This window comes from Hypomesus transpacificus, unplaced genomic scaffold, assembly GCF_021917145.1.
Source record: "Hypomesus transpacificus isolate Combined female unplaced genomic scaffold, fHypTra1 scaffold_480, whole genome shotgun sequence".
In the NCBI taxonomy this organism is placed as follows: Eukaryota; Metazoa; Chordata; class Actinopteri; order Osmeriformes; family Osmeridae; genus Hypomesus; species Hypomesus transpacificus.
The window spans coordinates 1-52,158 of record NW_025813997.1 but is presented as its reverse complement, the minus strand read 5'-3'; the positions used below and the strand labels follow the sequence as shown (position 1 = coordinate 52,158).

The 52,158-nt window shown below is 43.1% G+C and overlaps 4 protein-coding genes across 7 annotated transcripts; all 4 read right to left on the bottom strand.

The window, feature by feature from the left end:
* Positions 1–24,051: 24,051 nt before the first annotated feature.
* Positions 24,052–29,327, bottom strand: snx10a (sorting nexin 10a). 3 transcript variants are annotated; one of them, XM_047017149.1, is made up of 8 exons: positions 28,684–29,327; positions 28,417–28,445; positions 26,211–26,255; positions 25,953–26,039; positions 25,618–25,718; positions 25,354–25,452; positions 24,979–25,185; positions 24,052–24,705 (listed from the first exon to the last, which is right to left on the bottom strand). In XM_047017149.1, the coding sequence occupies exons 3-8, from the start codon at positions 26,238–26,240 to the stop codon at positions 24,561–24,563; spliced, it is 669 nt and encodes a 222-aa protein (XP_046873105.1). In that variant the 5' UTR covers positions 26,241–26,255; positions 28,417–28,445; positions 28,684–29,327; the 3' UTR covers positions 24,052–24,560. The 3 variants fall into 3 exon arrangements, with proteins under 3 accessions (XP_046873105.1, XP_046873107.1, XP_046873106.1); XM_047017151.1 differs by having other exon boundaries at positions 28,417–29,327; XM_047017150.1 differs by lacking the exon at positions 28,417–28,445.
* Positions 29,328–30,468: 1,141 nt separating this feature from the next.
* Positions 30,469–33,655, bottom strand: LOC124465395 (chromobox protein homolog 3-like). Of its 2 annotated transcripts, none has more exons than XM_047017154.1 (5): positions 33,542–33,655; positions 32,738–32,910; positions 32,150–32,318; positions 31,900–31,994; positions 30,469–31,671 (listed from the first exon to the last, which is right to left on the bottom strand). In XM_047017154.1, the coding sequence occupies exons 2-5, from the start codon at positions 32,908–32,910 to the stop codon at positions 31,545–31,547; spliced, it is 564 nt and encodes a 187-aa protein (XP_046873110.1). In that variant the 5' UTR covers positions 33,542–33,655; the 3' UTR covers positions 30,469–31,544. The 2 variants fall into 2 exon arrangements, with proteins under 2 accessions (XP_046873110.1, XP_046873111.1); XM_047017155.1 differs by having other exon boundaries at positions 32,738–32,883.
* A 493-nt stretch (positions 33,656–34,148) lies between these two features.
* LOC124465393 (chromobox protein homolog 3-like) lies at positions 34,149–35,915 on the bottom strand. The gene is made up of 4 exons (XM_047017152.1): positions 35,510–35,915; positions 35,117–35,291; positions 34,927–35,021; positions 34,149–34,723 (listed from the first exon to the last, which is right to left on the bottom strand). The coding sequence occupies exons 1-4, from the start codon at positions 35,638–35,640 to the stop codon at positions 34,597–34,599; spliced, it is 528 nt and encodes a 175-aa protein (XP_046873108.1). The 5' UTR covers positions 35,641–35,915; the 3' UTR covers positions 34,149–34,596.
* Positions 35,916–37,289: 1,374 nt separating this feature from the next.
* Positions 37,290–42,824, bottom strand: nfe2l3 (nfe2 like bZIP transcription factor 3). The gene is made up of 5 exons (XM_047017153.1): positions 41,900–42,824; positions 40,358–40,444; positions 40,160–40,261; positions 39,561–40,038; positions 37,290–39,422 (listed from the first exon to the last, which is right to left on the bottom strand). Exons 1-5 carry the CDS (start codon positions 42,431–42,433, stop codon positions 38,656–38,658), a joined length of 1,968 nt encoding a protein of 655 aa, XP_046873109.1. The 5' UTR covers positions 42,434–42,824; the 3' UTR covers positions 37,290–38,655.
* Between the last annotated feature and the right edge of the window lie 9,334 nt (positions 42,825–52,158).

Sequence of the window (52,158 nt, the reverse complement as noted above, 5' to 3'; positions counted from 1 at the left end):
AGGGAATCCGAGCGGCCTGTAATTTGACTAGTTCCATCTCTGCACTGCCGAATTGGCAGATGACAGCCAGGCGATAGAGCCATGTGCAAGCTTCTCTTTCCCTCTCTTTCCCTCTCTTTCCCTCTCTTTCCTTCTCTTTCTCTCTTTCTCTCTTTCTTTCTCTCTCTCTCTCTTTCTCTTTCTCTTTCTGGGGCTTGTAGTTTTCTAGTAGCAACATGATGACAAAACATTGGGGCACTGTGGTAGTTTGGTATCAAAGTGTGGTGGTATGGCAGTGTGCAGTGAGTAATGTTGTGCAATGAGTGATCACATTTCATATCATCTAGCTATGATATGAACTATAGCAGTACACTTCAAGCAAGTTAATTGTAGGTGATCAGTTACATTGCATGGTCTTCTACTGGGATCAGGCTGTAACACACTGTGAATGTTGTTGGAAAGGATGAATCTGTTTACATAGGTTACATATAGACTGGTTCCAGGTTCATCTGAAGCAAGATATCCACACTGCTGCAGTTTACATAGGAGCATGTGTGTGTGTGCATACTGTCTGTTTGGGAGGATATTCTTTGACAGATCCTGTTAGCTGGATGTGCAGATTCATTCAGCTCACCCACGGCGAATCCAGCCGGGCCAGGTGTTATTTTAACACTCTTTTGGAAGATGAACGAGGGACATTTTTCCTCCTCAGTCCCATCCCTTGTTCCCCCTTCCTCCAGTCCCATCCCTCTGTTCGGATAAGCCTGACCCAGTATTACAGTGACATTATGAGGCCACTTAGAGCTTCGCTAAAATAAACTGCGTGTTGAAGGAGGAGTCGGACAGAACCAGGTTACAGCATGCAGCCGTGCAAATTTAATCAAACAAATAATCGAGGAATTTGATTCAAAACGGAGGCAGAGTAGAACGGTCTCTTTCTCTCCTCTCCTGAGCTTCTTTCTCTAGCCCTTCACCTTTGACTTTTGGTGGGAAAAAGGTCACACATACAGTATGTAGATTATGAGAGCTTGTGCAAAGTTGGTTTGCAAGACATTGGGTGATTGAGCACTATAGAAATGTATACCTTTATTTTGTTTCTTAATTAAAACATTTTTCCAATAGAATTTTGGATCAGAAAGCATCAGTCACAATCAATTCTTAACATTAACACAACAAAAAGAAAACAGCTTCAGGTCTTTCTCCATGAGCGGCACCACAGAAGAAGTGATAGCAACAATCAGCAGTAACAGTTTGAAGCGTTTACTTTACCTCAACTGAACACACATTGACTTCTTCCTGGTTCTACCGCTGCTCGTCATAGCGATAGCTCGTAGGCCGTTAAGCCATTACACATGCAGGAAACATCTTGATTAATCTTGGCAATGACAGTGTGCCTCTCGATGGGGATGGCTTCACATTGATCTGTAATGAAGCCAGTGAGCTCCGTGACAAATGGAGGGAAGTGAAATTTGTGAGAGAATGATTAATGAAATAATTAATTAAGTAATGGAAACAGCTTAATTATTTATTTTTCATCTTTAAGTTTGTGAGAAAAAAAAGTTTAATTGCGCCGATTCTACCCCAGCAAAGAGCAAGACAGAGCTTTTAACTGGTTACTGCCAGAGGAAAAGTCCTCACAGTCCAGTCAGCTAAAACAGAGAAGTTTACCAAATTCAAACCCTGGTGAACATAAGTTTGTTTACCAGAAACGGGATGCATCGATTCTCTGGCACTGTAGTACAAGGCACAACATTTCACAATCTCAATCTTCAAATGACTTTGTAGCTGAGTGCGTAGGTGTTGTCCTCAGACATTCCCTAGCTACATGATCTGCATATGTTTCACTTGTGCCACAGTGGTACTTTCTCTTTTAACTAGCTCCCTGATCACAGCCTGGCTGAACAAAATTGATCAAATATATTCTGGCTGCTGAGCTTTGAAAAAGTTGCCTGCCAAAATGTTTTTACCTGTCAGCACATGATGATGCCAGGGCCGGTTTTTAGTAATAAACTTGATTGTGTCATCAAACGGAGCTTTTGACGATAGTTATTATTTTATTTTTATGTTGCCCCCGGGACTATCATTACTGCTGTGACAAACTGGTCGATGACGGGGTCATTGCTTCTAAGAAAATGAATACACTTTTTTTTACGACATGAAGATGCCTAAAAAGCAATATCTAGTCATGATACTCATTATATAAATTATTTAGAAGCACATTAGAAGTGTGTGGCAAATATAATCACGCCATAAAAAGTCATTATTTTAGTGTGGCCAAAACATGCCTCGCATACCCATGCCCCCAAAGCTCTCGGCTTACTGGGCAGCACGTCTGTGAATAAGTGTCAGCCGCCATCTTGCAGGTTGCAGTGGTCTGCCAAAAGACAAGATGAAGCATAGTATGGAAAGGTAAGAACTGTCAACCATGTCGGCTGTTTTCCTGTTTCAGAACTTTTTGATTAGTCTGCAGATTTAAACAATCTTATCTCCTTTCCAGTCCCATATGTTCATCCCATCAGGCCTGAATAGACAGTCTGGGATGCCAGATTCTCATTCCCATCTGCCAGGATGAGTGGGATATTTCCTGGACATGCTCTTGGGATGGGAGGTTTTCCAGGTAAAACATGCAGTAATCTTGGATCTCCTCTTCCAACGCTGGTGGGATCATTAATCCATTTCCTCGTGTCTCTGCATATTTCATACCAGGGATCAGAGCTTAAACGTTAACCATACATGAAGGAACAGGGATCCGATGACTGTGGATGTGTGGATGGTCTGTGTGTGTATGTGTGCGTGTGTGTGTGCAGTGTGGCTTCTTATTGGATATCATTGTACATCCATCAGCATGTCGTTAAGCAGTGGACAGTGTGGATATGAAATGCCTGTCACTTTGGGGCTATTGCTGATCAATGCTCATGAACATTTCATGTCATAATCATCCATCGACTCTACACAGATAGCGCGCACGCACTCACAAACGTAAACACACACAAACAGACACAAAGGAACATTGTTTGAGCTAAGTGACCACATTTGCCACTTTCATTTTGTACGTACCCTGTGTTGCAGACAGAGGAAGACAGAAAAGCAACACTGAAATAAAGAGAACTGGAGGGGAGGATGGAGAGAGAAAGGGATCAAAGTATTGTCGGGGGAGGGATTTACAAAGTAAGCCAATTTATACAAGGTATACCAAGCTGCATTAGCCACTAATGACTCTATTAGCCTTCATTTTTGCACAGAGGAGATTTGCCTGCATAAATTAGGCCCCGATCATCGGCAAAGTGTCACGGCCAAAGGACAGTTTATAAATACAACAGCCAGGCGCTGTCAGCCCGGCCGCGAGCCGATATAGACGTCTCCACAGACTTTGTCGTTGAGAGCAACAGACTCGTGCCAGTCAGACAGTGACAAGGGACCGTGGAGGTCTCGGGGGGAGCTCTCACGCCGCCGTCCCTGAAAAGGTCAACTTGACGCGAGCACAGCCCATCGACCTGCCCCCTGTCGGCCCCGGTGATAAAAATCAGATAAACTTAAGACCACTCATCGATTGGCTTCCGCAAGCCTGGGCAAATGTTTGGCCCTGCCACCCTCCCTCCCCCCTTTTCCCCCACTATGATTACACACACAGGGAAATGAGGGGCATCAGAGACGTGCAAGGAGGAGTGTGTGAGAGGGGGGAAGAGAGCGAGGGGAGATTGAGAGAAAGGAGAGAGATGTGGGGGACAGATGGGGGACAAAAGAGGGAGAGAGGTGATAAACAGATTTATCTCAAATATTAGATTAAGAAGGAGGATTTTTATCAAATAGCAGTCTGGAACTGATCATTTGAAATGTTCTGCAAATTATATCAATGCAGAACACTGCAAATCTCATTTTGAGCACTGACTGGGTTTCACCATTCATTCACTTGCAAACTGTTATCTTTATTCTTATTGCAAAATTGTATTCAGCCAATGATCTGACTGATGACAGCAACCCGGTTTGCCTCAGAGTTTTTCCTTTTCTTCCTTCAGGGTTTGGGGTGCTTAGGTGATGTGAAAAGGCTATACAAATATATTGTGATTGATTTGGAATTTGTACTAATGGGGAGACACAGATAACGAAACTGGAAAGAATAAGACTTACAGGGAGAAAACAGGGAGAGGAGGTGAATAACAGGAAAGACAATGATTGGAAAATGGAGTAGAAGGGAAACAGACCCTGGACAACGTCTATATTCATTCAGACCACACACTCTCAAAACATTCAGACCACACACTCTCAAAACACAAATTGTGAGTCTTTCTGTCTTTCACACTCTCTCCACTCTTGTTGGGGTTGTGGCAGTGTGAGCACATCTTGCTGCTACAATCTGCTCCCTCACTACAGGTCACAATTCCCCTCTTCATCCCTTCAGCAGAAACATGTCTTCCTCACATCCTTCTCCATCTACCCCATGTCACCTTTCCCCCACTTTCCTCACTCTCTCTGTCCCTGCAATTCTCTCTCTCTTTCCTTCTGTCTTAATCTCTGTCCCTTCCTTCCACTCTCTTTCGCTCTCTCTCTCTTTCTCTCTTTCTCACACTCTCACTTAACCTCCATACCTTCCTTCCTCTTCCCTCTCTTTCTTTCTTTCTTTCTTTCTCTCTCTCTCTCTCTCTCTCTCTCTCTCTCTCTCTCTCTCTCTCTCTCTCTCTCTCTCTCTCTCTCTCTCTCACTCTCTCTCTCTCTGCTAAGATGAAGCAGAGCCAGGGAGGGTGCTGCAGCTCAGGGGCAGAGGTACAGATAAGAGGATGTGTGTGTGACGAGAGCACAGGCAGACAAACTCAGATAAGAGTCTTCAACACTGTCAGTGTGCGTACATGTGTGTAAGCTTGTGTGTGTGTTTATGCGTGTGCGGGAGTGTGTGAGCCCCAGGGTCATAGGATGTAAGTGGGAGTGATGAGGGTAGCCCTCTTATCAGCCAGCTCCATGTCAGCACCTATGTCTGGTGTCTGCCTCACTGTCACAGTGTGTGTGTGTGTTCGCGGGAGTGTGTGTGTACTTGTCGTGTGCATGTTGGATGTCTACCAAGCAGGAAGTGCAGTCTGGGTCACTGTGATGACATATACAGAACAGCGGCCTTCAGGGTGTTGGGGTGTGTGTTGCCATGTGTGCATGTTTGTCTGGGTAGATACACGGGTTGTTTATGGAAATAAAATACCATTATATATTTACATGAGGAAATACAACAGTTGCAGGATCACAGGTTCACAGCAACACAGAGCACAGGAATCTTACAGGATCTCCACTTTGTAATTATTTTAGATTTTTTTAATACAAATATTGTGTATGTACATATGTACTAATATGAGTCACATACTTTCACTTGGGATAGTTGTTGTAGTTCTAGAGCTACAGAGGATTACAGAGTTTTATAGAGGAGCTAGAGTCAACCTGTACACCCATCCTGTCTAGCATGCTTTGATTTGTCTGCTGACAGTGACTCAAGTTAAAGCTGTGCTTACAGTAAAACCCAATTAAATCTAAGGTCTCTGGATAGGTGAAAGCCAGGACCAATGTATCCACCTATGACTTTTAAGCGGTGCAATAGAAAATAGATTAAACCCTAAAATGATTGCCTTAGATCTCTGGCGCCAACATCTGGCAAGAGTTTGCAATAGCGGAAGCAGTAGAAGTGAGCATACCTGAATCTCTCCAATTCCCTTTATGTTTTTTTTTTCATTTTTCTCATTCTGAATTTCTGCATGTTCTCCGATTAAATGTATAGCCTTTCTGTGCAGATATGTGCATGTCGTAAATTGTTGTATTACTGTCTTAGTAATTGAAGCAATAACTTTAACAATTTGGAGGAGGAAAATTAGATGATCGAGCGTTTCAATAATTACTCCACCTGCCCCACCTGAGTTCTGTGTTTGGTTATTACAGTCAACACTGTATACAATCAGATACCTCTGGACACAGATCAGTTGATCTATGGTGTTCTGTGTAGTGAGTCACTGCAATGCTATTTCACAGTGGATCTATAGTCTCATCTGAAAACTTCAGGTCAGATTATCTTACCTCTAAGATCTGTCACCTGGAATAGGCTCATCATCCACACCAAAATCTGATCAAGGAGAGTGCCCCCTATAGGTAAATGTGAGCCTGCATAGTGGTCGCTTCTCACAATATTGTGTGTGTTTGGCTCAAGCTAATAACCATCATATGAGGGCATCAACGATGAGTGCATCTATTTCATCATTAAGATGCAAGGGACAGTAAAAGATGCAAATAGCCCATATATCTGTGATTCTTTCAGTCTCATATCTTGGAGCATAATACAATATCCAGCGTCTCAATGAAATTCTATAGTTAATGACCAGGAGATTTATTCCGACCATAAGGTTAAGTGTTCCTAATAGTAATAAATTGGTCCTCGGTCGTTACTTTTGTTTATTGGGATAGCCTCGTTTAGAGACCCCTAACTGATACCAGTAATATAACATGTCGGGCGCGCTGTGACGCATCTACCACGGTATCGCAAATTTGATTATACCTTGACATGGGCCGCGTATCATCTGCCATAAGAGCCCTCGCCGTGAACTCTTCACCCGGGAAAGAGGACGCGACGATGCATTGAAATAGAGCAAGGATGAGAGGTGCGCGCACTACAGACTCGTTCATGTTCGAGCCATTTTTTTCTCATTCAAGTCTGCCATCTATCGGCAAAACAAAGAACCGACTGTACGAGTAACACTGGAATGTGAGGCGACATCCCCTCATAGATTTACGGGAATATTTTTCTAAAACATTTTGATTTAATAAAATGTGTTTGCTATCTTAGATTTTAATTTCAGAAATCGCTATGATAACTGAAATTTTTGCAGGAGCAGTGCCAATAGACTACATCTGCTTTAAACAGTGACTGCACCTTTTAGTCACATTACTCAATAGGCTAAAACTAACAAAGCAAACAACAGATGTAGACCGATACACACACACACACACACATAGCTAGAGTGCCACTTTTATGGCTGTCACTCCCACATCCTGGGTTCAACTGCCACAAGAGAGAGTAAGGAAGGCAATAAGAAGGGTTGAGGTCAAGGAGGAGTCTCACCTCATGTCAACGTCACTCCAGGCACATTTTTGGGCTCCATATTGTTTTAGAGTGGAGCCTGTAAGCTCCTTGGGTGGAGCAGGTAGGTGCTGGGAGCATTGTATAGATGTTTAGAAGGTCATAAATCTGCCTGCTCCTCTGCACAAACTAGCAATTCTACATGTCTGGCCATTAAAGTGAACTTTGTACTGTAATAACCTTACCTTAGCTACGCCTATTCAAAGGCCTGCCTACCAAACTGCATGAACCTGTAGCTATTTTGGAGTACTGGTCACATTTCTTTTGTTTTGATTCCAAAACAGGATATAATTTTGGACTATAAACTAATACTTATAAACTTGTGGAGTTTATAAGTATGTGTAAACATGGGATACCATCCTAAAACTATGACACCCAATGTAATTAAATTAGCTATCTGTTGCCATTTCCCCTCTTAGAACTATTTGAGCACTGATGATCTTAAAGAGTTGGACTGACTTGGAGCCTGGCAGTGATTCCAGATTTCTCAGAAGTGTTTCAAGGCTGTTTATCTGTCACCTCTTGTTTACAATGAAGGCATCCTGCAGTCCTGGGATTGGGGATGCTTGTTGAGTGTTTGACATGAAAGTATAAACGTCTTTGGCCATGACCCGCCACAGGAATGGGATTAAGTACAAAATGAATCCCACCATGTCTTCATCTTCCCAACCCCCCACCTACCAACGCCTGGGTCGCAGAAATGCATTGACAAACTGCAATGGTCTTCAGTATGAGGTACTTTGAAGTTTTCACCTCTAGATGGCAGCACGACATTAAATGACAGGCCACCAGAGATGTTTGGTGTCATTAAATATACCTGTGAGACGGTGGAACATGTATGTAAAGGCCTTATTGGAACTAATTTAAATAACTTTTAAGCTTTATGGGGTTGGTTCACCTTAACATTGGGAGAATTTTTGACACCCTATATTTAAGCAACTCACAAAAGGCCCAGGTTTAAGCGTAACTAACTTATGCGAGCAGACACTGCCAGGTTGTTAAATCACCATGTTATTCCATGGTTTAAGTTAACATTACAATAACTGGATGCAGGCAGCCCACACCTGACTCATTTTCACATGGCTTAAGCACAAGGCGGCCTCATCGGCAGCAGTGTCTCTTAAACTGGCTTTGTATACTACTATACCAGACATTATACATTCCTTTGGTAATAAGCATAAAAATATGACTGGTTCCATTTGGTGTTGATATAATGCAGCATAAACCTATCAATCAATTAATTTCTCACTCAGGCTGAAATTGATTTTATCTTAGTCTATAATAGATGCTGCTGAAACTGCGTCCACGATAACTCAAACATAAAAAAGTAATTGACAATCTAGGCACTCATTATATTAAGCAGATGTAGCAAATGTAACACGGAAGCGCTGTTAAAGGCGATGAACGTAGATAATTAATATGAATTGTTTACGGCTTCGACTGGCACCGCGTTGCGGGCACGCGACGTTGGTTAATGGTTTTGTTTATTGTGTTGCAGAGTCTCACGCTTCCGGTGCATCAATCCCGGTGTCACTACACGAGCCCCACGTTGGCGGGGAGTGATGGCCTACGGTGATTATAACGGAATAAAAGGACGTAATGAAGTGCTTTCCGCCCCGTTATTCTCGTGCGCCTGGTCGCTGTCACCCACCTCGCCTCCGTCATGATAGCCCCCTCCCCTCTGCCTAGTCGGTTCTCATTTTTTTCAGGTTCAAATAAAGTTTAATCGTTTATGTAGAGTTTAAAATGCTAATAACTGCGTGGGTGAATCGGTATTTGGCATGTGTTTGTTAGTTTGTTTGTATGCGTGTGTGTGTGTATGAATGACTGTGTGCGTACATTTGTGTTTTGTTTGTGTATTTGCACTGCATCCGTCTAAGTGTGTGTTTATGTGTGTTGTGAGAGACTAATGGAACAGGTTGGTGGTGATTAATTGAAGAGATAGAAAGTTGATTGTAGTAATTAAACAAAACAAGGTGATGCAAACGACTAGGCTGCCATCTGGGCCCCAAGGCTGAGCAGCAACGCATTTAACCACTGCCAAGCACACCATTCATTTACCCATATAAGGATGCAAACACATCATCTGGGCTGTGTGTCTCTGTGTGTGTGTGTGTGTGTTAAAATGTGTTTGTGGTCCCTTGGTTTTATAAGAAGAGAGGGCACTAGAGTTTCATCATGTGACACAGTGTGTGTGCGTGTGTGTGCGTGTGTGTGTGTGTTTTGTGTGAATGCATTTCTGTGCCCGTAAGTACACACGTTTGCAATGCCAAGAGTCACACACACTTTAGTCACACACTGCTGGTCATGCTTCAATGTAAACATCATGATGGACTGATGACTCCATGTAAATATGTAAATAGACATACACACTGACTGAACTGGATTGATTCACAAACACACACACACTCTCTCTCTCTGTTTTTCTCCTTATCTTTTTCTCTATCTCTCCCTCCCTCCCTACCTCTCTCTCTCTCAAACACACACACACACACACACACACATTGGTGTGTTATTTGTGAAGTCACCCAAGCATCACTTAAGTCTGGTCCCTTCATTTTGTCATGCGCTCCAGAGATGCGGAGAGAAGTGGTGTGCATGTGAAACTGCTTACATTATGTGCCGCAATGTTTTTCAAATGGGCTGGAACATATTAGGCTGAAAATGAAAAGCAGGTCTCCAAGACGCCATGTTGCGTGGTGGCTCAGCCATCACTTTCTATCTGCCTGCCGCTTTATCATAACGACAGCTGTCACTTTTATAGTGTGTGTGTGTCTGTGTGTGTGTCTGTGTGTGTGTCTGTGTGTGTGTCTGTGTGCATTGAGGTTTTATCTTCTGCTTTGTCTTCATGTATAGGTCAGAGTCAAACTGAATTGTGTTTGTTACTCTGTATAGACGTGTGTGTGTGTGTCAGATGGGATCTCATTGGTATGCGGTGTCTCTCCGGTCGTCCTGTGGAGCTGGATAGGAAGCATCTGTCACCTCTGCAGAGATTCAGCATGCAGACTTTAACCCCTACGCTGCCACATCACCTGCTAGTGCTGTGAGTGTGAGAGCAAGAGAATGAGTGACGGGGGTAAAGAGACACAAAGAAAGAGAGAAACCTTCTCGATTGGCTTAATCCGATTGTGGGCGGGATTCCACCCAGATAGACAGATGAGATGACAGTACAAAGCTTCATAGCTCTAAAACAGCCAATCGGATCTGGGGGCGGGATTTGTTGCCTCAGCAACAGTAGATCTTGATCACCTATTGGAGGAGCCTGAAAACTGCTGACACAGAACAGCTCGACAGTCTTGCTCTCTCCCCCCTTGTTCCCTTTCTCTTTCTTCCTCTCTGTTTCTGTCTCTTTCCCTCTTTCTCTCTGTCCTGTAGTTGTCCGACAGGCTTGTTTGACATAATGGGACAGAATGATTACAGTAAGGTCTCCCAGCTTGGGTCACATACAGACTGAGTCGGACTCACTCACTGCAGACAAAGTCCTATACACACACACACACTCACTGCAGACACAGTCACACACATGCACACACTGCAGACAGTCCTACACACTGCAGTCCTATACACACACTTTACACAGATATCGTTGTACAGAGTCACACTGCAAACCGACAATGGTGTCACACACACACTGCGGACAGACGTAGTCGTACACACGCTCACGGCACAGAGTAAAGTAAAGAGAGGGAAGAGAACATAAGGTTTAGGAAGATCATAAAGAAAGAAGTCAGACAGAAGCGTGAGAAGAAATTCTGTGTCAGTCAAACAGCTGTGCCATTCTATTTGACCATGTCTCTGTTTTTTTGCATGTGTGCGATAGGTTTGTTCATTTACGAATGTGCTCATTTAAATTGAATGTGCACGTTTTGGTGTGTGTCCCTGTTTGCCTGTGTGCATCCGTATGTGTGTGTGTCTACCTGTGTGTGTGCCTATTTGTGAGTGCATGTCCTCTGGGTGTCCTTCAGATCCACCATAAATCAGCTGTGTGTGTGTGTGTGTGTGTGTGTGTGCGCGTGTGTGCGTGTGTTTGTGAGCTGCAGTAAATTAGCCAGCTTTTTAATTGTGTCTATTATAGATGAGCATATTACTCAGTCTCCTCCTCCCTGGATCACCGTGTTATATCACTGGCCTGAGATAATCTTCCTCTCTCCAAAGCACACATCCCTCCATCCTTCACCCCTCCATCCCTCACCCCTCCATCCCTCACCCCTCCATCCCTCGCCCCTCCATCCCTCACCCCTCCATCCCTCACCCCTCCATCCCTCGCCCCTCCATCCCTCACCCCTCCATTCCTCACCCCTCCATCCCTCAGTCCCTCCATCCCTCACCCCTCCATTCCTCACCCCTCCATCCCTCAGTCCCTCCATCCCTTATCCCCTCCATCGCCTGGAGAGAAGTCATGGTTCCTTGCTTTCTCTTCCCAATTGAGGGGCCACCGAAAAGTCCTCTGGAAGAGAATACTCCCTCACAAACACAGACACACACACATATACACACACCAATACAGGCACCAGTAAAAATGTGACACTCAGTTTGATAGTCTGGTAGTGCACCTAATTTGTGGTTGGTTAAAGTGGCCGAGGGCTGGACCAATAGGGCGCAATGTGGCTGATGGCCTACCCTTTATGAGTTGGGACAAAACTGAAAAATGTTGTTGCTGTGGAATCTATGGGCTGATTGGGCCAGCAATCGATTTCCAGCTGTGTCGATTCATCAGTGTCCGGTGGAGCCTGTTTACCGGTTTCTCTGGTGTCAACGTGGTCACATTGCAATGGAGACCTCGCCAATCTCTGTCTGCCGGGATCTGTGTCTGAGTTAGGACGCAGCTCTGCCCTGTCCTGACAGAAACACACACACACACATATACACACACATACATACACACATACACACACACACATACATAAAGACACATACATGAACTCAGACACACACACACAAATACCTTGTACCATAACATATATCTGCCCATATATAATCTAACTCTACGGTAACTCCCCACAAGTACATACTTTTCCAACTGGCCCCGCCCAGGAGTACTGTGGTCACCAATCAGAACCACTTTGTCAAAGCACAAGTAACCATGACGACTCCAATCCCTCTGCAGCTGGGCTGGTCATTCATCACCGCTGAGGGAGGAGGGAGTGTGTGTGTGTGTGTGTGTGTGCAGGGGTGTCACAGACAGGGGCAGCAGGGCAGACAAATGGCCCCAAAAATTCAGTATTAATCAACAGCAGATTTGCTGCCCCTTTAAAGCCAATACCACTTAGCGACAGGCAGGGGGTTGGGCAGAGGCTGTCACAAGGAAATGTAGGAGGAGAGGAGCAACCAGGAACAAAAGGTAAAAAGGTAAAAAGGATAGAGGAAAAGACAAGGACAAAAGATAAGAGTAATAAAGAGGAGAACCTAAGCAGAGCGAAGGGGGATGATGAGATGTAAAAAACAAAGGATACAAAAAAAGGGAAGTAATTCAACGTTAAGGCGGAGAGAAGCTGGGACTGATCGAGGAACGAGAGAGTCAGATCTTTCTTGTCGTATTGGGCAGTGAGATATCCAACTCAGCTGTTTGAGAAATCCTCAAGTTGTTCCGGGGCTTTCTGCACCATTTGTCTCCTCACCCTCAAAAACATCAAGCATGGAGACACACTGACATGCTGCGTCCGGTGAATGCAGACACACACTGTTTCACACACACTCTTTTACACACACCTGCACACACGAATGTAGTCAAATGCACAAACACTCTCACATAGGCTCACTTACACACACGCAGCAAGCTGAGCTCTGTTGATTTGTCAGTGGACTTGATCAATAACTGTGATGGAAACAGAATCAGCTCAGATGGATTAAACGTCCAAGTGGCTCTGACATGATTTTCACATTAGAACCAGCTAATCGTTACACACACACACACACACACACACACACACACACACACACACACACACATGCACACAGTCACAACCCCTCCCCCACACACACACACACATGCACACATGCACACAGTCACAACCCCCCCCCCCCCCCACACACACACACACACACACACATGCACACAGTCACACACACCCCCACGCACACACATGCACAAAGTCACACCCCCCCACACACGCATATATGTACACACAGGTAACACTGGCAACCCATACTTTCCAAAAGGTACATACACACACACACACACATATTTGACTACATTTGGTGATAGTCCAAGGGTTGCAATCTTTACATTCTCTTAACTGTATTAGGGTACAGAGGTTACAAACTTTAACAGCAGTATGGATGCTGAGACCTTGGCTAGACATCCCGGTATGATCTGGTGTGTGTGCACGTCTGGGTATGTTTGTCATGTACGACACATTAACTGACATTAAGAAGGGGGATATTGATAAGAAAGTAAATGAAGCAAAGAGAGTGAGAGAAGGAAAGAGAGAGAGAGAGAGAGAGAGATAGAGAGAGAGAGAGGAAGATAGATAGAGAGAGAGAGAGACAGAATGAGAGCTCCACGGGGAGGAAGTGTGAAACCATCTGCTGTTCGCTTCCTGCTGTTTCTCTCTTTTTCTCTCCTCTTTCTCTCCCTGCGCATCTCCTCTGTTCTCTCTCCCCCTACATCATGAATATCTGCTCCCTCGGTTAATGTCAGATAAAACCCAAACCCTAGGGAGTCCCTGTGTACCGTTTCAACACACACCAGCATTGAGACACACACACACACCAGCATTCAGACACACACACAAAAACACACATTTCAAGCATCTGTCCCCGTTTCTTCATGGAGTGGCTCTAGGTATCCTATCTCTTCTTATCTCTCCATCCCTACCCCCCTTCAACCCACACACTCTCACACACACACACACATCAGACGCCATTGTGACGAGGCCTTTCTAATGGATTCTGAAGATTCCAATTTCCCCTCTGCCACCAAAGACAGAAAACCCTCTGAGCTCAATTACCCCTGTCTCATATTCTCTCTCTCTCTCTCTCTCTCTCTCTCTCTCTCTCTCTCTCTCTCTCTCTCTCTCTCTCTCTCTCTCTCTCTCTCTCTCTCTCTCTCTCTCTCTCTCTCTCTCTCTCTGTCTCTCTCACACATTCTCTCTCTCTCTCACATTATCTCTCTCTCTCTCTCTCTCTCTCTCTCTCTCTCTCTCTCTCTCTCTCTCTCTCTCTCTCTCTCTCTCTCTCTCTCTCTCTCTGTCTTTCTATCTCTTTCTCTCTCTCGTTCTCTCTCTGTGTGTCACACACACACATAGAAAAAACCTACTAATGCACAGAAAAAAAAATCACATTTAAAAAGGGAACGCTCAGTGCTGGAGAGTGCTGGCAGAAAAAGAAAGCGAGAGACTATTTGGTGTGGAGAGGAGGGTAAAAAGGCAGACGCAGAGAGAAAGACCAAATGAGAATGGAGTGGGATGGAGAGCCAGCCTGTTAAAAGTACAGGGGAAATAAGACAGGAGAAGGAGCAGAACACAGAGAGGCCCAAGCCTACAGGAGGTGAAGCAAGGGTAGTGAGCCTGTATAGACTGTTCCCGGAGAAGAAAACGTATTCCAAAGAAACCTTTTTTAATTTAATCCTACAATTAGTAGAAGGCTATAAATAGGCAAATAGTTTCCATTCCGCAGTGTCAATCACAAGAGGGCTTTGGCTGCAGGGAAACAAAACAATTTAAATTACAACCCGCTCTCTTTGTACGGCCAGCCTTTTAACGGGATAATTACAAGTCTGTTCATTCTCTCTGTGTCCGGGAGATATATCACCTTGCTCCGTGCTGCACCGGCCCCGTTCCCTACTGATAAACGTCCTTTACAGATGGTGGCGGGGAGGGGCCTGATGGTGGGGAGGGATATCAGCAAACAGTCTGTACGCTAGGGAAACCAAAGCATCCCTACTAACGGGAGTGCCTGGGAGGTTGGCTTAGCTGCAGGGAGCGCTTCTCCTCCTTGTCTTCAGGGTTGACACAGACACCGGGAGCCATGAGGAGACAGAGAGGGGGGGGGGGGGGGGATTGGGGTAGATCGAGCATCTATTATTCAGCACGCCTCGACCCCTTCACGTGCACCATTAAAAATAGGAAATCTATAGCTGAGACAAATGGCTTCTAAATGAAGCGGTACAGGAGAAGAACGGAGATAGGGACCCCTGTCACACCCGCTTTAATTGTCTCTCTGGGCGATAACGAGATTTATCACAGTCATGGTGCCGTTAAGGCTGAAGGCCTGGACTGGAAAGAGAGACAGCAAAGCTCAGGTTCCTTCACAGGGCCGGATGCAGCCTGCTTTCTGGATAATTGTTTGGCTATAGTTTTTTACGTTTAACATGCAATTTATACCAGTCTGGCTTCGTGGAGTAGAGTAAACAAAGGCCCTCGTGAGAATAGTCTTTACAGAAGTCAAAGAGAGAGAGTTCTGCCCAGTCTAAATCTGTCTGACCTGTGCAGGGCACACAGGTCTTGTACCCCTCCTGAGAGAGAGGTTTTTGTCAGGTGATTGGTCAGTAGACAGTGGGAGGGGATGTCCTCATCCTCTTAGGTCTCAAAAGGAGTTTGTGGGCAGTCAAGGTGGGCAGTCCAAAGGTCTGATGATGTCCCATGGGGGGGCAGAGTATACAAGGGGGGCAGACCAGACCCAAAGGTCTGATGATGTCCAGATGCAGAATGATACATTCTCCACAGTCTAATGAATCTTCTTCTTATCTCCTGGTGTTGACTCTCACTCTCAAGAGTTGTGAGGCCCATTGTACTCTCTCCTTGTCCCATAGTGTGGCCACCTCGCCTCCCCCATCCAGTGCCTCTCACCGGCCTTGACTGCAGCAGATCATATCACCCCCTACACCCCTCCCTACCAGGGGATGACGGCTGACTTATGGCATTAATGCATTCCTCTTCTCGCTATAAGATACTTTCTCCTGAGCAAGGCCCTCTTCTCACTTTCACAGACACAGTCACATCTTGGTGCATAATTATACATATGGAATATAAGTTCATCATTATCATTACTTATTATATCTGAAGCATTGATTATATTTGGAATTTATGTTCAGCATTGTCATTACACATCTTGTATATCTGAGGCACTGATGTCTTTTATTCAACAGAGACATAGAAATAGCAGCATTGAATTAGCAGTATAGATTTAATTCCTCCACATCAACCAAGCTCAAAGACTACTGTACTGTTAACATCTTACCCTGTGTATCTTCTATGAAACAAATAAAGATCAAAACTGAAACAGAACTATGAAATTGCAGTGTTTAATATCAAACACCCATGCTACACTTTACTATCCATCAAAAGCCCTGAACAAAAGACCGATATACAATAACTTTGAGAACACGTGAGTGGCAAGAGTCTCGAGGTTGATTTCACTTTTATCAGTAAACGTGGAGCTCTAACCTACGTTGCCCATTATCAACCTGGTAATTACTGGGGATTCATAAAAAAAAGAATATCACTGAAAGCCCTACTGGACTTTTTCATACCTTCAACATGTAAAGTTTTTGGCTGAAGTCAGAAGGAGTTGGGGGGGCACGGTATGATTTTTTGGGGGGGGGCGTCGCCCACCCCTTCAGCCCCCTGGATCCGGCCCTGTTCCTTCAGTAGCCTGGAACATACTGCGCTAATACGGGAGTAGTTAAAATCCTCGTAATTTAGGGAGAGTAGAACTCCAGTGGCTGTTATGGTTAAGTAAAAGCCACAGTTGGCTAGCTGCGCTGATTTCCTGATAAATAAAGACGGGGTAGTTAATAAAAAAGTCAAATGACATAAATGGTTGATCTGGCAGTAACTGAGCACCCATTAAAGAAGTGGCAGAAATGTAACCCAATTGAGATCTCGTCCCTCCAACACACACACAGTTTGGTTATTATTACATGTATAGACTTTGGTTTGAGTATGAGAGTGTGTGTTGGTTCATGTGCCTGCACCCATGTGTGTCTGTGTGATTGTGTGCATGTTTGTGCGTCTGTTTACGTGTGTGTGTTCCGTGTGTGTGAGAGTCTGCGTGCAGTGTCATGTATGTGTATTACGTGTGTGTGTGTCTGCGAGTGTGTTGTGTGTGTGTGCCTGTGTGTTGTGTGTGTGTGCCTGTGTGTGTGTTGTGTGTGTGCTCTCCTGCCTGGTCTGATGGATGACTGACAGTACGCATGGCAACTCATCTCCTCTCTGGCGGCTCAGTGACAAAGAGAGATGTTACAGCACTGAGACAGTCAGGCAGGTGTCAGCACACACACACACACCCACACACACACAGATACACACACATGTACATACACAAACACATGTACATACACACACACAGATAGACACACGTACACACATGCAAGCACACGCAGGTAAGATCCATCATTCTGGAATCTTCTCCTCTTGTTCGGAGGGGAATCGTCTAAGTCTAGGATCAGGCTCATGCTCTCCTCCCCCTTCCTCTTCCTGGGCCTAGGTGTCGGTTGTTTAAATTGTTCTCGTGTGTCTGTGTATCTGCATGTGTGTATGTACATGTGTGTGTGCATCTGTGTGTGTAGATGTGTGTGCCTGTGCGCGCTTGTGTACTCCACAGGGAAATACAGGCGTACGCAAACACACACACACACACACTTTCTTTCACCCTGTGCCTCCTCTTCTTCCACCTACCTTTCAACCCACCCTAACCTACCCTACCCCACCCCCACTCAACCCCCACCTTAACCACCCTCCTATCCCTCCCTCTGCTGTGAGTGTAAGTGACTGCAGGCTCCCCCTCTCTCCTCAGACGAGCCATGGCCCCCCTAATGCTGCCTCCCCCAATCAATGGAGACCCATGAATATTTCACACACCCCAGGCAGTCAAGATGGGAATGGGGGGGGGAGAGGTGAGATGAAGGGATGGAGAGAAGGAGGGGGAGTGATTTAGGCTGTCAGGGCTTTAGCAAAAGGGAGGGATGGGGGGTCTCTCCTCTGAGTTAGACAGGGATAATAACTCATGAGAAAGAGAGGGGGGACAGAGGGAGAGAGAGAGAAAGAGAGAGAGAGAGAGAGAGAGAGAGAGAGAGAGAGAGAGAGAGAGAGAGAGAGAGAGAGAGAAGAGAGAGAGAGAGAGAGAGAGAGAGAGAGAGAGAGAGAGAGAGAGAGAGAGAGAGAGAGAGAGAGAGGGGTGGGGGGGGGAGGGGGAAAGAAAGAGAATAAAAGGAGAGATGAAGAGGTGAGAAAAGATTGCCGGTATTAGAGTGAGGAGATGTTTTCTCTGATCATTTCTTATTTCACTATATCTTCCATTCTCTCTCATTTCTACACCTGGTTCACTCAGTCTGTCTTTTGTCCACCCTCCATCCTATCAGTCCCTCTCTTTCAATACAAATTCTCTTTTTTCCCTCCATTCTTTCGTCCATCACTCACTCTCTCTTTCTCTCCTTGTTTATACCACTCTTCTTTGCACCCTTACTTTCTCCCTTTACCCCTCTCCTCTCCTTTGCTCCCTTCCTCCCACATTATCCCTCTATCTCTCTCTCTATTTCCCTCCTCTCCTTCTCTCACTCCCTCCCTCCATCTGTCTCTTCTGCTGCAGAGGCAGGCCTGCCAGGCAATATAAATCACATCTCCAGGCCTGGCTGCAATGGGCCTGAAAATAAAAAGGCATAAAAGTGTCTAAATGAGCTACGGGCTGGGGGGGAGAATTCCTTTATGATGGGTCTAAATTCTGCCCGCCTCCCATCCGTCCACCCACCCTCCCTCCCCCCCCTCCCCCCCTCCCTCCCTCCCTCTCCTAGCTTGTCCCCACCATCTCTTCCCCCCTACCGCTATGCCTTAGCGCTGATGGCGCCTGTCAGCAACACGCCTCCAATACCAGAATCACCTCTCTCTCTCGCTCTTTTTCTCCCTCTCCTCTCTCTCTTAGTCATATATCAAGGACTTAGTCTTTGTCATCATACTGACTATTGGGTCACCATTTAAATACACATGCTAATGTTCTGTATTGGTGTTTATTGTCCATCCCTGACCTTGGGCCCTCTTACCTTCACAGAAAGAAGCGCTAAGGATGAGTTAATGTTCCCTGACAAGAGTTCCAGGGTTCTATGGGGGAACGTACCGCAAAGTCAAACCCCATGACATGCCTTCTTTAATGCTTTTTGGAATTTAATTTCAAGACACAGAAAGAAAAAAAATGAATATTAGGTATATGTTGCATATTCAATTATGATCTTGGGCCAAATGCGCTAGCTCTATAACACCTAACCACACTCACACGCAGTAAGATAAATCCTACAGACATTCCTATAATTTGATTGTGAGAGTATGCATGGTACCATTATATTGAATCAGGCATCTTCTTCTACAGGATCTACCTACTTTACTCATTCACATTAAGTTACTGAAATGAATGGACAGCGTCAACCTTCACTCAATAAATTACATTTTCTAAAGTAAATTAGAAGCAATTTCTGTATGGGGCTGTCCTTAAGATGTTATCTTTTATCGTCTCTGTGTGTATCTGCAGCTTGACTATGTGCCTGTTAGAAGATTTTTCGATTGAAATCTCTTGCCTGTCTGGTTGCGTGTCTTGTGTAATGAACATCAGAACAGACCCTGGTTGTGCAACGATGCTGCACTCACTGAGGAGGGAGACGCCAGAAGGTACAGCCCCTTTCTGATGACCCAACAGCAGCAAGGCTTGTGACTGGACGTCTCAATCACCTGTTTAAATCAAATCACCTGTCATAAACGAGGGATAGGAAGCGATGTCCAATCAACACAGCGAGTCTGGAATGTTCCACTGACAGTAGATTACTGAATTCTTTATTGGTGCTCTGTGATCAAATGTGCAAAAGCGGACTGTACCAATTTAATCATGGGGATCAAAAAACACACACACACACAGTCAAACACACACAGTCTCTCTCACACACCCAAATTGATGATGAGTCGGTGCTAATGGTGTTCACCTCCCTCAGTGAAGGGTAAGCATTCACAGCAGGGGTCAGCGCAGACATAATTACGCTTCGTTTGGCGTTTTAACTGTATTGATCAAAACACCACGATGAACCAGAATATGCTTATCAAGCTGGAAAAGGACAATCCTCAAGCGAGTGTGTCTGCGTACAGAAGCGAGTGAGCACCACACGAAGAAGGAGAGAGAGTGAAAGGTGGGGATGAAGACAACGATGGGGGGTTATGAAGAATTGCAGTTTTCGCTTTGGAGCTATTAATCAACCCCTCCCCCCTTTCCTGCTTATTACTAGCTATGAGACAGGGAGCCTCAATGTACTTATTTTGCCTGAGAGTGCACACCACACACACACACACACACACATGCCTGAACTCCTTGTAACCACCACCACTTTCTCCACAGAGTACTGAGTAGTGAGCACATAATACCCAGCCCTGATGAGCTAGCGCTCGCTGACCTTGGAGCCCTGCAGAAAGACAATACGGGGTGAGGGAGTGATGAGGGGAAGGGGGGATGTGGAGAGAGGGAGGGGGGAGGTATATTGAGAACAACCTACTTGGGTGCTGCAGGGTGAGAGGGTAAGGGCAGAGAGGCATGGTGGTTGTCTCCGTCTCTCTCTTTGTCTCTCTCTCTCTTCCCACTCTCTCTCTCTTTACTCACTTTCCCTCGTTCTCCCTCCCGTGCCCTCTCTCTGCTCATCTTACATGCAAATGTGATTTCTCCGGTTCCTTTGTGCTCCTCATAACAGCTCTAGAGAGAACCAATTATAACTGCTCTATTCAATCTGAAAGGGAGAGAGAGAGACACACATTGGAAGGAGAGAGATAATTAATAAAGAGAGCTAGTGGGGGCTGGTGGAAAGGGGAGTGGTAGGGGAAGAGGGAGGATGAGGAGGAGTAGGGGGAGGGAGCACAGGAGCACCTGTGGAGAGGCTAAAGCATAATTACCATGTGCTGTTTGCCACACTAATGTGTATTGACGCAAAGCAAAAAGTAGATGCACACACACACACACATTCAGGGTTCTGGAGAACTCCAGTGCTCAAGGGTAGGTCAAAGGTGAGAGATTACGCCACTCCAGTTTGATCAATACAGAACAACGATCCCATGATACATTGAAAAGGGGCCCTAGGGCCACTCTGTGAGTAAGCACTTATGTACGTGTGAGAGAGAGAGAGAGAGAGAGAGAGAGAGAGAGAGAGAGAGAGAGAGAGAGAGAGTCTGATACAGTGTTTCTCCTCTGGAATCTTCAAATTTATGAATCGTGATAAATATATTTCTATTTATCACAATCTAATCACCTGTTCATCTCAATCTAGATGCCGCTGTGCCAACCTCTCATCTTGTGGATAGGGCGGAGCTGCAAGGCATGGTGGGAGTTCTTTATGGCAGTAATTTGGGGCTGGAATATGTCATGTCCATTAGGCGACTTTAACACTCCCAGATAAATGGGCCTGTGACATTTATCTGCACACGCATCGTATTTCACTGGTAAACGGCTTTAAGAGTGCGCCGATGCATAGTGTGTGTGTGTGTGCGTGAGTGTCTGGGTTTAGGTAGGATGAGAATATAGCTACTTATGCAATAGCTAAATACCAATAATCGCGGACACAAGTCACCCCGACCTGAGTGAGTGGGTGAGTGGGTGTGTGGGTGAGAGAGAGAGAGAGAGAGAGAGAGAGAGAGAGAGAGAGAGAGAGAGAGAGAGAGAGAGAGAGAGAGAGAGAGAGAGAGAGAGAGAGAGAGAGACCTTCCTGTCACTCAGCTGAACAAGTCCAAAGCTCTGTACCTGAGGAGAGTGGGAGGCTGTGAAAAAGAAAGGCTAGCGAGTTTAGAAATAAAGGAAATAGGATAGAGGTACAGATAAAGTCAATAAAAAAAAACGCGTTGGTGAACTTTTCATTTCATGTCATTTAAGCACACAGAGACTGAAACAAACCTCTTGCATTCAGACGTGAAATATCATCTGTAGTACATCATCTGTGAAATATCAACTATCATTTCATCTGTCGTCGAAAAACCCAGTCACCTGCCCTGTGTCTGTGTTGACTAATGCGATAGAAAATTAACAATTAAAAATATCACACAAGTCTTGAGTTTTGGCGACGGGCTGCGTTCACAACTCAGTACACACCCTAATTGCTTTGTTGAACAATTGGGTTCGGGTTTTGTTTAGTGTTTTGGAGGTAGACAGCGCATCGATGCACACTGGAAATTGAGTTATAAATTACTATGCAGGAATGGACTTACCATGAATACTTAATATCTAAACCGTGGATGAAGTCACAAAACACACACACACACACACCACACACAAATTAGATGCCCTCTTTTTCCCGACTTTGGAATACCATTTCATTTTGTTCGGAAATTGACTGCACTGCGTGGCCCTGGAGGAACAGAGCAATGTGTGTGTGTCTGTGTGCACACGTGTGTGTCACTGATGTGTCTATTATAGCTGTAATGGAACTGTACAGATGGTCTGTGATCTGAAGCTCTGGGTTGGCTTTGTGGTGTGTGTGTGTGTGTGTGTGTGTGTGTGTACGTATGATTGTGTGTGTGTGTGAGTGTGTGTCAGCCTGCAAGCTGTCTGGTTTTACGTTGATAAGGTCAAGTGAAATCCATAGATGGAAAGCAGTAGACAAGATAGCAGATAGAAGGTAAATGTCTGTGCGTTCTTGTGGACGGAGTGTTCCGGCATGTGCGTGTGCATGTGTGTGAGCAATATGAATCCGGCTCTGTCGCTACAGTGAAGCCTGTGACAGCTTCATTACCGGCTGGGTGCAGGGGGAGCCGGCTGGGAGGAGGCAGGATGTTCAGGACAGGGGGTTGGCCCGGTTTACACATGATGTGGGCGACGTCAGGTCGACAGGGGGGGGCAACGACAGATGCTGTCTTAATAAAGAACTTTTTTCCGCTCACCCCACTCTCAATTCAGAGGGCTGTGGCCAGCAAGCCTGCACTCTGAAACACATGCATTAGGTTCTTTAACGTACATACAGCCCTATCGTGGGCCTCTGCTGGCAGGTGACCCTCATGAGGACAACGTCATTTTACAATTTGTGATACATGTTCCTAATTTAAAGAGCTTGTCTGAGCTGGGAGAGATTTGTGGCTAGGTCCTGTTTGTTATCTGATTAGGATTAGCAAAGAAAAACAAATAGACACACAGCTGCTAACCTGTGTACTTGATACAGACCGAACTGAACCCATGTGTTGGACGGCAAGGAGTAGGAGGGTGTGGGGTCGTGTATGGTTTACAGTCAGTTTTATCAGACGCTCTTATCCAGAGCGACTTACAGTAAGTACAGGTACACTCCCCCCGATGCAAGTAGGGTTAAGTGCCTAGCCCAACAACACAATGTTGTTTGGCACGGCCGGGAATCAAACTGGCAACCCTCTGATTAATAGCCAGATTCCCTAACCGCTCAGCCATTGGACCCCCAGCTTCCTGAGGTGTTGTGAAAGGAGCCCCCTGATGGGATGTTTCAGGGCAACTCGGCAATGTCACCTCCCCTCTGACAGACACAGGCCTGCCAAAGTCCTTTACTTCCTACACCACATATCAACCACACTTCTGCCACAGAGCTTTACCTGACAGCTCAAACAACAACAGTGGAGTTTGCTTCATTACAGCATCTGCATAGGAGGGGGGTACATATAAATAATCTGTAATACAGCTCTTATTCTGGAATATCTAATCGTACTGTTTACTATAGTTAAACTCAACTTGTTTGTGGATTTCAAACATATTATAACATTGACAATCAAGTACTTTGCATCTCCTTGGCTTTCAGACAAATAGCCTATGAACACTCATTTTTCAGTCTCCAACCTCCCTCTACTGGGCAGATATTGCCATGCATCTAGAATAAAGACTCATCAGAACAAGGGCACAACTATGGTATCTATAGCATGAAAAGGACCTTGCTGCAGGCACAGAACATGTCGAGTCCAAATTTTTCGTAAGTAAACACCATCAGCTTAATAAAAAAACATTTATTTATCTTTAAACTACATTTTTAAATCACAATAAAAGCATTGTCAAATGTTTTCCAACAGGCCCAGCTACAACATTGTCCTTGTGTCCCTTTGCTTTATAACATAAAAATACAAACAAAGTAATATTTAAGAATATTTCCCAGTATTGCTGCTCTGCAGGTTAACATAGGTATTCATGATAAAATTGGATTCTTTTTTTAAACAGGAACAGGCCTATTTCTTTATAACATTAAACAGACAAGGATTTATCCTAGCACCTCACCATTCCATAACATTTGAATTATTCTTCATTCATTAAGACCTATTATTACTAAATGTATCAGCCATTTCATTAAGTAAGATCTGGGGGAAATGTATACTAACAAACAGTAACTAAGTTAAAATGTCTGTCCTTCAGCAGTGTCTTCTGAAAACTCCAGGACTCAAATTACTCAACTTGCACAAGTAGCTACTTGTAGTCTTTTGAGCTAACACACGCAAATCACATACAGGAGACTTTGTTCAGGGTATCTGAAGAAAAGTGTGCGCTGGATACCCATGTGCATGCATTTGTGTGCGCACGGTTATAGTCAGGGATGAATGACGTCATGGTGGCACGGAGACTTTGACAGGCAGCTAAAGAGCGTTGCTTCTGTGGTGCTCGGATCACAGTCCACTGGAGAACTGCTGCTCTGAAGGTTGTCCATGCTGTGACCAAGACCTGATGATGTTGTGCTGGGGGAACAAAAGATCTAAGGCAATTATTGAAGGAACTCATGGTGCTTCCTTTAAAACAATCAAACCATAACTAAGAACCTTACACATAAAATATGACTGAATGAAATGCCGCACATCTTAGCACACACGCACAAACAATTGGCCTGCCATCCAATATCCTATTTCTAAAATGAACCTGTTACACAAACAATATACTGAACTAGCTAACACCAGAACATTCCATACTAACACGTTACACCCATCCCCTGTGCACCATGCACACATCCTCACCTTTCACAAGTGGAATCGCAGAAGGCCTTTTCCACCTCCTGTGCAGGGCAGTGAGGGGTGTGACAGTCCATCCATTTCTGGATGGCCTCTGCCACCGTGTAGCGTGTCTGGCCCCGGGCGCAGGCCTCCATCTTGGCCATGCTAAGCTGGGACTGCAGGAACAAGTGCAGGCGGCTGTCAGACAGCAGGAGTGGCGTTTGAAGAACACTGCACAGGCCAGAGGGAGAAAGAAGTTAGGTCTGAGGTCTTGAAACATCAGTATTCTTTCGACCACTAGATGGTATTGTTACTTTCAAAGCCCTTTTCATGAGACTAGTAATCGAGCAGGTGAAAGAAGAGGAAGGGGAGAAGAAGAAATATAGGGGGAAAACGTACAGCTCTAGAAACTCCTGCATGCCCTTCATCCTCTGGCTGACCTGTATGGGGTTGCTGAAACTGAAAAAAGGGTTCCAGGGAGGCAGTTTGGGTAGTTCTCTGTAGAAACAGGTAACCAAAGCAACAGCAAATTTAAAATATTTTAATTTGAGTCAACAAAGCATCAAGACATATTGCACTATAGTAATGCACTATGGCTTTAAAAAAAAAAAAAGCCTAAGGAAATAATGTTATGAAAAATAGTAATCGTTTTCTGGGAATTACATGATCAGAGCGTTGTCTTGCAGACGCTGTCTGAGCCAAACAAATTCGCTGTACCTCCTCCTCACACAAGAAGTCTTCTTCCTAAAACACATGCTATTGGTCTACATACAGGAAGAGGAAAGTGGAAACTACATCAGCAATTGTTGACAGACCTTACAACCACTTGGTGACCATAATAAATGCCTCTCTCACTATACCCTGGCCAATGCAAGCTATAAATAGGGCATTTGACAATACAAATACCAATGACTGCCGATGAACGAAACATCATTATACCCTGGATCTACAGCCCTGGATCTACAGCCATACCTGACAAGGATAACTGGGGTACTCACATGTAAAGAGATCTCATAGTCTACGTGCGTGTGCCAGAAATCCTCTTTGTGTAGCTTGGGATCACGAACCCAAATGCTGACAAAATCCTACAGGAAGAAAAAACTAAAGGTTCAGATTTTATAGGGAAAGTTTGTGTGTGTGTGTGTTTTCTATGGGTATAAGTAGAATGTTTAAGCATTTTCCACCTCAAGACTCCAACTAGAAAAGCTTCTCATTTCGAACTGTACTACAAATCAATAAGATATACCCATACACACCGTTTTTGTCAGACTGTCAATGCCATCCATAGTGAACAATGGAACCTAAGGAAGTAGTGAAATAAGATTGTGTTATCTTCAAACGGCATCTTTAAATGGCAACATAAAACAGTCAATGCAGTACATCATTTCCTCATGAAATCAAGATCTCACAACATAGCTTATTGTTAATGTTTATTGCAACAGTTAAGAAATAGTGAGACTGCAGAACTGAGCGGGGAAACCGACTGCAACACAGTGGAATACAGTAACCCAAGCAGTGTCACTACAACCTACAGACATATACATCTCTCAGGTCAGTGTCTTGTTATGACAAGAACTCATTGACATTAACTGCGTAAGCATCAGTTACTGGCTGACAAAGTCCAGTTATCTATCAGGGACACCTTATTACTGTCAGAAAAGCTGTGCAGTCAGGTTCATAACGTACTTAGGAGTTAGCCTGGCTGCCAGCCCAACTTCTCCCCGCCCCCAAAAAAAATTGGTCGGGAAGTTGGGTCTGGAGGGTCTCGTATTGGGGACCAACTACAGAAAACCAGAATCTGGGAGAACCAATGAAATTGCCAGGGCGGGCTTTATACGATGATGGACAGATGATCAACAGTAAGGTAATCACCCACGACACAAAAGAGCGCTTAAGTTGAATTCGTTTTGAACAAACATGGCTACCGCTGGAGATCTGGGATGTTATGATTCTACCATCGAGCCTGTTTTAGAAGACATCGACAGCGCATTAATTTTGAAAGAGGAACAGAGACGCAATCAAGGCATTTGTCGATGGAAAATATGTTTTTGCCGTCCTTCCTACGGGATTCGGTAAAAGTTTAATTTATCAGCTGGCCCCGATGGTTGCGAAGAAGATGGGACACAATGAAAACCCAGTGGCCATTGTGGTTTCTCCTTTTCTTTTGTGGAGTTGTAATTCTAAACGGAGAACTTGTTCGTATATGCATTGCCCTTTATTGTTTCGCTCAAAAAGGTTGACCGTGTGAACAAGTACTCCCCCTACCCTTAAATTAATTTTACAACACCGGCAAAAATCGTTTGTATTCATTCTTCAAGCATACTTAAAGTCTGCTTGCAGTTTAGTCAGTAAAGATTTAGCTGCCTCTCAGTTTAGTTCTGTTGACAACAACTATGCGGCGCTTAACATACTCTGTTGCTCTGGTTGTAGATCTATCCAATTGAGCGAAGAGGCATTTGTTTTCCAGGCTCGCTTGAAACAAGCCTCGTAGTAAAAGCCCAACGGAGAGTTCTCAGACTCATATTCTGACTAGAATTATGAGTATGACAACGTCAGGCTACTTAGGAGTAGCCTATATACCTAAAACACCAAAGGCTGAAATAGGTAGAAAAACAAGCAGGGCAAAAAGACAAGGGCTGCAGGGCAGGAAAAACCAGAAATCTGCTAGTAAACACCATTCCAAAAAAATATCACAACCAAGCTTACACCACAAGGCCACGTCTCAGCTAAACAGGTCAGAGTTCAGAAGTATCATGGCTCAAATGATTGATGATGATGATTTTTTTACAGGGAATAGGCTCTAATTTGCTAACATTTGGAGGATCCGATTTTTTTTATTAGTTTGGATTCTAGGTCAAAGTAGGCCTAATGTGACAACACAGCCATGTCCGAATCCATCGCCTAAATATCCTATAATCAGATTACAGAAAAACGCTGATCAAGAATTAGGCAGCTAAAGCATGTTTTTTTTTCTCTAACCGGATAACTTTTTTCCTTTCGAACAAGTAGCAAAGGCTACATTAGGAAAGCTGAGTCTGACCCTTTGTTTGACCTTTCAGAGGCCATGTTTAACACGGCAACTTCCAAGAATTGGTGAAACCCTGAGCCTGTTTGCCAAATTAGCATCTACTCTTCCACAACAAGGCGACACGAAAACAGTACGTCACATGATGTCTCAGCCACAGTAATGAATACGTTTTACCAAGATAGATACCTTCCTTCGAAAGCTACTTGGAGGGTGACATCATTTTGTACACAGTACGTGTACAGAAGTAAGCCTAACCAAAGAATAGCCAGGATATCAAAGAATTGGAACGCATTTCAATGATTTATATTGTAGCCTAGTTTTCAGTGGCCTTACACGGCTGAACTTTGTTACTGATCTCTGTGACAGCCTAAATGCCCATCAAGACCATGAACACAGAAAGTTTCAAAGAACAATATATTTGAATCATTTCTCACCTTAATTTGACTGGATCTGGAGCCTGCTCCTTAGAAACTCACAGCCAAATATATTATGTTTAACTGGCAATGATTCTTATAAACAGACTGTTTTGAATTTCAGCTAAATGATTGTAGACTTAGCCTACAGCTGAGCCAGAATATGTATTTTGTTTTGACATAAGGAATTTAATTCAAAAAATTTTAGAGCGAGAGGCTTCCTAACATTTATAAAAGTTATACATGTTATGTCTAACATGTATATTCATTCCTCATTTAAAAACTCACCTCATGTGCTGTTCCTGGAGATTGCTTTTTTGTTGTAAACCAGCTGCTGTTCGAGCGGACTTGATTGCAGCGTGGGTTTCCCAGTGGCTCCGCTATTCACTGAAGACTTCTCTACAATTCACTGTAGGCTGTGTGCAACGCGGCGCGCTCTCTGTGCCTCTATACTCGTCCCCGTTAATCGAAGTGGATGTGGATCATGGTTGACGTCAGGCTACACATCCAAAACTTGCTTGAATGACAGAATGGATAACAGATGTTAACTGACTGAAAGAAGGGTGTCATGAAGACCAAAAAGATCGACGACATTGTTTAGCTGCCTCTTGGACCTATTCAAATTGACGGCCCTGAATACCGTTTTTATCTGGTTGAAGATATGCATGTGAGAGTTTAAAATTGGAGACCATCTCAAAATAGTTCACCGAAACTATTTCCTAAATAAACTTCACAAACTTTAATGTGCCGCTGTGACAAAAAGCAGGACATTTATTATTTAGAAGTAGGCTAACAAGCCACTTTAAAATATGTGATGCTGATAGATAATGTGTCATGTGTCGAAGCCTGTATCGTAAGTTGTATTTACTCTTTTCTATCGACATGTATTATCTACAATAGTTAATGCTCTACTTACAAGTCTATTTTTAATAGTTAGCCTACAATTTCACTGTTTATAATTTCCATTATGAACTTTTCAGTTTTGCCACCATTCTATAAACAATGATGAGTGAATAATTATACAACTCTTGTTTACTGTTGGCTAGGCTTACTGTCTAGAAAGTCTAATCTATCTACTGCTAACTGGATTTGCCTGACTGCCCATAGGACTCTGTCTGACCCTAAACTGAAGTCTGCTAAAAATAATTTATCTTTGATTCTTTGAGAAAGTCAGCATTATCTGTAACCCAGATGGAATGCATAGGCCCATGTAATCCATTCAGCTACCATGTAGAAATATATTTGACATTTTAAATAAGAGCTTGACACATGACCATAAACTTTTACACACATATAAACACACAGTCGTCAGTATGATTAATCAAAAGTTCTTACCATAAGCTTTTAAAGTTCTTGCTCGCAGAAAAAAAGAATGAAATTAGTTCACAACATTCCTTACTTAACCAGACCCATCTCTCAGTGAATGTGAGGTCTAAGTAGGCACTCCTACTATATGTACCCCTCCAAGTTCGTCATTCATCAAACCATTGATGGATAATGTCTGGTAATTAGCATACAGAGGACTGCTATCATGGGAAAAAAGGCTATTTGAGTCTGGGACGTGTCTGTGTATAGGCCTATCTGTGGCATCTTTGTGAGTGCATTTCCAATTTCCAGTGCTCACCTTCTGAAATCATGACACTCCAATAAATGATATTGGAGAGAGTAATTTGACCTGATTCAAGCAGATTAATAAAGAAATATTCAGGGATGTTGAGGAGTGTAAAGAAAGAATACATCCCACCAAACTGCATTTCTCAGTGTCAACCAATAACATTAGTATCCACTTCAAGATGTTCTTTGGGAACTCAAGTTTCTTCTGACTGAAGTCTCCACAAATAGCTAGTTGAGAGGCTGCCACAACTGTACAGCAGCACAGGTCCAAAGTCCATTCCAAATACCATAATGCCAGTCATGGGCCAAGCATCCTGCGTCTGCCATGTCAGCCGTTTTAGTCATTGGTATATAATAATGGCACACTCTGCCCCGATAGTACTACTCAATGATTCCTGGCTATCGATAAGTTATGTCACAAAGGCTTAACAAATTTGAGATCAAGTAGATGAAAAAATGTGTAGTAAAATGAAGCATATAAACCTTTATTGAACAGCTTTTTGAAAAAATATTTACAAGGAATATACAGCAAAGACTGTTCTAGTTAGGATTCAAATGCAACATCAAGTTTAACAAAATGTACTTAAAAAAATTCATACCGACAAGTCTCTTGTTCATAAACTCAGGACATAAACAATAAACATGGGGGGAGGGACAAAAGATTAGGTTATGATAGTGAGCAAGGGAGAAAATATACTTAAACTTCAGTATAATCCTCTGAGAACATTTTAAATTGTAACTGATTTAACACTAGAACTGCCATGGGGTAACAATGACCCCCTTGATGTTTTCAAATGCATGCAACTTGAAATAAAACCTCAAAACATGACTTTTCCTTAACATGGGATTATAACATCTAATGATTTATGATGGGTGTAGGGTCAAGAGAATTATTTACCACCAAGGGGTCATTTTTACCCCTCATAGAAACTGCTGTCGAATACCACTCTAAACAGGGCTGGTTGCTTAGCTTGTCGTCACCCATTGTCTTCTGATTGATCTGGTTTTGGAAACATGACCCAGTTTAGAAGGATGAAATTCTTCTAACTTCTCAAGAAGTTCTGTCAATGCTCAAAGACACGAGTTCGGGATAATCAGATTGGGGAAAAGATCAATGATTTCTTTTTCATTAATAAACCCCATAAACGTAATTTTAGAAATATTTTTTCCAAGTCAAACTTACCGTTTGAAGAAAACATTTTATGTAACAACTTAACTGTTTACAGTAGGAGGGCAAAACATGACACTCCCCAGCAGTTCTAGGGGGTAGAGTAGTGTTGGCGGTTCTATTGTTAAGATGTAGTTAACTTGTTAAGATTAGGCAATTGTAACCCTTAGTCCATGCTCTAACACACATTCTCACCCTTTACCCATATCCGAATAGCTTACTCTCCCTATTACTAAAGTATACTTGTGCTGCACTAACACTAATGTAAATTACATTTAAAAAAACGCCAATGCAGGTGAACCACATGGAGGTCAGCCCTGAGAGGCAGAGACAAGGACGGTAGCAGATCAAGGTGGGGGAGAAGAGGCTACTGGGATTCATCCTCTGGGCAGGAGTGCCAGGTGAGTCTTTCTTCATAGAAGGAGATGACCACCTGAGGACAGCGAGTGTTAGCTTCACGTGCTGGAACCAGGTCAGCTTCATCTGAATCTTTCCTGTAAAATAAACAAACATGCTTATTGATCAAGGCATCTACAATGATGATTTTATCCAGCACAAATTTCTAACCTGTTTATTCTTGTTTTAACCACATACCCCACTTCTATAAAAAATGCATGCATTTCATCCAACAAAACGTTTCAAAATCACTTAAGTGATTAAATTAAACAGTGAGATATACAAATGCTATTTAGTAGGACTTGGACAGACAATGTATAACTCACCACTTCATTAAGAACATCAATTCTCCACTGCTGTCTGTTGCACCAATGATCCTCTCTGGGTCTAGATTCCTAGCAAAGCCACGGGGCTTTTCAGTCTGGAATGCACAAGACAAACCACAACCAAATAAGTTTGGATAGTGTCATACTCAGGGGGTTACTAATCTGCATGTTCCTACATGCAGATTAGAAACAATTCCACATAATTTTCCCACAGACCCTCACACAAACTAGGTACTTAAAGAATACCAACCACATCCTTCTTCTTCTTGGCTTTGTTCTCTTCCGTCTCTGGTTCATCCGTGGAGGACTTCCTCTTGTTGGACTCGGGCTTCTCCACCACAGTTTTTTGTGCCTCTAGAAATGCCGAGATCAGCTCAGGACAGTCCAGGTTCTCCTCAGGTTCCCAAGTATTATCCGCACTGGCAAAACATGATTCTTTGTTTGTTTATACTACCAAGATTAATTGGACGTTTACCCCTAACATTTCAAGCCAAATCAAAAAATGTATTGATTTTGTAAAAGACCAGGACAGCCTGACACCACAGCCCTAGCTGGATAAAGAATTAGACGTGTTCATGAATATAAGAGTGGGAGTCAGGTGGCTGAGCGGTGAGGGAGTTGGGTTAATAATCTGAAGGTTGCCAGTTCGATTCCCGGTCGGTGCACATGACGTTGTGTCCTTGGGCAAGGCACTTCACCCTACTTGCCTCGGGGAGAATGTCTCTGTACTTACTGTAAGTCGCTCTGGATAAGAGCGTCTGCTAAATGACTAAATGTAAATGTAAATAAGAAATGCACAACCCATACCAGGGAAGCGTTTGTTCCCAAGCACACTCACTCTGTGAATCCTTTCCACTTCAAGAAGAACTCAACCTTCCCATTGACAATGCGTTGGTCCATCACCTTCTCCACAACAAACTCTTCCGGCTGCTCCTGGACCTCCTTTTTTCCTTTCACGCTTTGCTTCTGCTTACCCATGTTAGACTGCGAAACAATAGGGGAGGCCTTCATCTTGAGATGAATTACCAAGAATTTAATAACAGTCCAAAGAGAAAACACATAGCAAGCTACCTACAAAGGCGACAGGGCCTAACATTTAGTTTCGTTAGACTCCAGAAAGTACAAACTGTTGAGACTAATCGTTTAGGCCTAGTCACTTACTTGGTTTATGCTAACCATCTAAATTACTTGAAACATACAACGGTAGTGCCGCGCTTAATTTTAATCGACGGCCTCTTGAAAAAATACTCGCTTGCCTAGCTCACTAAAACCTTTCCCCAACAACTAGGCTAGCTAATTAGCTCACACCAAAGCGCCGAATACTAGTACACACAGCGCCCAGAAATGCAATTTAGCTAGTGTAGTAATTTAAGAATACAAATCAGCTAGCGTAGTAAGTTTTCGTAACAAGAATGTCGTGCAAGCGAAGTTAGCCAACCAACTCTAGATATGCAAACATTATCTGCGTCTGATGTTAGCTAGCTAGCTTGTACACAAAGCTCGCCGAAAACTACCAAGCTAGCTAGGTATGTACAGTAATGGCCTTGTTTGTAATCATTGTCTCATTGATAACGTCAAACGTATGAGGCAACTATATAACATGCATGGCATTATACCTCGCTTTCCGAGGCTTGGGACTCACCTTTAAAATGGGTGCGAAAACACTGATGAAGATGGCAGACAAGACGAGTGGCTTGTAGATGCAGAGGTTTAGTAATCACTCTTCCCTCTACCAGCCTCGTGTGTGCATCTAACTTATGTTGCAACTGAGTCTGCGCACGTTTTCTTTCTGGAGCTACGGGTAGTAATGAGGCACAGTGTGACCCGATGTGCAGCCAGGTATGAAAGCAAGAGATTGGAAAACTAAAATAAGCTACCACAATCAGTAGTTCTTTAGTGAATCTTTCTGTCTTCAATATCCATACACAGCATGTATTAATAAATAAACTCACCTACTTGCAGAAATGATCAGAAATAGCTTACTATACCAAAATCTAATATTCCTCCCAATTTTCAATTTACCTACTGTGAATGTAGCCCAGTCCCAAAAACTCCATACTGTGAGCTGTTCAAGTTGATACAGTATTTGGAATTGTGGGATCCAAAAAACTGACATTGACACTTTATTAACCTTTTATTAGAAAGAACCAAACTTACCAAAACCCATTTTAAAACTAACCAAGTTTGTAAAGATATTTGTAACATCATGAACTAAATGGTCATACCATGACAAAGTGGTAGGGAAGAAAACGTATTTCCATGGAAAAATCAAGAGTGAACTTATGTGAAGAAAAACATATTATTATGTATTCAGAAACACAACCTTCATCTGAAAAATGATATCAAAGTTAAAAAATGTATACTGATTTACAAAGACCAAAAAAATTTTCTCCTTTGTACTAGTAGTTAATGATTCTATTGTCTCTTGGACATCAGTCTACTTTAGGGTAACTATGACAACTGGTGAAGCATTTGTATTGGCTGAGTACACTTGAGAGTTCACAAAAAGCTATAGGATTTTTGTTTTGGTTAAATGTAATTCCTAATAATATTCAGATAAAAAAATGGCATTTAACCATTGGTATGCAACCATTATAAAGAAATGTGAATAGAAAGAGGCAGTGGGCATGTTTCTGTCCTCAAACTGTTGAGGGTTAAACTTTTGTAGAGCCGTCAGACCAGTTATCAACCAAGAGGCTACTGGGTCTCATGCTCAGGGCAGGCATGCCAATAGAGTCTTTCCTCGTAGAAGGAGATGACAACTTGAGGACAGCGAGTGTTAGCATCCTGGGCTAGAACCAGGTCAGCTTCCTCTGAGTCTTTCCTGTATAGTAGATCATAGAATTTTTTGGGAAAAGAAACAAAATAGTTTGATACGTGCATTTAAAATATATCTGATAACTTACTCTTGTATTGACTTTTGTCTTGTCTTACCCAGTTGCTTTGGTTTGAAAGTGAAGTGATCCAATGTGTAGTCAAACAGTCAAAATAAAATAGGGTTGCTGAATTGGATTTGGAAAAACTCACCACTTCATTAAAAACATCAATTCTCCACTGCTGTCTGTCGCACCAATAATCTTCTCTGGGTCTAAATTCCTAGCAAAGCCACAGGCCTTTTCATTCTGGAAAACACGGCAATCCACAAACAAACACTATGAGGCAGAGAATATCGCCAAAGAGTATAGATGCACAATATAAGTTATTTAATATCACCCACCATGTCCTTCTTCTTCTTGGCTTTGCCCTCTTCTTCTTCTGTCTCGGGCACTTCCGTGGAGGACTTCCTCTTGGTGGACTCTGGCTTCTCCATAATATGATTCTTGGACTCTAAGAACGCTGAGATCAACTCTGGACAGTCCATGTTCTCCTCGGGCTCCCAGGTATTATCCACACTGGTGAAGCAAGTGTACCAAACATTACAGAAACAAGCTTAAGACCAACAATGAGGCAAAAAAGGAATTGTCTTTCTCTGTGGGAAGTATCTTCTTATTGAAAGCATGGCACTCACATTTAATTTTCATTTTCTATCTACATGGATTTTTATGAACAACAATAATATTGCATGTACATAAACCTGCTCATTAACACCAGGGAAACACTTCCAACTCACTCGTTATATCCCTTCCATTTCAGGAAGAACTCAACTTTCCCATTGACAATGCGTTGGTCCACCACCTTCTCCACAACAAACTCCTCAGGCTCCTCTTGGACCGCCTTACATTTTGTGTTCTGATTTGACATGTTAGACTGAAATATAAGAGAAAATTAATCATTTTTTGGTGAGATGAATGGCTTACTGTAGGATTTAAAAAGGAATGGTTTACTCGCTCCAGTACACTGTAGCTAGCAATGTTAGCTGGTCTAGACTCGTGAAGACTCAATATTCACCAAAACGGTGACACTAAAGTTGTCTTCACGCTTGGAAGGTTTGGTTCGATTTAAAGGAACTCTGGGGACGTGTTATCACTACCTAATGCTAAGGATCGGTAATGTGTAGGGTGTAGTACAGACAACAAACAAGCATCAAACAACTTAAAAAGTAGACTACAGTTACACATTATTACTACCTCAGAGGCAGATTTGAAGTGGTTTGAGCCCATTTTAATTTTGGCCGGTATGGTAGCAGCCCCAGCTTACTGACCCTAGTTAGCTAGTAGCATAGCATCTACAGTATTGATTGGTCTTGTGAGCGTTTTTGCCGTGAGGGGTAGCTTTGGAGCTAGGATAAATGTCTGTTTAGTATAAAATTCGGTTTTTCTTAAAGTATGACTTTTTAAAGGTAGAGACGGCCTTTTTCTTTCCATATAGTACTAGTGCTAGCTACTAATATAACATATACTTGATAGCTAGTCTGCCTCGTCAATACTGTAGGCCAGCAACAATCCAACACAGTGTGGAAGAAAAACAAATAGGGCGGAATAACGGTTTGCACTACATAGTAGCTTGTCTAGCAATAGCTCTAGAGCTAGCTAGCTCTACACATATAACAACTAGTTACTGTATCAATTAAATGGCAAATTAAATATCTAAATATAAATTATGAATAATAACGCTAGCTAAGGCCACATAACATTAGACAACGGTTTCACCAGCAACAAGTCGTCCTACTTTCAATGCAAACAATATAGCACCCTATATTTCGAAATGTTGGATGAGGGCTAAATACTGTACTAGTCGTGTCGAATACATTTGAATCATGTTTGTGTTGTGGTTTGATACACGCCAGAAGATATGTAGCGCGGGAAAAACGTAAGTGAGCCTGGTTAGAGCGGAGGATATGACGGTTGTCTGTAAAAAATTAGATTTTGGCTTGACTACGTGGATTTGAGTCTTTACGAAAAATATATTTCTGGTACTGTACACCTGACTTTAACGCCACTGGCATAGTTTGCAATACAGACGCGTCATTCAAGTAGTAAATTAGCTACTACTAGTTAGTAGCCTATAGTCTAGCAAAATTGCAAAAAAAAGTTAACGATCTAGCAAATATAAGGCTAACATGAAGACCCATGCAAATTGCATGATGCAATGTCTACATGTTTTAACATTATGTATGACATTAAACCTTTAAAACGTGTAGAAAAGGTAAGAATAAAGACCACAATTAGTGGACAATTTATCAAACACTCACCCATCTTCTCTTGGGGTGTAAAATATGGATGACGTTGCGTCTGCACCAAAGCAACCGCACCACAGAACTGCAGGCCACTATCCAAACAACAGCAAACTTTTAAAAGTTAAACCTGTATAGGTTATTTAAAGCAGCTTACTGGCTGCATGGCAAAACTACGATTGAAGTCACCCACAGCCCACCTTATTTTATTCAAAATTAGTTTGAGAGTATCGTAGGCCTAAAGCGGATGTTTCAAGTGGGGAAAAAAACTGCCACATCCGTTTTTACTTTTTATTTGAGCTCAGAACGAACTAATTTAAGACCCATTTCACAGAGAACAACATTAGTTATTCAAGAGATCCCACATTCTCCACATCCTTCACCATGCGGTCATCAAATAGCAATCAAGCCCAACTGAGTAACAAAAGAACGGTAAATGGCTGAAAGAAAACGAGTAAAAACAATATTTTATGGTCAAACCAAAAGATTGAACATTTGCAAAGAAAAGTCAGATTATGTGATGTGGTCAACAATAACAACAACACACCCTTCAACTGAGAAAGGTTTTACAAGGTTTAAAGACGTTCCAACAAACCAAAATAATAAAAAACAAACTAAAACTGCATCAATATTCTTTATGTTCCTGATTATTTTTTTTATTTTTAATATCTACATCACTTGTGTTTTAACTTGCACAAATGTATTTTTTAATTGTTTTATTATTATACAAGCATACTGTGCTCCTTTGAACCAGAGTGGTGATTGTATTGTCTATTGTTAGGTCCATTTGAGTTTCACTATGACAAACGGTGAAGCATTTGTGTTGTCTTAGTGCACTTGTGTTCCTATACTCTCCGTTGCCCGTGCTAAGACCCCAAAAATATTATCTCTCAAAAATGACCATAAACAACCAAAAGGAAGATGTGAGGTAGAATGAAAAGTCTGACTCAAAGCCTAAACTAGTCGGGGAAATCATACAAAAATAACAATTATTCATTCAATATTAGTCAGATAAAAAAAACTGCTCTTATATAACAAAAACAATCACATCTGTGCATCACAGATGCACAACTATCAAATTTAAATTAAGGCCCTTAGAATAATTGGCATTCTACCATTAAAGAAAATTGAGGAGCATTTTAACTTGGGGCAATAGAACATCGGCCTCTTAGAACTCGACGATACGTTTGATAGCAGTCAATACAACCACAGTATTCTGATATGGTCAATTCTACATGTGAACTTAAATAATTTCAGTTCATTCATTTATTTCACGCTTCTACAACTTACCGTTGTACTTCTACACAAATTATACTGCAAACCTTACACTTCAGTTCAAGAACACTCAACACATCTTTAAATAGCTATTCAACCCAGCCCCCTTTCATATAGTGGGAAAAAGCATCCAGTGTCTGTGCTACATTGTTTTTCCTGGAAAAATTCTGACATTCTTTATTTACAGATGGGTTGACATACAAGTTGTTTGTGGGGATGTTTTTGTTTTTGCGTTTCTACCTTTGATTAGGCTCCCAAAATAGGTGAGTCCAGATAAGCAGAGGAGCTGACACCATTTCATAACCAGAATGAAGCCAGTTAGTTCCAAAAGAACAGAAACAAACTAAGTCACAAAAGCAAATTCTGCATCAAGGCTTCTTTTCCTTCTTCCTTTTATCGCTTTTACTTGACGTTGTTGTGGTTACAACAGGTCTTCTTATTGGCTGTACCACCAGCCTTCCACTGGCTCCACACTGCAGGCTGTATCTGTCAGGGGTCAGGGGTTGTCCCAGGTCATCCCTCAACCTGGCCAGGACATCTCTAGAGAGCTGCTCAATGCGCTGGCCCGTAGCCCCTAGAGCCTTGGCTGTGTGTTGCTTCTCCCTGAGCAGGGTGTCTCTCTGGGCCTGTAACCTCTCCACCTCCTCCTGGAGCCCTGTGATGGCATCCAGCTTACGTTTACGGCAGTTCTGGGCGGCCAGCTTGTTCTTTCCGCGTCTGCGAATATCCCTGAGAAGGGTGATCTGTGCAGACGAGAGAGCTTGCCCCTCCAGAAGCTCCAGGAACTCCTCCACGGGCATACTGACAATCTGCGGTGCTGAGAAGGGGATGCACATGGCCCTGGCTCGCAGCTCATCACGGCTCAGCTCTTGCTCGTCATCCCTGTCATACTCTTCTTCGCTTAGAGGCTCCTCTTTGATGGCTTTATGGGAGAACGTAGGCACCGACGACTGGAAATAAGGAGGGGAGGAGTAGCTGTGGTCGTGCCAAACGTTCTCGCTCAGATCGACCTGTGACCATGTGTCATAGTCGGCAATGCCCTTGGAGGGGAGGGAGTCGGCCTCGCTGCTGTAGCCTGTGGCTCCGCCCTCATCTTCGCAGAATGAACTGGAGGAGGATGACACCTCTGACGTACCTGCGGGGTGAAGCAGTAAGATTACATTTCAATACATATACTGGTGGTTTCTGATCACACGAGAGGTAACAAATAACTCTGCTAACCAGACCATTACAACGCCTTTCTAAATGGATGAATGGGAATATTCCTTCTCACCAGGAGATGTGGGGCCTCTAGAGCTGTTCTCCAATGAAAGGCCAGAGTCCGAGTCCAGGTCTTCTAGGACTCGAGGGTCTATTCCCTCCAGGCTTCCCAGCAGCTGAGGGTCAATGGAATCCAGCCCCTCCAGCCCCAGCAGGTTAATTTGATCAAACACTGCCTCATCCAGGCAGCCTCCTAGTGCACTGTCGGACGTAACATTCCGTGTTGCGTTGCACACTGAAGAGAAAGGCAGTGTGGCTAGCCCTGCTGTTACGCCTGGTGATGAGTCCGAGTGAGAGGAGTTTGTAGACTCCAGTCGGAAGTAAGGTCCCCTTTGCTGGGTAACGGATCCGCTTTCATCCCTGTGAGGGACGACATCATAGGGTCCAGTACCTCTCACCATGGCATCACGCAGACTGACATTCTGGCTGATGGCGCTGGAGATATCAGTGTCTAGGTCAGAGAGACGCTGGGGAACCAAAGGATCCAAATCCTGCAAAGAAAACATTCACACACCCTTTATGATAGTAGAGAAGAAGTGATGTCCAATCGCCAATGAAATAACTACATGGTTAACTGCAAAAATAGGTCAGCAATAAGGAAAAACAAATTACATCAAAATCGGTAGAGAGAAAGTGGCTCCAGTCAAGAGTCGTAGGAGGGGCATCTCCAGAACCAGACAACGTTGAGGGTGGCTGGGGATCATCAAGCAGATGCTGGAATACAAAACAACTAGCCATTAGCACACACAAACACATTCGATATCATTTGAGCCTGATTTGAGCTTTTCTGTTCATTTTCATGGTGGGCACCTCTTCTAGTGTGGAACTGAGAACGAGCTGAGTCACAGGTGCAGGCTCTTCTGCTTCTTCATCACTTCCATCAGCCTTGTCCTGGGCCTGGGGGGAGAGGGAGGGGGTACTTGTTAGCTGACAGTCCTGACGGTTCTCCCACTGTTCTATTTGTGGTTTAGCCTAATTATGTTTTAAAGAAGGTCTCCAACAATGGCCAATTTTGTATGTTTATCGTTATTTTGTTTGCACTTGAGTGGTTTGCCAGTTGAATGACTTGCTGCCATCCTACGTTTAACAGAAAAAAATCTATCGGTCTATAGAAGATTTAAATATTTTTTTAATATGCTGTAATTCCTTCTTGAAATGTAAACTTAAGCTGTGTGTGTGTGTGTGTGTGAGGGGATTTTGACAATCGCAACAAGTGTATTTCAGGTGGTACTGTGAGAATGTGGTGAACTGGCTCTACAAGTAATTTAACAGCTGCAAGGGTTTGTCTAAAGTGTAGACTGACGCCACAGTTGCCACAAGACCCTCCAGGGGTGAGGGGTGGGGAGCACAAGGAAGTATTTGCATCAAAATGAACACTTGAGGCTTGTGATGTTTTTCAAAGTGTGTTTGGACAAGTTGGTCTTTTATACTTGTAGGCTTCAGATGAGCCCAAATTGGCCTGCACCTGTGCCATACTTTGTCAGTAAACAAACTAAACACCACATTAGTAAAGGAAAGACAGTGGCTAACAAAGGATATCTCTCTGGACTAGACTCGCTCTAAAGGGGGTCTGGGATTGAGGACTACAGCTTTAACGTAACTAAAGGGGTCTGGGATCGAAGACTACAGCTTTAACGTAACTAAAGGGGGGTTGTTTCAAATTCTCCTCTCCAAGCCCACAGCATACAGCCTAACAGGTGGGGTAAGATTACAGATTCAACATCCACTGGGCTGAGGGTATCATATACACCTAGCAGCTGTTAAGTTTTGTACCAGAAAAACTGGATTCATAAGATGTGTAGACCATGAAATAAAATGTTCTCACAACCCAACACACACTTATTGGTAAAATGTTACCCTTTGTTTTATCTTTGAGTTACTTTACATAGAGAAAGCCTGTCAACCCTCACTGATGTTGTGTCACCAGTCATTGACTTGCCAAGACATGTTTCCAAGACATTTCTGGGTCCCCAACAGGTGCATTTGGTCTTTTGTTAGATAGCAGTGTAACTATAACTTCTGAAAGCTAGCTAGTTTATTTGACATAGGCGTAGAGTACACAAACCTCATCTCAAATGAAAAGTGAAAGTGTTTGTATAGGCAATGTGTTCAAACATTTCTCTAATATTCTGGTAGTTGGTTAGAATCAGTTAGCTAGCTAACAAACCAGCTAAGACACAATGTGTCAAGCCCCATGAAGTAGAATGAGAAGCAGGTAAATAACTAGTGGTAATTTAGCTACAATTTGAAATGGGTGAATATATCATTTAACATTAACTGATCCGAGTTCACAAATCTGCCCACCAAAATGATTATAGCAGCTAATAGTGCTAGTTTCAATCTTTTGGATACCTCGCAGGCTCCAGTGACAATGTAAGGCCCAGACACACACTGTTCCTGGATTGCAGTGTGGCACTCCTCTCGTCGGTCCAAACAGCTCTCGTCTTCGGACAGAAGATCACTGTGGTTTGCATTGTCCAACGCACTCTCCAGAGTCAAGCCAGAGTTTATGTCAGCGCCATTACTTATGTTGTTTGATGGCTCTTGGAACTCCGAACTGTCAGGCACTTGGTGCACGAGCCATGCATTCAGCTGCGTAGGGAACCGAGGTGAGCCGAGAGCTCGCACCTCGTCAAGCAGCCTGCGACTGGTAAAGAAATAGTCCAACTCGAGACATTTGGGGTGCACGCTGTATCCGTCCCAGGTGTCCCTCAAATTGTGAAAGGGTGTCTGGATGTAAGCTGAGCTTGGTCCAACGTTAATCTCTAACAGAGGGGAGAAGTAACCGTTTAAGTAGCTATCGACGTCCACGCGAACTCCGATTAAACTGAGTAAGATCGTAAACTGGATCAGGCCCTCTGTGAAGTATTTCTTCACGTTTTGCATTTTTAAATAACGTGAATAGCCACTAAGGAGAAACACTGTCGCGACAGTTCCCTTTCCCCGACTTGACAAAGAAAACTGCCAAACAAAAGAGCACGCGTACCCTTCCCCTGTCAGACAAAGAGGTCCGCCCGCACCGGCGAATTTGTTAGCAAGCTAGCTTAGCCAAGCACTACCGGCTTCTGATAACTTCCTGACAGAAACATACCTCGTTCAAGCAACGGATGTTCAGTCACCTAAACAAATATTTAAAATACGGTCAAACATATATACATCCCGACGATTTCGTCTTCGTTTGGATTATTTATCAAGTAGACTGAAGTGTTTATTTAATATCTTGAAATTGTCTTCGTTTGTCTGCCATGAAGAGGGGACCTCGAGGTACATTTGCATATTTCCCACACAACCTCAGCCCTAGAGCTGTATCGCAACAGTCTCCGATTGGACAATCTTTCAATCCGTTATGTTTATAGCCAATTGTAGATCTACACCAGTCATAAAGTCGGTCCACTGAACATTTCCGCCAGCATACTATAACAATGAGTATAATTTTACTTTGGAGGTTCTGTGTTTTGTCGGACTGCTGAATTTATACAACGAAAACACAATGTCTCCAGGTTTTAATGTAAAACTTAAGTAGGAAGTGCTGAACAATACAGACACATACATTCAGTCAATAGGCTACACATCATGCAAAACATTTTACCAATCTATAGGCTTAAAGTAAAAATCATGAGTGGGCTCTGTGGCAATAAGACAAAACGTGTGTCAATTTGACTCACGTTCGTCCTTAACAAGTGACAAACAGTGGATATTGTTTACGTTTACAGTATGTTTATATGTACACATGTGCATATATTCATATATTATAGTTTATATTTGAGTCTAAATATTATGTTTATTTATTTATTTGCTTGTTGAGACTAAGTTTATGCAAGATATTCACGAGAACACTTTTCGTTTTGTCCATGGCTCAACTGCGTCCCCTGCTGGAGAATAATGAAGAAATCCGGCTGTGGGTCCACCACTCGTTGAATTTCAATGCTATACATCGACATGGCTTTCTGAACGGGACAGTTGAATTACAGATGTTTGTACAAACAACGAGACTGATTTAACATGGTTTCTTGAAGAGCATGACCTGAAACACAAATTCAATGGTCAAGATACAAATTGCTCTTAGTTTCCTTGGTCAGGATAACATAAACGGTATCTCTGCTAAGAAACCGTAGAAAGTTATATAGCCTACACGACAAACATAATTCATATATTCTGTATGTATCGAATCTATCGATACAGAATCTATAAATGAGGCTCAAAACCTAACAAATTTAGTTTTTTTGGGGTGGAGAATATAGCCAATGATAATACCCAACAAAAATTGCTAACAAAAATCATATAGTGCCTACTCCACATATGTTGTTGTTTACTTAAGAAGAGGCGGAGATCGGGACATGACCCACGAAATCCAAATCTGGGCGTGCACTCTTGGACACCTTCGATTTGTTATTGGCTCGGAAATGCCATGGACCTTAAAACATGGCAAATAGGGAGTGGACCCATCCCACAACTTCTCTGATTGGATGAAACCATGGACTAGCAACGCCCACTGTTGAAATTGTGTGACCTACTTAACCAACTCCCTGCCACTGCTGGATGATTTAGCTTAGACATTAAAGTCAAACTTTCCCTCATTCACCAACACATTTTACATATACATGTATTCAACGTATGTTAACTGTTTTTCTGTCTTTATTGAAATTTTGAGCATTCTTACTATAACATATAGGCACTTGTGTAAAACTGATACAAGGTAGAAGAACAGACGATGCTTTAGTCTACTAGATAACATGAACGAATCCTGACTTGATCATAGATCACATAGAAGCATCTGTACTCTCTCTCTCTCTCTCTCTCTCTCTCTCTCTCTCTCTCTCTCTCTCTCTCTCTCTCTCTCTCTCTCTCTCTCTCTCTCTCTCTCTCGCATCAATGTGTGCCTAGTAACATAACTGTAGTAATCTTGATAACATAAATGCAGTACAAATAACAATTCCCAAAACAAAGCATTCCATTCACTTGGCATAATTCATTCTAAGAATTTGGCAAAGCAACTGACATTTGAGATGTGTAATTGAGTAGCATGCAAGATTTACAAATCCACCGGGTGGGCCAAACAAGTCGCTAGTGCGTACAGGCACGATCAAATTCAGGTCCTCAAAGTGTGGCTAAAGAATGATCCATTTGACTTGATGTAACGCCAGCATGTGGCCCCTTGATTAATCCACAGGTATTTTCATAACGATGCGAAACGCTTTTAAATCAACTTTGTGACTCTCAGGACAGATTTATTATAAGCATCTAAATCACGATAGGCTTTCCTCGTCAAGGAGAAAGACGATTGGCCACCAGACGGAGTACGTATTGTAAGTGGATATTTTTACAATGAGCATGCGCAAAACGTAGACACTGCCGCTAGGAGTTGTGGGAGCTGCAATGTAACATATTGTAAAAAGGAAGTGGAATTCAGTGGCGTTTGGAATTCTCTTCGAGTAGGGTTGTGTTCGTCCGTAGGACTTAACCTACGTCAACTTTGCTTTAATTTTTCCTGTAGGTTCAGACTCATAAAACAAGTATACTGAACTAGAATTATACGTCCCTCCAGTATATCTGAATGTTGCGAATTAACTAAGGATATGCGGTACCATTTCTTTATACTGTTGGCCTATTTTTATCCAAAATGTTGATCCTAAATAAAATTGGGAACTTAAGCTACCATAAAAAATATTGCTGTTATAGAATATTCAAATGGGTAATCCCATAATACGTTAATTTTGTCACATGTTAATTTAGTAACTAACTCGTGCCTCTAGTGTCTTACATGTAAGTGGGAGGGTTGAATTATTATTATTAATAATAATAATAATGAAGAAGAAAAAGAAAAAAAAATATATGCAAAGATGCTTTCAACCATCTCCTGCTGTTTTCAATTCCGAAGTCCATACCTGTTGAATGAGATTATGTTTAAAAAACAAAATTAAATTAAACATCTGCAGCTGCATTCATTGAAAAAACAAACGAATATATTTTGCCATGTTCTTTTCCTTCCATTTTAGATTGTTTAAAATCATTATTAGCATTCATTCATTATATTTTTGTTGCAATACAATATATGAAACACAGTTGTTTCTAAATCTATTTAGACATAAATCTAGCAGGAGTAGATGAAGAGCCAATTACACGGGACATATAGGCCTATTGTTACTTCCAATTATTGTACGTTTTATCAATTGATAATGCAATGATTGTCACATAATATTAGAGTTAAGAAGCAGTTTAACTGTAAGGCTAATTAGGGCTGGAAATTAATTAGAGTTATTAGACGATCAAAACCTATGAATTGGCAATTTTATATCCATCAATAACAATGTATTAACCCACATTATACTCCGACACAAAATTAAAATAGCTCAAGGCTGTTTTCCAGATCAGCGCTCCAGTGCACGGAGCTCCGTAGCCCAAAGCACAAAACAACCGACTGGCAGCCTGGTCCCTCAAGGTCCGCGGCTGCTGCTTGATTGACGTCCAGCCGTATCCAATGAAATAAAAATGCAGGAATACTGACCTCCCATTCGCCCAGCACTGCATACATCTCATACAACTAGGCCTATCGCGAAGATAATATTACCATACTTCCTAGGCATGATTTTCTGGCAAACTCCTGGGCGCCCCGCAGTGGACACATATGGAAGCAATCTTTCTGTGGTGTACTGTTCTTCGAAATAAGTAATAAGAATGAAAAATGCCCAGCCGTCTTCTTTACTTTATTTCATTCCTTTTCAATATGGTTTTATGTTAATGGTATGAGCAGACCTCTTTAACATTATGTTTCCCCACGGCCTCGAGGAAATTGATTGAACATGTTCAACGTTTCCTTCAATAGGGCAATTTTGTTGTATTTTTATTTTCCATCTGCAATGCCAGTCATTAAATCGTTGACACAATTGATGTTTATGACTTAGACAAAAATGCTGTCATACATACATATAACATATTTTAATTATTTCTCGTTGAAGCCACTCTGGCCTATTTCCTTAAAAAAACGGGAGGTGGGCTATTTCTTCCACCACAAGAGACCGCCACTCTCTAAGTAGCCTATTGGAGCTTAGACTCTGCTACTCTTTCAATATTCGTTCGTATTATGCTAATTAAACATTTACCTTCTAAATGTGATCAACAATCCCATTTTGGAAGGTCTATAGTTGTCATTGCATTAAGCCCATTTGATGAATGGAGAAAATTATTTATTGCTCGCACTCCGCTCTTTTTTCATCAAGTGATATCTTTGTTTCTATGTCTCTCTCTCTCTCTCTCTCTCTCTCTCTCTCTCTCTCTCTCTCTCTCTCTCTCTCTCTCTCTCTCTCTCTCTCTCTCTCTCTCTCTCTCTCTCTCTCTCTCTCTCTCTCTCTCTCTCTTTCTCCCCCCCCCTCCCTCTCTCTCTCTCTCTCTCTCTCTCTCTTCATTTCTCTCTTCTTCTCTCCTTCCCTGAGGACAGAGAGGTCAGGGAGGCCAGCAGTTGGGCAAGGTGCTGACAGGACGTTTCACGGCTCCAGCGGCGGCCATGAATTTGATGTCGGAGCCTGAAATGGCTGCCTTGATAACACTCGTCTGGCTGAAAAAGATTGGCAGCTTTCTTTGTGGAAAAGAAAAGAAACACTTCTTACATAAACTGGTAAAAAATGACCCCAACCGTGCAGGAAAACAAACCTATGAGATGTGACTTAGGTCCAGAGGAACTATATCAAGAATCACAAAAACTCACGAATATGAATTCCCTCTTACTCTCCCGCCACTCTCTTTTTCTTTCTTTCTTTCTCACACACACACACACCCACACACACACACATCCGCACATAAACACACACATATACACAGGTTTTCATATCCTGAAGCAATAGAAACATCATTGTCCCCAAAAGAAGTTCTGTTCAAATACTTGTGTGGGTGAGCTTTTTTTCTTTTCCTGTATGCATGTGCGCATAATTCCATTTATGTGTCACTACCATGTCTTCTGCACTAATGGACTCTCCTAACCCTGTCTCCATCTCTTCCCCACCGCCCTCCTACCCCCATATCATATCCATGTATTCCCGTAGGGTCTGATTAAAAGGGTTTCCAGGCGGAGGAAGGAGGAGGAGGAGGAGGGGTGTGACAGCAGGAGAGTGCAGGATGGTAGAGTGCTCATTATTATGCCTTGTGTCTGGACAAGGGGAGGCCTGCTGGGGTACTCTTTCACCTAATCAATATAGATGCTGCTCTCACATCCTCCATGTCCACCATTCCGCCAGACGACCCCATTAGAGATAATGTCTCTGCTGTTGACACCGTCCACGCTGCAGACTACGATGTGGTGACCTGTGCTTTTTTCTCCCTTTTTACTGTGTCAATCTCTGAAGTTTTTCTTTGGTTTGTTTTGCTCATAACAAACGAATACAAATAAAAAAAATGAAATTTTATTTCACATCACATCAGTCCATTATTGACATTAAAAGCATTTACCCTTTTGGATCCTATAGGTCAGGCTGTGAGTTACAAAGATAATATGGAATTATTAGAAAATCACTGCATTCTAAGACATTGAATCACTGCTGGAACCAGTCAGTTGTAGACTTAAAGGAAGGTCGTTGATTGCCTTCCTGTCTGCAGGTTGGTGTTGGAGTTCTGCAGAGCCACCGACGCAGGAAAGACGCAGACACAAGAAACATCTGAGAGATGCCTAGGGTGGCTGTGGAGAGTGAACTTTAGCCTTGTGACCTGCTGACCTTGTGATCAGAGGTCAGAGAGGGAGGGGCCACGGCTGTTGGGAGACTGGGTAATTGATGGGTGCAGAGAAAGGCCTGGGGGTTGTATGGAGGAGGGAGGGGAAGCAGGGAGGGAGACAGGCCAAAGAGCTGACCTGGATTCTTGTCTTCATGTTTTATCTAGAAAGGAGTTGCTTTGGATGGATATAAGTAAAGGGATACCCAATTATGTTAGCTTATGCTTACTCTCACTCTCTCCCTTCCTGTCTCTCTTTATCCTCTTGCTGTCTCTCAGTGTCTTTCTCTCTATGGCTCACTCTCTCTGTTAATGTATGCATGTTCACACTTCCAAATGTATCTATGTAAGTCACTAAACACTCCACTGGAGAATCTATGAATACTCCCTCAGTCAGCAGTCAGGAATCCTTAACTTTCTAAAAGAAAACCACAGTTGAGTTTTTTTTTACCCAAGGGGTCAAAGGGCAAGCTGAATTGCTGGAGTTCTGGGTTGGTAGAGGTGGTTGGGGAGTTGAGGTTTGGGGCTAAAGCGGGGTTCTGTAATGGCTGACAGATGTTTACAGGGGCCTGACTGCACCTCTGTGATCAGGGAAAAGGTTTACATTTGTGTGTATGTGAGTGTGTTTGTGTATCTGAGAAAACTGTAATTGCAAATCTCAAACACACATACAGTACAGTATAAACAGGAACACACACACACCACCAAGGGGATGCATCATGTGTATGTCCTTCTTTGCAGTGGTTGAGAACACTAGCCATGTTTGTCAGTCTCTGGCCCTACTCTATCCAGATGGCTCAGGTCTCTTTAACTAGGGGCCCAGGCCTGGTAGGTTCTGTGTGGGACTCCTATCCCACCTATCTACCATGCTCCTTTCAGAACCAGCAGTCTTACTGGACCTCTTTCACATATTAGACAGGATTCTGTGGTGTTCCGTGTTCCAAACTTGCTTTCTCAAGTTACTGACTGTCCTATGTGGATCGTGCCAAAGCTGTTATTTTAGAGAGAGCTGGAGGAAAACTGTGCATACACACGTGTGTGTGTGTGTACACAAGTGTAGATTGTGGTTTGTGCTTGTATAGGGTTTTTCACACTTGTCTGTCCACATGACAGTTCCCCACAAGGGTCTCACCAGGTTCACACCAGGCCCTGTCAAACTTTGAAACTTACACAAGCTCCCATATTATCCCCCAAACTGCAGGAGTGAACATTGAGTTTGCAGCTACAATCAGAGACTTAGTGTGGATGAGAAGCTGTGGACAGTATTTTCCCAAAACTTTGAAAAACATGATGGTCTGGTTTTGTCCATCTTTCAGGTTGAACATAATTACATTACTCTGCACCTCCAGTGAAGGGTTTTCCCCATGACGGCACTGTTGAAACTTCAAATCATCGCAGTCAATGTTTCTTATTTACTCAAATGGCTGAGGACTGACGTACAGGAACAGAAATATACAGAGCGGTCTCCCGCAATCTGGCGAGCTGTTTTTGCGTCAAGAAGGGAGCAGAATTTAGTAAACACACTTGTTAATGCTGATGACCCTCAATTTTCTTCGCTTCACTGAGAGAAAACAGAATGTTTTCTAAATGGTTTGGCTCTTGGAATGTGTTCCCTCTCCTATACCAACTGTTAGTTCAACCACTGAGGGGATTTAGTTTATATGCTTTTAAACCCAAGCGGAAAGATTTGAACAAAGAAATAAACAGAGCCTCAATGACAAAGCATTTGCTTTATCAATGTATCGAAATATGAAGTCATTTCGAGCACTCTTTTGGAGCCTGTTTTCAAGTAACTACTTATTCAACTAGAAAAAAAGACTTACAGAACTGAATTTTCAGATCATTATGTTCTTTTTTTCTTTGAAAAGTAACGTACCCTATCAATTTGACAACACTCGGTCTGTGACAGTCACCCTGTGGTGCTCACACATTCCATTCTCCTTTCCTTTTGAAGTGGACTGATCCCTGAAGCTAATATCCATGATGGACCAATCATTGTGTCCCTGTGGCCTAAGTAAATGATATCCCTGGTGAGGAGGAGAGGTAGGGATGTGACACGGAGCAGTTTTCACCTAGCTGTGACTGGTGGAGGGTAATGCTGATGAGGACTTTGTGATGAGACAAGGAAGACAGACTCCTATTGCTTCTCTCTGATGTTTAGTTATCTCTCCCTCTCTGCCTCTCTATTTCTTCTCTTAGCTTGAACACTGCACGCTGTGCCTCCGCATTTGTTTGTGAATGACTAGTCAGGGCCTCTGGTTGGGAGAAGAGCAAGGGAGGGAGAGAACTGGAGGATTTTCGGGTTGTTAAACGGGGCATTAGAGAGCTTGTGAATGGGAGTTGTAGCTATAAAACCAAACAGTTCAGCAGCACTCATGTTTTAGTGTGTTGGCTTGCCGGCTGACAGCGTGGTTGTTTGGGGTGTCATTCAGGGCCTAGTTTAGTGGCATGGTTTAGGCCATGCTTTATGCTGTGTGTTTGGCACCAGGCTGTTTCAGGACACACAAGAGGCTGATTTACTGAGCTGTGGCCACTCATGGAAACTTACACCATCGAGCCAGTTTGAGAGATATAAAACAGCAGGTGGAGGTGGGATATTAAACAGAAATCATTGTTCCCTAGAATCCTTGTTTCAGCTCTTGTTTATCAGGTTTACCCAACTTGTTTATGGTTGAGTTGTCCACATCGGTAAATGTTAGTTTCTCCTTAGATGTGATTGGTAGTCACCACTTTGGCACACACACACACTTTTATCTATTCATTGTCCTGTCTGAATGAGGGGGAACAGAACTGATGGGCCTAACCATCTTGATGATTTCCTCATGTTGCAGAAGTATTCCGGCGGTCCGCTGTACAAGCAGCACGCCACAGGTTCCCATGTCTGGATAAACACAGTCATTCAAACTGACACACTGAGACAGAAAAACTGACGAGGAGCCCTTTGTGAAAATAAAGTCCAAAGAAAGAAAGAAAGCATTGGAACCAGCAGAGAACGCAAGGCCTGATCTTCCATGTTAAGCTTTGAGTTACGAGACCGTTGCTCTTTTAGTTAATCTTTCCAGTACATTCACAGAGTTTCTGGTGAGTAAGGTTTGTCATCACAGATCAAGGGCACGGTTACTCAGTCCAAACCATGACTGATAGGAGGGGATCCAGTAAACTAAATATAAACCTGTGTGTGTGTGTGTCACTGACTGTGTGCCTGTCTGTGTCCCCAACTGTGTGTGTGTTTGTGTGCGTGTTCACTTACAATGAAGTCACATGTACCACAGAACCCATTGAAGAGGATGAACGCACCAGTGAGAGAAGCTGAGTGGAGATGATACACAGATCAGCCTCCTCAAGAGATGCGGGGGCGGCGGGGGCGGCGGGGGCGGCGGAGGCGGCGGGGGCGGCGGTGAGGGAAACAGGGGGTCCCCGTTTCAGATGATACAGTCATCCGTCATCATAGATGTCAGTACGATATGGATCAGCAGCTCCCATTTCCCCGCTCTGCTGCGTGTGGGTGTCTGTGTGGGTGTGCACGAACGCCCGGGGCCTCCAACAGAAACCTCGACAGAAAGGATCCTCCAGCAACAGCCTCTCTCAACAACCTTACAGTCATTTCAGAAGCACGCAGTTATGATTTAGCATTGATAAAAACGGCCAATGGCCAGTTGTGGTGGACCCCGCACTTGTTGTCAAGACCATGTTAAATCAGCCCCAAACAGATGGATCCTGTCTCTCTGCCAACACGGCTCAATAGACTGTGTGTGTTCCTGAATCGGTATGTTCCTGTGTGTGTGTGTGTGTGTGTGTGTGTGTGTGTGTGTGTGTGCATGTGCGTAGTCCTCTGTGCATAACAATTTCCCATCCATGAAGCTGACTTCATTCTCTGGCTCGCAGCTGCTGTGTGCTTCTCATCCTGGTGTGTT

What these genes read in the sequence shown, in the direction of transcription:
- LOC124465395 (XM_047017154.1), bottom strand. Translation starts at nt 32,910, where the DNA reads ATGAAGGCCTCCCCTATTGTTTCGCAGTCTAACATGGGTAAGCAGAAG. An exon ending in AAGTGGAAAGGATTCACAGA is followed by an intron (nt 32,319 to 32,737) that starts GTGAGTGTGCTT and finishes ATGTTTTGCCAG; the next exon opens with TGCGGATAATACTTGGGAAC. An exon ending in TTGATGTTCTTAATGAAGTG is followed by an intron (nt 31,672 to 31,899) that starts GTGAGTTATACA and finishes TTTATTTTACAG; the next exon opens with GAAAGATTCAGATGAAGCTG.
- snx10a (XM_047017151.1), bottom strand. Translation starts at nt 26,240, where the DNA reads ATGGATGGCATTGACAGTCTGACAAAAACG. An exon ending in ATGCAGGAGTTTCTAGAGCT is followed by an intron (nt 25,186 to 25,353) that starts GTACGTTTTCCC and finishes TGGCCTGTGCAG; the next exon opens with TGTTCTTCAAACGCCACTCC. An exon ending in TGCGATTCCACTTGTGAAAG is followed by an intron (nt 24,706 to 24,978) that starts GTGAGGATGTGT and finishes TTGTTCCCCCAG; the next exon opens with CACAACATCATCAGGTCTTG.
- LOC124465393 (XM_047017152.1), bottom strand. Translation starts at nt 35,640, where the DNA reads ATGTCAAATCAGAACACAAAATGTAAGGCGGTCCAAGAGGAGCCTGAG. An exon ending in CCAAGAAGAAGAAGGACATG is followed by an intron (nt 35,022 to 35,116) that starts GTGGGTGATATT and finishes CGTGTTTTCCAG; the next exon opens with AATGAAAAGGCCTGTGGCTT. An exon ending in TTGATGTTTTTAATGAAGTG is followed by an intron (nt 34,724 to 34,926) that starts GTGAGTTTTTCC and finishes TCTACTATACAG; the next exon opens with GAAAGACTCAGAGGAAGCTG.
- nfe2l3 (XM_047017153.1), bottom strand. Translation starts at nt 42,433, where the DNA reads ATGCAAAACGTGAAGAAATACTTCACAGAGGGCCTGATCCAGTTTACG. An exon ending in TTGTCACTGGAGCCTGCGAG is followed by an intron (nt 40,445 to 41,899) that starts GTATCCAAAAGA and finishes CTCTCCCCCCAG; the next exon opens with GCCCAGGACAAGGCTGATGG. An exon ending in TCAGTTCCACACTAGAAGAG is followed by an intron (nt 40,262 to 40,357) that starts GTGCCCACCATG and finishes TTTGTATTCCAG; the next exon opens with CATCTGCTTGATGATCCCCA.